The sequence below is a fragment of the Neovison vison genome, chromosome 4, assembly GCF_020171115.1.
Source record: "Neovison vison isolate M4711 chromosome 4, ASM_NN_V1, whole genome shotgun sequence".
Lineage (NCBI taxonomy): Eukaryota > Metazoa > Chordata > Mammalia > Carnivora > Mustelidae > Neogale > Neogale vison.
The window spans coordinates 14,413,513-14,485,226 of record NC_058094.1 but is presented as its reverse complement, the minus strand read 5'-3'; the positions used below and the strand labels follow the sequence as shown (position 1 = coordinate 14,485,226).

Sequence of the window (71,714 nt, the reverse complement as noted above, 5' to 3'; positions counted from 1 at the left end):
AGTCGTACTGAGCACTGGCTCTGTGCCAGGCAGTAAAGATGCTAGAGACAAAAGTGTTGTGGTCTCTGTTCTCAGGGAGGTTAGAGTTAGCTCATTAAGTGTCACCAAAGCAAAGCGGTAGAATTATCCCTTCCATTTTTGTCCCACCAACCTCCAAGAGAATGGATTTTGCCTTTTGTGGCTGTGTGTGTGTGTGTGTGTGTGTGTGTGTGTGTAACTTTAATATTGTTGTGATATTCATTTCCCAATAAAATTTACCAATGGGGAGAAAAATGAGAGAAAGAGACTTGGAGGAGCACAAGATCAGAAACAGTAGAAAAGGAGTCTTCTCTTGCTATATTAGCTCATAGAAAGTCAGTAGCTATAACAGATACATCTCAAAATACTATTGACTCAATACAATGGAAGTTTATTTCTCACTTACACAAAGTTTAATTTTCATGGACATAAAGTTTCTCACTCATGTAAACCCCCAAGAGATGAGCATGATGGCTAGGAGTAGAGGTAGAGATTAGAGTTACAATTAATTCAGGCCCACACACAGACCGGTTGGTGGAGCCCTCGACATCACCAACAGTCCCTGGACTTCCACACCGAGCCAGCAGTGGGGAGAAGAGAGAGAGGATTGTCCGTGGGAGGTTTTTATGGTCCAGGTCATCAGGAAGTGGCATTCACCACTTCTACCCATAACCCAATGGATAAACTCGGTCCCCTGGTGACAATTTATTGCAAAGGACTCTGGGAAGTATACTCTAACTATGGGTCCAAGCACAAAGAGATAACCACCTTTGAAGAATACATGGCAGTCTCTACTGCAAGGGTTGGGAAACAGAGTATCAAGAATGAGAAGAGTCCTGGCAAGATAGAAGGTAGAAAAAGGGGAGATGGGGGCCGGGGGTGAGGAAGAAGAAAGAAGAGAAGAGAAGGGAGGAGAAGAGAAGAGAGAGAAGAGAAGAGGAGAAAGGAAGAGGAAGAGGAAGAGGAAGAGAAAGAGAAGAGAAGAGAAGGAAGAAGGGAACAGCAAAAGAGAATTAGGAGTTTGTGGTGAATTGTGTTATAGTTATAGTTACAGTTATAGCCTCGACTTCACTGTCCCTTAAAAAAATCTTCAGTTTGCTACATTGCTCAGTCATGATTGTGCATGAGAAGATATATTTGCAAAGGGACCCGAACTAAAGGGCCAGGACAAAGCTAACCTGTGGGTCACAGAATAAATAATTACAGAGATTACATGTTTCTTTCAATGATGATTGCATCTATCAAAACACGACTGACACTCTTCATAGATACCTGCCTCCAGAGTCAATTTTCAGCCTTTCAAGAAAAGCATAGCTTCCTTTTTTTTTTTTTTTTAAGGGTAAGTCACTAAATGAATATCCTAGTTATAGCAGAGCCAAGACTAAGACCCAGTCTAGAAAACCTGTTGTCTCTCTACTTCACTAATGGAGCAAATATGAGATAAGGAAATGAGAGCCTGGGCCACTCAGGAAATGAAAAAGTAGCCTCCATAATCACATGTGGATTGTGCACTTGCTTTATCTAACTCTATATGATCCCTCAGTAAGGTGTCCTCATTTTCCCCTTTTACAGATAAGGAAGTTTCAAGTACCAAAGCCATGTGGCTGGTTAATGGCAGAGCTAGGAATAAGAATCCAGACTGTGAATAGTATAGACAGCAACAATGAAACGTGGTATTTAGTTAGCACACTCTCTATGCTAAGCAGAATTTTTGTTTTAAGATTTTATTTATTTGACGGACAGAGATCACAAGTAGGCGGAGAGGCAGGCAGAGAGAGAGGAAGGGAAGCAGGCTCCCCACTGAACAGAGAGCCTGACGCGGGGACTCGATCCCAGGACCCTGGGATCACAGCCCAAGCCAAAGGCTGAGGCTTTAACCCACTGAGCCACCCAGGCACCCCAGCTAAGCAGAATTTTTAGAACTTTACCTGAGTTATTGAATTTTAATCTCAAGGCAAACATACTATTCCCATTTTGCAGATGAAGAAATTGAAGTAGAACTGACAAATCATTTATTCAAGTTTTCTCAGCTGTTATGCAAGAGAGCTAGTATTTGCACCCAGGTGCTCTGACTAGGAGTCTGCCAGATCGGCTTCCTCTCTCCAGGCTGTCCAGCCCAAATCTATCTCTGTCAATTACCCCCATTGCTTTCTGACAACACATGTGCCATTTACAAACCTCTTTGAATATTTATCTAGTCAGAAACCCCAGAGGATAGAATATATTTGGGGGCCTTCTGTTTGAGAAGATTGCTTTATGGTCCCTTCCATCTGGATGATTAACTATCCCAGTTTGCCTGGAACTGTCCCAGTAATCACTCTGAAAGTCTCACATGCCTAGAAACTCCTCAGTCATGGACAAGATAGGAATGTCTGTCACCCTACTTTCAACTCTGAAATCTGTGTACTTATAAACTTTACACAAGATCCTCCATCCTACCCTGAAAAGAGGAAGGTCAACTGGGCACACCCTAGAATCTCAACTCTTCTCTCAGTTGGAGCCAAGTCAACCACACTGTACTCTTCTTTTTAACTCAGCTCCTCTCGCTGGTTAGGGAAAACATTCAAAAAATGAGACACCATTGGCAAGAGTGAGGAGTCATGATATTCTCAGTGGATTGTGCAGTTTTATCATCTGCAAAGACTGTAATGGAGAGGATGTTCTTCATTTTTTTTTTGTTTTTTTTCCAATTTATTTATTTTCAGAAAAACAGTATTCATTATTTTTTCACCACACCCAGTGCTCCATGCAAGCCGTGCCCTCTATAATACCCACCACCTGGTACCCCAACCTCCCCCCCCCCCCCACCACTTCAAACCCCTCAGACTGCTTTTCAGAGTCCATAGTCTCTCATGGTTCACCTCCCCTTCCAATTTACCCAAATTCCCTACTCCTCTCTAACGCCCCTTGTCCTCCATGCTATTTGTTATGCTCCACAAATAAGTGAAACCATATGATAATTGACTCTCTCTGCTTGACTTATTTCACTCAGCATAATCTCTTCCAGTCCCATCCATGTTGCTACAAAAGTTGGATATTCATCCTTTCTGATGGAGGCATAATACTCCATAGTGTATATGGACCACATCTTCCTTACCCATTCATCCGTTGAAGGGCATCTTGGTTCTTTCCATAGTTTGGCGACTGTGGCCATTGCTGCTATAAACATTGGGGTACAGATGGCCCTTCTTTTCACGACATCTGTGTCTTTGGGGTAAATACCCAGGAGTGCAATCGCAGGGTCATAGGTTCTTCATTTTTAGTAAGTCATCTAAGCAGTACATTTGAGATGAGGCACCATTAGAAATCAGCAAGTCTCTCGCTGGCCTGTGCTGATTGCAAACCAGAGAATTACTGAAGCCACGGACAGAAGCTGAGATGACAAGGGCTTGGGAGATCTGGTACTTCTCTAGGGGCTGCGTGCATGTCAACATGGTTTAGGGTCTAACCCTGGATTAGTGACTCAAATGTGGCACAGAAGTGAGCCTTAGCAACATCTTCATCTGAACGGAGAACATGTTAACAGGGCATCTGGAGAAGAAAAGTTTGCCTGGATGGGATTTGAAATTTGAGTGAAAATGAACCATTACCAATTCCCTCATATTACTGCAATTTCATTTTTTATGTAAGTTAAGTTAGCCAAGTCACAGTACATCATTAGTTGCAGATGTAGTGTTCAATAAATTATCAGTTGTATATAACATCCAGTGCTCATCACATCATGTGCCCTCCTTAAAGCCTGTCACACTGTTACCCCATCCCCCACCCACCTCCCTCCAGCAATCCTCAGTTTGTTTCCCACAATTAAGAGTCTCATCTCTCATGGTTTGTCTCCCTCTCTGATGACTTCCCATTCAGCCTTCCCTCCCTTCCCCTATGATACTCTGCATTGTTTCTTATATTCCACACATGACTGAAACCAAATGATAATTGCAAAGGCAATTGATGTATAGTGCTCAGCATAATACCCTCCAGTTCCATCCACATCGATGTAAATGGTAAGTATTCATCCTTTTTGATGGCTGTGTAAGATTCCATTGTGTGTGATTGATTGATTGATTGTGTGTGTGTGTGTATGTGTGTGTGTGTGTGTGTGTGCGCGCGCGCCACATGTACCACATCTTCATTATCCATTCATCTTTCCATGGGCATCTTGGCTCTTTCCACAGTTTGGCCATTGTGGACATTGCTGCTATTAACATTGGGGTGCAGGTTCGCCTTCATTTCACTACATTAGTCTCTTTGGGGTAAATACCTAACAGTGCAATTGCTAGGTGATAAGGTAGTTCTATATTTAATTTCTTGAGGAACCTCCATACTGTTTTCCAGAGTGGCTGTACCAGCCTCCATTCCCACCAACAGCGTAAGAGGGTTCCCCTTTCTCTGTACTCTTGCCAACATTTGTTATTTCCTGCCTGTTAATTTTAGCCATTCTGAATGGTGTGTGGTGGTATCTCATTATTTCATTTTAAGACATTATTTCTTTGGATTGCCTCCCTTAACATAGGGTGTCATCCTCTGTGTCCTCGTCTGCCTGGGCTGCTATAACAACATACCACAGACCAGGTAGTTTAAACAACAGACATTGATTACTTACAGTTCTGGAGACCTTGAAGTCCAAGATTAAGGTGCTGATAGATTCCGTTCTCTTCCTAGCTTGTAAATGACTGTCCTCTGTGTCCTCAAGGGCTGGAGGTTGAGTGAGCTCTGGCTGTTTTCCTATTGTTAGAAGGATGCTAATCTCATCACATGGGCCTCATTCTCCTGACCTCTTCTAAACATAATTAACATCCCAAAGGAAAAACCATCACACTGCTGAGTAAGTCTTCAACATATGAATTCAGTGGGACACAAACATTTAGCACATAACACCCTGGGTGAGGAGCTCCCCCACCTACAGGTTTGCCTCAGGCTCTGAACTAATCATGGTTTTACCCTAAGGAAAATAAACACACACACACACACACACACACACACACACACAGAGTTTTGTTCAAACAAACCTTTAATTTTGAAATAATCTTAAATTTTTAGAACAATTGTAAAGATTGTACAGAGAGTACCTCTATGCCCCTCACCTAGTGTCCACTATCATTAACAGCTGAAAGTATCACGATGTGTCATCGAAGCTAAGAAACCAACACTAGTCTGTCATTTTTAATGAAACTCTAGCTTTTTTATTTGTATTTCACCAATTTTTCTATGAATGCCCCCCCCCTTTTCTTTCTGTTCTAAGACCCATTCTGGGATTGTATTAGGTTGCCATGTCTCTTTAGTCTCCACTGGTCTGTGACAGTATCACAGTCTTTCCTTGTTTCTGATGACCTTGACAGCATTGAGGAATATAGATCAGATATTTTGCAGAATGTCCCTCAATTTGGATTTACATGTTGAAAACACTTTTTATTCCATAATGCATCAGCCAGGATTTTGATTCAGCTCTGTCCAGAGGACCTAAAACATAAATTGGGACCTGCCTCATTTTGGTGATGTGGCATCTATTTTACATGCAGAATTTCTGTAGCTGGGTATTATCCCCCTGTCCTCGATCTCTTCAGCACTGAAGGATGTCTGATCCTGAGGAAAGAGTATAGACATTAGAGCCATAAAAATTTGGATTCAAGTCTTGACTTTTCATTTACAAACTTCGATCTTGGGCAAGTCACTTAACTTCTGTGAAACTCAGTTTATTCTTAAAAAAAAAAAAAAGAGAGAGAGAATGGGGCACTGGGTAGCACAGTCAGTTGAGAGTCAGACTTGGTTTTGGCTCTGTCATGATCTCAGGTTCTTGAGACTGAACTCCATGCAGAGTCTGCTTGAGTCTCTCTCTTTCTCTCTCTGCCCCTCACCACCATGCTTTCTGTCTCTCTCAAATAAATAAATAAATCTTTTTTAAAAATGAGAATAAAATGCTGAATTCATGGTACTATTGTGAAGAATAAATGAGCTACCATGTAGCACTGGGAATATTATTTAATTAACATCCATTTCCTCCCTCCCACATTTGTTCTTTTTAACCAGCCAGAGCCTGCCTCTGAATATTATCTGTTGTCACTTGTTCATAATAGGAATATATGGAAGATGAACATACCACAAGAAAAAAAAATGCGTAACTTTGTATGGGGACAGATGGCAACTAGACTTACTGCAGTGACCATTTCACAATACATACACATATTGAATCATCATGTTGTATACCTGAAACTAATATAATGTTGTATGTCAATTATACCTCAATAAAAAAGAAAATGGAGGCTGGGGTGACTCCCTAGGTCACAAGCCCCTCCAGAAGTGTCATCATCTGTGTGATTCATTCCTTTCTTATAGTAATGGATCTGCCTTACTAGTGGTCATAGAAGGGACATGTGACCCACGTCAGGCAATGGGCTCCCCTTTCTTGGCCATACTGATTGGTCCATGCCCAGCCAATCAGAGTCTTTCCCTGGGATTGTTCCTACTGTGGTTAGGAAGAGAAAGTTCTCTTTCCTCTCTGGCCATGCAGTTAGTTGTAAGGATAAGCTGCTTGTCGACTTGCTTCCTGCCATGTTGAGACAGCCAGCCCGACAGCAGGAAACCAGCATGCATGAAGAAGCAGAGCTGAGAGATGGAGACAGCAACCAATGGAATTCTGGTACTTAGGTCCAGTGATTCTCAAGGTCAGTCTACTTCTGGCCTTTCCATACTTTGGTGATCTGATTAAATCAGTGATCCTTTTTCCTTAAACTACTTTAGATTGTGATTTTATAAAGTACAATTAAAAGGATCTCAATACATTGCTTTACTGAATTTGTTGCCTACTTCCACCTGTTCTAAGCACCTTGCTCTATAACCTATTATCTTTTCCTTCCTTCTCCTGTGGTTCAGTTGGCACTGAAGTGGCCTCCCTCTTTGGCCCTTTTCCCAACACTGGTTCTAAAGTTAAAAGTCTAAATTACTCTGACACAGACAATATATTAAAGGAACAAGAATCAAAATCTCTAGGAGTTGGTCTGTGAGAATGCATCAAAAAGAAATAAAACCATAAATAATGTCACCTTGTGGTTCAGAACGTAGACTCAAGTTCATCAGATCTGAATCTGTATCCTGTGTCTGTCAATCACTAGTTGTATACTAGTTACACTTCAGATAATGTCATTCACTAGTTGTATGACTTCCGGTAACCCATTTCACCTCTGAGCCTCAGTTTTCCCATTAAAAAATGAAAATGAGAATACCTTTCTCATGTAGTCTTTGTGTGGATTCAATAGGGTGACATACATGCAATGCCAAGCAGAGTGCCTGCTACCTTACTAATAATTTACTTGATAATACCAGTTACTAATAATGATAATTAAAATTGTTTAAATCACCAGAATCCACCAATTCACCTTGGCCTCAGGAAAGGTGGGTGGTGGGTGGTCAGGTTTTGTGTCTCTATTGACGTGCTATGGTATGAAACACTCATGAAGCACCATGTACAATGTGTTCTTACCAAAAAGAAAAAAAAAAATCTGAATGTGAATCTGAATCAAATAAATCCTCAAGGATTCACTTACAGGAAAAGGGCATGAGAAAGAAACTGTAAAGGAAACAACACACATCCAGAAAGTGGAACATACCAAAGTACAGATGACTTGATTTAGGCAATGTATCAATGGCAGAAGGAAAAGAAAGAGAGATAGACAGACAGAGACAGGCAGAGACTGAAAACAAATCGCGGTTATGCTATTATCTCACCATTTTATACTCAGTGGAGAGGTACTTGAAAAAGTACTGGCTTTAGGGGTCAGGTGTCCTGAAGTCATAGTCTATCAGCTACTATCATTACACAAATCAACTTGTAGGATTCATCAAGGAGTGATACTTTACAAGTTGATGTGAGGTTCAAATGAGACAATGTATACAAAATATGCAATACGAAATTGTATGTATACATAGTTTTGTAGGCATTATCTCATTAAGTACCCATATACATAGTTCCTGCAATACCATTTCTTTCCCTCTGCTCATACTGTCCTCCTCTGCTTCAAGGTTACCTATGGCCTGCCCCTACACCCACTGATGCAGTCAACAAACTCTTAATGAATATCTGTGTGTGCTCGAGATAGCAGTAATTATAAACATGGTAAGATAAAGTCCCTGCCCCTAGAGGATTTACAATGTAGTTAAACTGTCACTGCCACATCATGAGATAAAGGCAGAGGCTACTAAATGTGGCAAAGGTTTGGGGCAGGCAGACATGGTTTCAAACTTCAGTTCTGCCATTGCTAGCTGAGTAGGCCAGATCTATTCTTCACCTTAAATCCTCTTGATCTTGGCTCTGAGAGACTCATATACAGGGATAACTTCAAGAGGCACCAGTGCCCTCTGGTTCCCTACTGAGTTTGGCCCCCAGAGGAGCTTGGAGACAGAGGAGAGAGGCAGGACACCTTCCTTACTGAGCTGTGACTTTTGACCTGCTGTGTCCTACAACCTGAGGTCCCTTCTGCTCTCAAAGTGGGCCCTCAAGACAATTCTCTCCTTCCCTCCTCCCTTTAGTCCTCTGGGTAACAGCCCTGCTGTTAACCAGTCCTGGAGCCGTGCCCTACCCCTGTGGCTTCCTAATGCTGCCCACAGCTTTTAAATAATCCTTTACCAAACTATGATGAAGCGAATTCCTTAGTGTGAGCCACCTGTTTCCTGCTGCAGCCTTGACTAGTCCATGGGATGATCTTGGGTAAATCTTAAATTCGTGGAGCCTTTGTTTACTGATCTGTAAAGTGAGATTAAGTGCAATCCCTTCCTCCGGGTCCTAGGCAACTTTGGTTAAGGAGAATGCTGTGACATATAGGAGAAGGATGGATCAGGATTCAAATCTGACCTCTGCTCTTAGAAGTTGGGTAACCTCTGGAATTTGGCAACAAATTTCTTTGCAGTTCAGTTCCTGTGGGCAAAGTATAACAGCCAATGTTCAGCCGGACCATGTTTTGGCTGAAATCCCAAAGATAGGAACAAAGCTAAGTAGCCATGTGTTCTAAAGAGAGGAGATAGACCCCTCTCCAGGAGAACGTCTGGTCTGTAACCAAATCAATGTTCCCAATAGCTTGCTAATGGGAAGGCTAGAAGCTCCTTTAGAGGGAAGGAATTCTTCTAAAGAGCCTAGTAATATTGGGCACGAGGTTACTTCCACTCACCCATAGCAAAATGAGGACATCTAGGATAATTGATCTTTGAGAGAGGATTTGTTACAAGGAAGCAGACTCCATGCTTGTGGGATGCAGAGATGCGGGGACTAGTCCCAAGCTATATAGTCTTGGAGCACAGTGGATTTCTTGGGCGATCTTCAAATATGTTCTGCTATCATTAGTTGCTAAGAGCCTAATACCTAGCACTTGCCTGGAAAAGACAGAGGATAGGGCCCATCAAAATATCTCAGGATACAAAGCAAGTATGTGTGCATTTTACTGGGGCCAGGTGAATCCCACAAAAGGCAGACAGCTTCACTTACGTGCTCAAGCAGACTGGGGTACCAGGAAGTGCAGAAACTGAGATAAGTCACAAGAGGTTAGACTAGTGCCTTGTGAAGCCAGTGTCCCTGATGACAGATACCATGTTGATGAGCCAACATTTGTATCCTATCATTTGAAGGGTCTTCGACAGCTAAGAGAATGTCATGAACAGCATCTACCACCAGGTCTCTCATCCTTCTCCCTACCCTAACCTTGGAAAATCCATTAGCTATTGTGCGAGCCAGGTAAGAAGTGGAGCAAGGTTTGTTGAAGAACCCCTTCCCTTCACTGGTATCTGAGCATCTAGACATGCCTGAGCTGGGCAATGGAAAAGAAGCTCTAAACTGGATATGAGATTAAATTTTGATTTAAATTGGACTGGACATTTTAATACTTGCAAGTGACCAAGAAGCTATAGACCATCCCTGATATGCCATCAGGGGAGGGAAGAAGCAAATTAGTTTGAAGGCGATAGGGAAAGAAGTAAAGCTATTTCCTGATTGTATCCACCAGGTCCAACCGATTTCCAACAAAGCTATTAGGTTTATTTTGCAGAGTATTGGGGGGAAATGACAGAAATAACCCAGCATACCTCATCCTTGTGAATAGCAGTAGTATTTTTAAAGATTTCAATGTATATGTTACATGTGCAAGTTAATAACACACAAAGTAGTCACATTCCAACAGTGTTAATGCAGAAAAGTGGTTGTGCTCCGTGATCTTCGGTCCAGGGATCTGTTTTCAGGGCTACTGAGTAGCCAGGTTGGTATCCAGAAGGCTAAAAGCAAAATACAAAAAGGTCCATATGGTCTTTCACCACAATCACTGAACTGACATCTGGTCAAAATCCACACCACCGATTGGTTCTCTTGCATAGCAGACCTACAAAATAGTCTTCAAGGTCTTAGAGCTGCACACAGAACACTCGGACTCTGGTTTCCAAACCCACTTTCCACAAATTCCACCTTACCTGTTAGTTTCTTCTCCCTGGAAATAGTCTTCCCTGCTTTTTGGTCATGGTTGCCCTTGCAGAACAATCACATTCTTTCCAGTAAGACTAGAATGCCTTGGTTTCTATGTTCTTTTAGGCTTCTTCCCCCATCCCACCTCCCTTTAGTGATTCACTAATGCTAGCATTTAACTATTAAATCCTTTAAAGGCAGGTTAGGTAAGCAAACTCACCTGGATTGAATGGATGACAAAATGAGGCTGGGGCATTCAGAAACTTATCAAAATTCACATGTTGGACACCGACCTTGGGACTTTAAGGAGACTCACTCCCTGGGGATCCTGGGTGGCTCAGTCTGTTAATCATCTGCCTCGTGATTTCGGCTCAGCTCGTGATCTCAGGGTCATGATATTGAGCCCCAGGTTAGGCTCTGCACTGGGCATGGAGACTTCGTGAGATTCTCTCTCTTCCTTTCCTCTGGCCCTCCCACACTCCCTCTCTTTCCCTACAAGAAGAAAGAAGAAGAAGAAGAAGAAGAAGAAGGAGGAGGAGGAGGAGGAGGAGGAGGAGGAGGAGGAAGAGGAGGAGGATGAAGAGGAGGAGGATGGGGAAAGGAGGGGGATGAGGAGGAGGGGGGAGGAGAAGAAGATTCACTCCCAGGTTTTGCACACTCAGAGAATGTTGAGTGTGGATGTGCTTGTGAGAGCACATTTGTGTGACTATCCAAAAGCCATAGAAGCTTCTGTGTATTCAGCACCTCCCCTTCCTGGCTGATCTGTGTGGTAAAGGATGGAGGGGAAGTATTCTTCTTTAACCACTTTACAGTTAGTATTGGGGAGACCACATAGACCCAGAAAGACAGCTGTACCAGAGTCTTGGACATGACACAGCTTCGACTACCACTACTCCTTGCTGTGCTCAGTGTCTCTGTACACAGGTCTTTCAATAACCTCTGGGTAAAGAGTGAGACTCCTATAAGCCAAGGAGAAAGAGAGTCCCCCACCCCCAACTGATTTTTGCCTAAAATATATTGTGTAAAATTTACAGATGTTTCAGCTAACCCTCCAGGTTAGAGGTCCTTAAGTTTTAAAGGACATGCGTAGCCATGGGACTCTCCTGAAAGATCTGGAAATTCTTCTCAGAAAAAGAAGGCCACAGAAAACATTGAGACAAAATTTGCAGAATTATCAGAAGGTTCATGAACACTCTTTATAGGCCTTTGCAGATCAGTGAACTCCAGGCTCCGATTCCCATCCTCGTGGAAGTAAAGGAGAACCTCCTTGTCAGGCGCCCTCCAAGAATCAGTAAGAACCAGAGGATCAATGAATCCAAAGTGATTCCTCTTCCAAGGAGTGCAGGAGGAGAGGGCACAAGGTCAGTTGGGTGAATGCTACTGAAGGGTGGTATGGGATGTCCTCAACTGAGTCCTCCTGCTGCAATTTTCCTGCAGCAGAAAGCAATGCTTACAAATGCTGCACATTTCAAGTAAATTTGTTCAAAGTCCAGCTTGGATTCATGACTGTGATTCATGTTATATGGGTCATCATAATGCTCATGGACCAAGTACCTTACTCAGCTGATGAATTTTATGAAAACTTTTTTTTTTTTTTTTTTTTTTTAATGTTTAGCTAACTTCTTAACCCACTGAGCCACCCAGGCGCCCTGTTTAGCTAACTTCTTGATGGGAAGCTGCTAGATACTTTATGTTTCATGGCCCCTGATTCCAGCATCCTGTCTCCTTCTCTACCACCCAGGCTGCAGAGGAGACTGATGAGCACATGTTACAAAGACAGTGATCGCAAGTTAGGGAGAGCCCCTGCCTGCGCCCTCCTTTTCAGCCCACAGGCAGGTGTCCGGGAGGGAGTGAAGGCAGAGCGCCAAGGGGAGTCAGTCTGCCATCTTTTATGTTAAATGCCATCTGAACCCATTTTACCACTAAACATAATGCCTTTGGCGGAATGAGGGGGCAGAGGTATGGAAACGAGAATAAAGGTATGGAATTTTGTGAGAATCATGAAGGCATGATTCTAACTTTTATAGAGTTTAACTTTTATAGACTGAGAAAGGTGGACTGGAAAAAAAAAAAAGGTAAAGAAGGAAAACAAACAAACACAACTAACCCAGAGAAGAACGCCCAGAGCACCCATGTCGTGGCCCAGTCTCGCACTGGCATGGGAAGGCTCAGCAAGTCCCTGCCATGAGAGCTCTTACCTCAGGGAGGATGAGGAGGGGTGGCTCTTACACCTCCCTTTGTAACAGCTATAAGCAGGGTGAGGACCCTGTACTATTGTGTTGATTTGATAACAGAGGTCACCTTGCTATCTGCACAGCTTTCTCTCCTGCTTTTTTCTCAGGCGGGAAGCTTAAGACCTGTTTGTTGTTTAGATGGAACTGTCTAGAAACAAATTTGTTCAAATAATGAAGGTAGCCGAGCAACAGAGGAACCCCAGGGGAAGCTGCCCCTCCTTATCACGGTGACCTTGCTAGATGCAAGAGTGGTGTTAAGGTGTGAGTGTGTGCGTGTGTGAGTGCGTGAGTGTGTGCATGTGTAGAACTTCCCAGCAACCCTGCAAATGTAGGAATTTTGAGTTGTCATTTCATATAGCAGCACACCGAGACTCCCAAAGACTAGACGGCCTTCGCAAGGACTCCCACTTCACTGAAAAATCAACAGCACCTGAATTATGTTCCTCATGTTATTGGCTCCCAGATACCTCAGGGTTCCATTATTTACTCTGTTTCCAATCACTCATCTAGCAAATGCATTTGCAGATATTGGCTACGATGTGCTGGGCTCTAGGCTGGGTTGGAGTAGGTTGTAGGGACACCAAAATGAGGAGCACCAACCTCAGGAAGCCCAGGGTCTAGTCAACTATGGTCTACTGAAATATCTGGGAATTTGCCTTAGCCACTAAAACTGTGCAAACACTGGGTGCTCTGGACTAAAGCGATGTCACTGTCATCTTTTGTCATCTTTTACCCATTTCTTTACGAGCTGCGCCAACCTCATTTAGAACATTTGCATTCCTTATCTCTTTTCCTCTGGGGCTTACCTCCAGGCTACAGGTGAAAGTCTGCATCTGCTCTGTGTGTCACTTTCTGCCAGTTCCCTGGCTCTGTCTGTCTACTACATGCCCTGCTCTGCTGCAGGCCCTCCCCCTGGCCTGGTCCTGCCTGTCGGTTCCTGGACTCAATCAATTTCTTAATGCCACGACCAGTGACACAGTCCATTTCGGGAGAGGAAGGGAAGGCATGGAACCAGTTCAGAAAGGCTCCTCAGAGGGATGAGGGAGAAGAGTCTGGCTCTGAGGGCGTGTCCCAGGAGAGAGGATACTAAATTTGTAGAGTATAGGTGGGATAAGCAAGGAGTCTTATGAACTTATTCTCACCAGTCTATCTAGCTATGCGACTTGGAGGAAATAATTAATCATTCTCTGCCTTGGTTTGTGGGGAAGTAATAAACTCCTTACAGGGTGACTCGAAGTAGTAACTGAATTATCGGAGCAAAATAATTGTCATTATACAGCTTTTGGCGCTCAATTCGAGGATTCTTGGATTGCTGTATGAACACTCAGTGAAATGCGGTCCCCATGGTTTTTGTGCCAGACGTGTTCCATTGACCTGCCTAGATCCACTCTCCACCCTTCTCGGTGCCCCAGGAGGCTGACCTGGATGAATCCATCAACGGGCTCCCTTGCCATTTGGTTCCTCATAGGCTTTGGCAAGTTATAAAGGGAGGGAGGAGCATGGGGTGGGTTGTTTATTCTCAGAGTCAAACCTGGAGCAGGGGGTCTCCTTCCTCCCTGGGTCTTGCTTAAGTCAGGCAGCTTTCTCCATACTGGCCAGGCCCTCTCTGTTTCTGTTCCCATATACCACTCTGTCCCTCTTTCCCTGGGACCTGGCAGGAGGTAAAGGAACCTTGTTCTTATCAGCCCTGGTACTGCTTCTTCCCTCAGGGTGTCCTTATACCCACAGATGACCTTTGTAGTCTTCTGATTAAACTGTCCTTGAATGTCACTAACCCAAAGATGTCTTCCTCCTGGACCCTGACGGAAGGACTAGTAAAAATGAGTTACCCTGGGGAGGACAGATCGTGGAGGAATAAAGGGGAATGTTGAGAGGAGATTTAAGCCCCAGAGAGGAGCAAACCCTAAAGAAAGAGCTGGTAACTGGAATGAGGGACCATCTTTCTCAATTCTCCTACCTCCGGAGGTCACCCTACCACAGCTTCCTTCCTGTCCAGCACCCCCAGCACCTTCTTCCTTCCCAGGACTCCTGAGAGTAGATCTAGGAACACACTGGCTCTGAGGTAGGGAGGGGCTAGGGGTGACTGATGAGCAGAACACATGTTCAACTACACTAGTAACCGAGAAAAGGAAATTAAACAACATTAATGGTTCTAAACGAGGAATACTTTCTAAACCAGGGCACATTTTTAGATTCACAATTTTAATGCAGAGACTTCTGGTTTCAGCTTGGAGATGTAGAGAACTGGAAAGAACATGGCTCTTGCCATCACAACAACAACCAAAACAGCTGGACAAACTTCAAGTTAACAGCTTTTCTTGCACCTCTCAGAGAACACGGGCCACAGGGCTATCCTGGAATCTAGGAGAAGCAGGCATCTGTGAAGGAGACCCAGGATTCAAGGCATTTGCTCATTTACAGACCTGGGGCAGATGCCCGGTAAGAAGATTCCTTTAAAACCATGTGTACTTATATGTGTTATTTGAAAAATACATAGAGAGATATATATATATGTATGTATATAAATTGACTTACACAATCGTATGGTGGGTATGCATTAATTTGAGTTAAGGGTAGTGTAAATCATGACGTATTTAGTTCATTTCAAAGTGGGGGTTTCATCATTTTCATTTAGTCCATTGTTACCTTTACTTTTCCATTTTATTTTTAAATATTTCAAATTCACATAAAATTACAGAGAGGAAGACGTATATCCACAGAGCTCTTGCTCCCCAGATACAACCAATGCGCCACCTCCCGCACTGGCCATCCCCCTGCCATGTTTAAGTGAGGCTGACCCAACTCCTTGGGCTCAGCAGACTTGCAGGAGCCCAGGGCGGTGCCTGCCTCGTCTTACCACCCATGCCCACCTCTCCACACCTGCACAGCTGGACCTCGTGTTTTCCCCCAGCTTAGCGATCCATCCCCTTCCTCTCCAAATGGGACTCAGTGTGGTGAGAAATATCAAAGTTCATTTTTATTTTGCTTGGAGCTGGTGAGTTTTTGTTTTTGTTTGTAAGAAAAAAGATCTGCTCTCAGCCTCAGCTTTGAAACAGAAATTGGCCTGTACCCAGACGAAAATAGCTTATTTCCTGTCACACAGAGACCTTAATGATAGAACCTCTGTTTTTTGGAAGCCCTGATATACACTAACTCATTTAATGCATTGTTCTATTTGTCTTTCCAGCAGCACTGAGAAGTATGTGCTGAGCCCTGCCTTCCAGACAGGGAACAGAACTGGAGAGGTCAAGGCTTACCCAGCCTTGTGTAGGCTAGGTAACTGTCAGGCACCGAAACTGCACTTTCTTTTTAACAACAAAAGTACAGATCGCCTTTTATTTTACCATATCAAGATTGGTTACTCAAATGCCTTTTTATATCTGTGGCTTTATTCCAGAAAACTGAGGTTGGGAGGTAAATGACCTCCATATTAGTGAGGACAAGTGGATTATCCAATATTTCTTTATACCAAGGCCTTTAATTCCTGGATATGATATTATTTTGAACTTAGAGGAAGGTTACAGCAGAACTTCATTCTATCTGTCTTACCAGCCTATCTGACATCAAAGCAGCACCCGAGACAGTGATTTGGGTAAAGGCAGATACAAGGACTGGAGAGGGCCCTCAAGAGAGAGGGAATGCAGGAAGCAGGATGGGCAGGGGAGGAGGCTAAGCAAGGATGTGGTCTTGGCAGGATCTACCTTCAGGGCGATCACGTATGGAGTTCTGGAGCACGAAATACACCTGTGAGTCATTGCCACTTTGAGGCAGTGGGGATAGCCTTTGTGGTGAGAAGGTGAAAACTATTCTCTCACAGTAGCTGGGGAATTTGTGTGGAGACCAAGTAAAGGGAATCTGGAAAGGGAACCGCCATCCCAGCTCTCTTATCCCTCACACATTTGAAGGATTAACGGGTGAGGGCCACACATAGCTGTTTGCATTACAATAGAAAGACACAGAATAATCAAAAGGTTTGAATTGGAACTAAAGAAAACCTGCTGACTTTTAGATGGTTGGGCACCCTGGAAAAGGAGATTAAGTAGGGAGGTGGAAAAGCTGGTCTGTAATGGTCAATTTCCTCTACCACTTGCAAAACCATTCAATTGAAGTGAGAATGAGTTTGGTCCATGGCTGACTACTTCAGAACCTTCTGCTATTCTTTCTGATGATGTCTTCACAGAAGACCCATTGCCAGCCTTGAGACTGCTGATTTCAAGGTACTTCTAAGACAAAAATAAAAATCCCATTACTTTCTGTGGAAGATGACGGTCTGCTCCTTTTGAGCTAGGCCAGTGGGAGCATTCAGAATACATTGCTGGAAGTAAATGGAATTTTTCAGCTATTTAAATTGCAATTCACCCCCTGAAAACTCCATTTTATCAAAACTCCTGGTTAATACTATTTTCCATGCTCGGGTATTCTCCCCAGATACACATGCAAGAGACGCAGGAGCCCTGGGGAGACTGTTCCAGAGACAGAATCCCTTAAAGAGGCCTCAGGTACTAACATCTTCATAGCCAGGTAACAACAAAGCCCGGAAAGGATTGACCTTTAACTTGTGTGGTAGGACAGAGGGCAGGCGCTCTACCAGAATCAGAGGACTTAATCTGCCTCTCATTTCCTGTGTCCTTATGAGAAAGCTATATAATCTCTCTCAGACTTTTAGTTCACCTCTCTGAAATGATTCTGGAACACCTTCCTCATTTATCTCAATTATATTAGGTTAATTTATATGAAAGTGCTATACGAAAACCTACAATTAAACCTATGGTAGGCAAAACTCTAAGACAGCCAGTATATATACCTTATATAATCTCTTCTCCCTGAGTGTGAGTATATCCTGTAATGTGATAGGTTAGTCCCTCCCATGATTAGACTACGTAAACTCATCTCTACCTTAACAGACTGGAGAGAGACTTTTCCTTCTGGCTTTGAAGAAAGTAAGTTTCCAGGGCACGGTTAGGACCTAGGGATGACCTTGAGATGATGAGATAGACTGCCTGCCAGCGTAAAAGTGGGGATGTCAATCCTACAATAAAAATTTAAATTCTCCCAACAACCTAAATGAGGGTGAGAGAAGAGTGTGGCTCCAAAAGAGAGCTCAGGCCAAGCCTTGCAAGACCCTCAACAGAAAAGTTACTCTGTGCCAGGATTTCTGACCTACAAAAAAATATGACATAATAAATGGGTGTGGGTTTAGCCTCTAAATTTGTGGTAATCTGTTATGTAACTATAGAAAACGGATATACAATTGATTGTTCTGAAATGGTTGATTAAGGAACTCTCAAACCCATTCCTCTAAAAGCAATGAAACACTCATGAAAACTGTCAAAATTAACTGTTTCTTAACTCTGAAAAATCACCAGTGGCTTGCAGCAATCAAGCAGCATTTATTCAAGAAAGATGGCTGGACCTCAGAAAGAACAGTGAGCCTTGTGGCACTTTCACTGGACTCCTGCCCATGACCCTTTCCCCAGCTCTTCAGTAGCACTGAGAGCCAACAGCCTCACAGCTACAGTAGCTGTGAAAAGCAGCAGCTTAACAGCTACTGAAGAAAGCAAATGGGTTTGGAGCTTCCAGGAAGTCCCATTCCTAGAAATTGTCAGCATGGGATCGGTCTGGCAGTTCCTGAAAAAAAGCTTACTTTTAAGGACGTCTTTATTTGATCTAATCAGAGCTTGCTCTTTGTGGGAAGCCCCACCCACAGAGTATTTGTCAAATACAATCAGTGGCAATTGTTTAGTATCACAGCTGCCCAGAGGTATATTAACAGCTGGAGCTAACAAGGAGCAGACCAAAAATATTAAAAAGAAAACCTGGGTAATGAGATATCCATAGGCATCTTTGAAAAGCTCCAGCTTATTCCTGGGAATCTAGAAGCCCATGTGCATTTTCAGGACTATGTGTATGCACAAGAAGGCCCTGAGAATGGCCCACCCTCTCAACTCTGGTTATGCTAAGTCTCTTCATGAGCAAGGAGTTAAGTATAAGTTAGCATTGTAAATCGCCTGACAGAGCACTGAAAACATAACTCTACACACACACACAAACACACACACACACGTGCGCGCACACACACAGACATGTGCACGCACACACGGCCCTTAAAAAGGTTGGATGATTATTCAAACAGTTTTATGGAAATCTCTCGTTCAGCCATTAGCTAGCCGCTAAGCCAAATGAATAGAAACTTTAGTAGCCACACATGACAAAGAATATAGATTTTATAGAAATAGTCCAAGAAAGTAACTAAACTAGCAAATAGCTGCAGTAATAACAAAGCCTGAAGAAGATAATCATATTTTCAGAGTCAACACATCATACTATTTAAAATGTCCAGTTTTCAGTAACAACAGCAAAAAAATGCAACACATACAATGAAATAAGAAAGTGTGGCTCATACAAAGAAAAAAATATATAAAGAAACTGTCCTTGAGAAAACCCAGATACTGGACTCACTAGCAAAGACTTAAATCAGTTATCATAAATATATTCAATTTCACTTGGTCATGATGAATTATCTTATTTATTTATGTGTGGATTTGATTTGCTTATATTTTATTAAGGATTTTTGCATTTATGTTCATAAGGGGCATTAGTCTAAATGCTTTTGATATTTGTGAGTCATTTCAAAATAAAAGAAACCCACATTTTTTTTTCACAGAGCCTCTACTCTGCCCTCAACCTCTATGAGCCAAGAAGCAATAGAACATAAACTGGCTTAATCTCTATGTGACCTGGGACAAGTTGTGTGAACTCTCAGAACCTCGATCTCTTCTATAAAATGGGAATGATATTAATACCTGCTTCTTTGGATTGGTGTGGAGATTGAATGAGAAAATATGTATTGTGATAGGACTTGTTCTCTCCAAAAAAGATATGCTGGAGGCCTAACCCTCATTATCTCAGGATGGAACTTTATTTGGAAATAGTGTCATTGTAGATGTAATTAGTTAAGATGAGGTCCAACTAGAGTAAGGTAGACCTTTCCTCTAACATGACTGGTGTCCTTAGAAGAAGATAACTAAGTGGCAACAGAGACACAGGGGGGAACTGCAATGTCACAAAAGAAGTGGAGATTGGAGTTATGCCACCACAAGCCAAGGAATGCCTGAAGCTACCAGAAACTACAGAAGAACGTCCCTCAAAGACTTTTAAGAGAGTCTATCCCTGTAAAGATTTTGACTTGTGACCATCTAGCCCTCAAATCTGTGGAAGAATAGATTTCTATTATTTTAAGCCACCTAGTGTGTGGTATTTTGTTATGGCAGCTCTAGAAAACTAATGTACATGTGAAGCTCTTAGAACAACACCTGGCATATGGTGACTCCATAATTCATGTTATAATTAGTCAAGATGTTTATCCTTCTTGTTTATGTTAATTTTAAAACAATTTTATAAGTTAGGTAATTAGTCTGCTTGGGCTATCATATCAAAATACTACAGTCTGGGTGGCTTTAGCAACAGAAACTTATTTCTCACAGTTCTAGAAGCTAGAAGTCTAAGATCAGGATGTAGTATGATCAGGTTCTGGTGGGGACCCTCTTCTTGGATTCCAGACATCTACCTTCTTACTGTGTGCTCACATCGTAGAGAGAGGAAGCAAGCCCTCTGGTGTCTCTTTCCTTTTTAAAAATTCTATTTATTTGAGAAGGAGCAAGCTAGAGGGAGAGAGAGAGAAGGTGCACACAAACCAGAGGGAGGGGGTTGGGAGCAGGGGAAGAAGGAGAAGAAGGCTCCCCACTGAGCAGGGATGCCCCCCCCTCCAACCCTGGACTCAATCTCTGGACCCTGGGATCATGACGTGAGCTGAAGGCAGACCCTTACCTGACTGAGTCACACACGTACCCCCTCTGATGTCTCTTCTTATAAGGATGCTAATCTTATCATGGAAGCTTTATCCCTGTGACCTCATTTAAACCTAATTACCTCTCAAAGGCCCACCCTCCAGATACCATCACATTGGGGTTTAGGTCTTCAGCATATGAATTTTGGGGAACACAATTCAGTCCATAGCAGTAGGTTTTATTACCTCTGCTTTATGGGTATGAAATTGGAGTCTCAGTGAAATAGTAAAACAAGAAAAAATATAAAAGAATAATGGTATTAAAAGGAGAAGGTTCTTATAGACATGTAACTTCCTCATGGGCATTTTCACACACAATTGTATATGTTCCATAACATCAGTGCTGTTATAGGCCCTGGACTCAGAGGGCCTGAGTTCAACTCCCCCTTTTGCCAATCATAAACTCTGCGACCTTGGGAAAGTCACTTAACTGCTCTGACACTCAGTATCCTTACTTGCATAAGGAACGATTCCTGATGTCATGGAGTGTGTCTGAGCACTAAATGACAATACATTAAGGAGTGTCCTAGAGGGCCTGGCACAAAGCAGACATCAAATTAAAGTTCAGACTTCAAAGATAAATATACAAAGGTGGGTGATGTAGCTGTGATTGTTAGAGCAGATGTGGGCAAGATCAATATCCAACAGTAAGTTAAATAAACTGGGATTCAGTCCCATAAAGAGATACTATTCAGGCATCAAACAGAGTAAGAGAGATTTATGTTGACTTCCTGGGTTATTTTCCTGTGCCTATCTGTCGTATGACTTTAGGGAAGTGATTTAACCCCTCTGGGCCTCTTAGTTTTCCCATCTAAACTATGGAAATAAAAGCAATACCTATTTCACAGAGGGTTACATGGCATTCAGTCCAGATAAGATACTGATAATCTTCCCAGGCACATAGCAAGCACATGATAAATATTAGCCATTACTCTATTATGATTCCATTTATATGGAAGGAAGGAAGGCTAATTGGTTAATATCTGGAAAAAGATATAAGAATCTGCTATTAACTTATTTCTGGGGAGTATGAGGGAGAAGGTCTTCTCTCTACTCTTTACCCTTTGGGTACCATTGGAAGCAAACCAATCCCAAAGTATTAACTCTCCTCCTGTCTTTCTCAGGTAATGAAGAGTAGACTGAATAGTGGCTGAGCACTTTCTTCTCCTGCCAGGCAGGGCAGTTCCTCAGCCAGGAGATTCAAGTATAGCAGCTCAAAGATTGACATTCTGGTGGGTATACAACCTCCTTGCCCCCTATGATCCAATAAGGAAGTATTAACTCCTTGCCTGCTGGGGGCCTCTGAGCCTCTGGGATGCTGATTCTCTATGACTCTGGTTTCTTTGGGTCCTTGTGGTCCAAGTTAGTAAATACCTTGACTCACTCTTGGTGCTAGGCACTGAGTTCAGTGCTATGCACCTATTGTATCTACTCAGAGTAAGTCTTCAAGGTACTTATTCTCATTTCCCCAATGATGAAACACAGATTACTTATATATAACTGGCCCAATAGCACACAGCTCATTGGAGAGTCTCTCTAGCTCCCAAGGCCATGTTCCTTTCATTGTGTCTTTACTTTCATTGGCTCATATCCTTTCTCTAAAAATATTCCTATGTCCTAACTCAATGAGTTATTTTCAAAAAGTCAGTTTTACTAGCTTTGTGGTTCTGGCTTGTCCCAACCGGTTCAGCAGTTTCAAGAGCAGAGCAGAATTATCAACTCTGTGAATAATTAACAAGCTGAGTTTGATTCCTGGCTTAAAACTGACCACTTAACTTGATTATTTGCAGTGAACAAAAAGACAAGGAAAACTTCTGTAGAGTGGCACTTTTTCCGTGCCTGGAGTGGCAGGGAAGCCGGAGGGATCATTTTCATTGTGTTCCCTCTTTAAGAGACGAAGTCCACTGCCCAAGGTCACAGGTGCTGGGGGATGGGTACTCTGTTCCTCGGGGACTGGGCAAGGCTTTGGAAATTAAATAGTCTCAGATTTAAGTCATAATCGGTTGTGTGACATTGGACAAAGTTACTCCATCCATCCCTCAACTTCCTTCGTCATTTGTAAATGGGGGTGATAGTATTTATAGGCACTTACGCTAATATTCTGCAGAGATATTAACATTTTTCACCAGCCATCAACCCATCGGAGTGCTGGAGGCCTCAGCTCTGCAAATCTGTACCTATTAGTCTGTGGGGATATTATGGGGGCCTCAGGGTCGTGGCTAGGTGTCCAGGAAGGTGTGGGTGCTGCGGTGGTGAGGGGTGGGTTTGGGGGAAGCAGCTACTTACAGTTTCTATGGAAGTGTTTCAAGATTTTAACTTCTGCCACAGCTGTTCCAATGGCTACAGGATGCATAGGGGTCCTTTGCAAGGCGAGTCTGCATTTCTAGGGGAATTTACTCTGTGCTTCATACTCTGGCTGAACTTTTTTCTCTCAAATGATTCCATATAATCTTCACAGAGATGCCAGAAGGTGCTACCTCAGGCCCATTCTTTCAATGAGGAGAATGCCTCTCTGAAAGTTACAATGGTGAGTCGGCGGAAGACCAGTGGTCTGAATTCACACGGACCCCTGGCAGAGCCAGCCTCCTACCTACAAGGGGAGGATGGGGGCAGTTTTGGGCAAGGGTGCAAAACTGAAGTTGGGAGCATGAGGAGAAAGGACGAGTAAGAGAGCTGGGCTGGAGGACACTTCAAGTGGGAAATAACAAACCTGCTAGACACAGTCCATGGACAAGAATGACATTAAAACAGGTATCCTACCTGCACTTTGCAAATGGAAGAAAACGTTGACAAAAGGTAAATCTGCACCAAGGGCAGACAGAGTTTCTTCTGCACTGTGCTTATTCAAGCAACTGAAATTATGCCCAAATAATAAGTTTAAGTTAAAAAAAAAAAAATCACAGCCCTTTGCACTTGGGGCTTCATCTTCCTTTAGCTCTTGGTCATCTCTCAGTTGGACTGTCCGGGTGCTTGCCTTCATTGACTCAGTTTTAGGGGTGCCAGGGGCCACTGAAGAAGATGTAGGTGGAAATCTGAAGAGAAGCTTTTGTCATTGTGTGACTTGGAAATGCCTGTGAATGAGAGCGCATGAGACCACTGGATGCCATGCATTCGGAAGCGCATCGACCGGGAGTCACATGACCGTGAGTTGGATCTTGTTTGGCCCATTTCACTGCTCAGCAATCTTGGATGGATCATGACTTCATATTAAAGTGAGAATCACAGTGGCAACCTCCCAGCTTCTGCTGGAGAGGAAACGAAATACCATTTGTAAGGTTCCAACCATGCGGTTTGGGATATAGTATGCCCTCAGTAAACATTTTATTTCCTTTTCTCAAAGGAAGAATGGTAACTCAAGGAGAATGGTAACAATATATTAAGAAGGCACGGAGTTTTAATTCAATACCCGTGAAACCGTTTGACAATGAGTAACGTTACCAACACCTTAAATTACTGTTGTCATTGCTGTAAGGAGTTGAAGAACTCTTGTCCCTAACTACATTTCACAGTTGAATGTCTCATTCTATCGTTACTGCTTTCAGGTGTTTTCTGATTCTTGAGTCTGATTCTTCCAACAAGACTATTGAAGCATTGTATGTGCCTCTGAATACAATTCACATCACCCCCTCATGCCTAGCCCAGGGCTGTGGAAACCACAAACACATAGTGAACATGGGCATTTCCAAAGGAAAGGCTGAGGAAATCACAGGCATTAAAATGAAAGGTTTGTCCAAAGTGAACTGTAAAGTGGTGAAACTATGAAGCTCTAGATATTTTTTCCCCTTACCAGGGAATCATCAATCTTAGGATTTTGACTGGTCAGAAAACATTAGAGTTCAGATCACTGTGGGGGGCCATGATTCGACATCATCTTGCTACACGGTATCACAATACACTTAGGAATTGTTTGGTAAAATTTAGTTTCAGGTATCAATGTATACCCACATACATACATATATACACATAAACATATGCAGGCATTTAGTTGTGATACACAGTTCACTTCTGATTATAGGTCAGTAGCCAGAGTGTCTGAAAATGGTGCTCTAAAGCAAGAAGAAAAACCTTGGTGTAGTTAGGGAAAAAAATATAGGCTTGTGAGGCTGGACTTTCACTGTAAGAGGGAGTGATAAGAAATGAAGTCGGCGGCATAAGCAGAGGCCAGATGGTGCAGGCCAGCAGGCCACAGCAAAGACCTTAGATCTCAAGCTAAGCACCACTGGAAACCACTACAGGGTATAAATCACATGCCGCACACTCTGATTAACACTTTTAAAAGAAGGATCATTTTGGATACTTTCTACTGTTAGGTACAGTTTTGCTCAAGTTCACAGATTGGACTCGAGAATTCCCCAGGCTGACCCAAGTGCTTTGGAGAGAATTAGAATGCTTGGAATAGAATAAAACTAGTAACCCACTGATTTGAATTCTTGGAGATACCAATGAGACTAGCTCAGGTCATAAAAAATAAAACTCCCATAGAAACTCAAACAACATTGTGCTATTTTTCACCTATAAGTAAGCAAATATTTTCATACAGCTTTACAGTAATTGGCACAATCTTTCATACAGGGTCATAGGGTCGCTCCTATCAAAATCTAAATTTTGCAGGGGTGCCTGGGTGGCTCAGTCTGTTAAGCGTCCGACTCTTGATTTCAGTTCAGGTCATGATTTCAGGGTCCTGAATGGGAGACTGAGTCCTGCATGGGTCTCTGAACTGGGCATAGAGCCTGTTTGAGAATCTCTCTCTCCCTCTTCTGTCACGTTATGCCACAAAAAATTAAAAATTAAAAAATCTAAATTTTACATAACCATTAATCCAGAAATTTCACTTCAGTGATTACGTCCTTCAGAAATATTCCCATACATGCCAAGAACAAGTATAACAAAAATGTCTGTGGTATCATTTATAGTTAAGAAAAATTGGATATAGTTGAAATGATCATCAATAAGAAATGCATAAATAAGAAACAGAAGCTTTTTTCTATGAAATACTAAACAGCTGTTTATAAAGAATGTTCTAGACACTTTCTGTAATAATATGAAAAAGGTTTGGGTTTATTAATGAGTTAAAAAAGGAGTGTCATAGTATTATGGGTCACATAATTAAAAAACACGGGAAAAAATACTTGCAGCTAACCATGTCTGAATATTCATAGAAAAAAATTCTAGAAGGAACACACGGCACACGTGGTATTGATAGCCCTTGGTTACAGGTGAAAGAAGACAATGGAAAATGTCCTTTCTTTTAGTTTATATACGTTGGTATTTGAATTTCTTTTAAGCACATATTATTTTTGAGTTGTAAGAAAGAAGTAATAAAATTATATTAATAAAAAATATTCATAGGCTGAAAGGGCAGGCAGAGAGAATAAGCAGGAGGGAATAAAATAGTTACACCTTTAAGATGATACGTTGATATCAATGCCTGGGCTTCACTTCCCAGGTCGTCAGGTTGGGGAGAAAACTAAAGATTCAGATGAAATGATGCACCTGGCCTGTGTGTGTGTGTGTGTGTGTGTGTGCACGCACTCATATATATTTATGATTTTTCCCCAAACACTCGGAGCCAGAGAGTTTGAATCATTACAAAACCAAAGGTCACATTATCTCTGGCCATCTTGACTCTAGATCCGTTGCTTTGGCTTAACCTGCTCCAATCTGCCGTTCACCGGTGAGATTTTGGTGAGTCGTGAACACAGGGTAAAAAGGGAAAAGGGAAAATGGCTCGTCATGGCAAGCGATCCCTGAGCATGTAACTTCCTGCCAGGACTACTTCTGAGTGATTTATGTGTTATCGCCAATTCCAAAACCCTGCATGGTGGGTGACACATCATTCCCACTTTACAAATGAATACACGACAGTCTCGCAAGCCAGGCGAGGGCATCTGGCCCAGTGGCGCAGAATGGGAGCTGCGGGGCTGACAACCCAGGCCCGACTCCCATGCCAGGCAATGCTTTCCACGGTGCTCCTCGGCTCCCGCAAACACACAGGCAGCAGCCTCAATCCCAACTGTATTGGAGCTGCTGGCTATGCCTGAAGTCAGCTGGATGATGGTGCTAAAGAGAACAGAACACTTTTAATGCAGTCAAATTATCCTTTCAGAGTTTTCGATAATGTGCCCTCATTGGCTGAGATCTGTACCAGCACTACGCAAAAGAGAAAAAGGAATTACTAAGCAATTTCTAGTAGTTGTTCTCACGTCCCTCCTCCCCCTCCCCTGCCACATATAGAGACAGATGTGTGTTTTGCTCCCAAAATAAAGGGTTGATGAGTTGGAAGCAGGATTATGTTCGCATCTTTCTCTGATAACACCTCCTCCTACCTGCTTAACTTTGCCTGGGAAGGCTATTCCAGACCCTTCCCCATCCCCACATACAACCCTCAGCGGTGTTACCACGATGCCTGGAGCCTGCCAGTTCTCCAGCAGCACATTTTCATCACAGGTCTTGCACCTACTGTGTGCCTGTCTGTCTTGCTCAGCAGAATGTGGGTGGGCCCCTGGAGCACAGGACCCCCAGGACTCCTCTTTCTAGCCCCGTGGGTAGCACGTTGCCTGTTCGGCATCAATACATACTTAAAGAATGAACGAACACAATTCTAGCCAGACACGTGGTTCGGAATGGCAAAGAAAACAGAAAGGCCCTGCAGAGACGTCCCTCCCAAGTTTTGAGAAGAACAGCTGAAAGCAGTCCAGTGTCTTGTGTACTACCATGGTGAATACATTTTTCAAAAGGATAGAAGGCCCAACAAAAGTATGAAACCTATGGTCACTGTGGTTGATAATGATGTGTCAGTGTTGGTTCAGCCCTCGTAACAACGTGCCACAGTGACAGGCACGCTGACCCTGGGGGAGGCTGTGTGGCTGGGAGAGGGGGAATGTGGGAACTCTGTGCTTTCCACTCAATTTTGCTGTGAACTTAAAACTGCTCTAAAAAATAAAGTACTAAAATAGATGTCAGCACCAAGAACTGCCACCGTTTGATGCTTTATGACTTTATGAACAACCTTGCTCTTACTGAAATATATAAAGAAATAGACCCCATTAGAATAAAGTAGAATAAATCATGCATATCCATTGAGATACAAGAGAATTCTCTCCATGGCCTTTAATGTATTGGCCAACAGTTCAGGTGGGTAGCAAGGAGAAATGTACCCTAATGTGCCCCCCCCCCCCAAAAAAAAGGAAAAGAAAGAAAATCAGTGTTCGGAAAACAAAATTAAACAATTAAAAACAGAACAACAACAAAATACTTTTTCCAGAGGAAATACCATTTCCAAAGGAGATACAGATTAATTTACCCTTATCGTCCCCTTTTTCCTCATCCTTGGCCCAGATTTGGTTTCTAATATTAAAGATGGTGACAAAATTTGCCAGTTCAAAATATTCTTTTGTGTGAATAGTCCTTACTTTAAAAAAATTTTTTTTTCCTATGTTACATTAATCATCATTAATTCTTGATGCAGTGTTCCATGATTCCTTGTTTGCATATAACACTCAGTGCTCCATGCAATCCGTGCCTTCCTTGATACCCATCACCAGGCTCACCCATCCCCCACCCTCCTCCCCTGTGAAACCCTCAGTTTGATTTCCAGAGTCCATAGTCTCTCATTCTTTTGTGCGTATAGTCCTAACACTTCACAATAAAAGCACTCCCTGAAATTCAGTAATCTTATTACTTTTTTACATTTACATATTAATTTTTCTACATATTAAGGCTGGAGCCAAAGAATAAGTAGCCATTAGTGTTAATTGGTTATCATTAAGTATAGCAACTAGCCACTTCTAGAACCATCTCAAAAGATCAAGTTGCACTTGATCTTGTCACGGACTCCTACTAGAGTTCGGTAGTCCACATACAGAAATGTAGATTCAGGGTCCTAGTTGGTAAAGGGACTTGCTTAAGATCATATATCATATCTGTAGCCACACATTTGTGGCAGAGCCAATATGGCCCCCATGCCACACCTAAGAGGTCCGTGAGGCACTTGGTATACATACTCTCAGTGAATAGCCCTATGGACTAGAGAGTCCTAGTAGCTCCAAGTTTTAGGTAAGCCATGGTGGCTTAAAGAAGTTACAATCTTGTCCAATGTCACACAGCAGGTCAGGGGCTGGAGCGAGACCTTAAGTAGGCCCCTGTGACTTGAACTCGGCCTGAAGGGGGAATGGGAGTCAAGAAAGCGCAGACAGAAGAGGGATAGTTGGAGTAGGGATTGTTGCAATGCTCAGCCGTGGAAAGGTGGAGGTTAATAAGGGGATGGTTGGCATTCACCCCAGGGCTTGTTACCGTCACTCATAATAGGGAGTTGCTTTTCCTCTTTCTGCCCTTCTTGCCTCAAGCGTTACTGCCTTTGGAGTTGCAGCAACAAAAGGGAAAATCTACCCCCTTCTCAGATAATGCTGCGGCCAGAAGTAGGAGCAGAGTAAGGTTCTCTGTATTCTCCCTGGGTATGGAGAAGGAGGGACAGCCAAAGCATGAGAGAGGCCAGATGACCTCTTCATGGATGAATCCTAGCCTGGGGCTTTGGAGACCAGCATTCCCATTCCAGGCCCGAGGCTGTGCCTAATTAGCTATGTGACCAGAGACAAATGGCTTCATTTCTCTGAATCTGTATCCTCAACTCTAAAACGAAGCTATCAGCAATTGTCCAGAAAGGCCATTGTGATGATTAACATTGAACAGGGGGGGACAAGGTGATCTCATCAGTGTTAATATTATCTATCACTTCTAATTCCCCTTGGATCTATAGCACCTAGTACCTTAAAAGTTCTTAGGATATATTTGTTGAATAAAATGCACAAACAAGTTAAAGGGATCATCTACTAAAGATCAAAGCCCAAGGAACATTTCAAAGCTTCTACAACTTAAATATTAACTAGACTTATCTCTATCTTACCAGTTTCTTGTAGCTAAGAAGTATTCCAGAACTAAAAGGAAGACCTCTCTCTCTCAAAGAGAAACTTCATTTTGAGTAAGGCTTTTGAATACCTATAATATCCTAGATTTTCTCTCGTCAGTCCTAAGAGCTATTGATCCGGGCTCTAAGTGCATCGTTTCATTTTGTGCTCACAACCACCATTTGAAGTAGATATTATTTTAGTCTGATTATATCATTATATACATTATATATTATTTTGCAAGTACAACTAAAATTCAGAGTTCAGTGAATCTGACCTATGTCATAAATCACACTGTACAGAAGATAAAATAAAGCTTGCAAGGAAGTGTTTAACTTCTACCAAGGTTAGCAGCTTGAGTAAGTGGTGCCCAGAGAAGAGAAACCCAGCGGGTCTAACTGTCCAGACTTACCACTATTCAGTCTTTATGCCTGGGTCAGACCCTCGACTTCCAGCTTAGCCTAACCACTGAGAATCCTCAGTTATGAGGTTACTCAATGAACACATTACCAAGGTCATGAAACCTTGAAAGTTAAGTGCATTGTTGTGTAAGCTTCCCCCAAAAAAGTAGCAAAGTTCATCTTTGGAGTCACTGATGGCCACCTTGACAAAGCACCAAAGTCTATATTCTAGCAGTGGCCTGTGTTGGCCAATTGAACAAAATAATGCCTTCTGCCATCATGACTCCAGGACCACAGCATGAAGGCTGCCAGAGTTGGGCTGTTTCCCCTCTACTTCCATCCAGCCTGACCTGTGCCACTTCTGTCAATCGCCAGCAGGTAAAGGCCTGAATTCACACCCTACTTCATAAACTGGTTGGCAATGGAGTTCTGGGAGAGGGGAGGACAAGGTCACTCACTTGCTCCCCCTGTTCCATCCTAAAACCATTGCTGTGTTTGCTTGTAATCTCTGTATGTTCTAGTACCTGGGCTAGAGTTCAGCATCCTTGGACTCTCCATAAATACTTAGTAGTATCTTGTGATTGCAAGTGCACACCAATCATTTTTCCATCTACTCTGCAGATAAAATGGCTATATTTGTTCAATAAGCAGTTTCCCCAGTTAATTCAGTAAAAGGAAATAAAAGCCCTTCTGCATGTATTCTGGGTCTGTTCATTTTGAAGTCCTTTTAAACGCTTCTGAACATGTCATTTTCTTACATTAGCTCGGTCCACTGGGAAAAAATTGGAACAGAAGCCTACACCAAGATCACCCAAGAATAAATGCACATTCTGAATAAGTCTCCCCTCCCTTTACTTTTTGCGCAAGGACAACCATGATAAATTAAGGACTCCCATTCTAGGGATAAATGGCCTCGCTGTTGCTGAGTGTTTGGGAAAACACCTTCGGCATTCCCGGTTTTTCCTACCTAAAAGTCTGTAAGAGCCTGTTGACAAAGCCTGGGCTTTTGACCCTCATATGACTAGGGCAGTGGCTTCAGGAGCTGGCCATAGGAGTGCTGGTGGTCTCCCACACCAGTCCCAGATGCCACATCTGCTCCTCTACCCACTGCTGGCACCAGCCTCCCTTGCTATGCCAACAGTGCCATGTGGTCACATTGTCCGCTTTCTGTAATTCAATTACCCAGTGAGTGCATTCTCTTTGTCTGAAACTGAAATCACCCAAGATGCAAGATCTTAATACCAAAACGTCCCAGCGTAGATTCCCAACATGGGAGTGTGGTGATCAGCAATGTTTGCATCGCTTCTGAAAATCAATGTGTACCGAAAATTTATGTTTATGAGATATTTTTCATGAACACTGAGAGCCTAGGAGCAACGAGTGATTAATTCTCACAGAGCAAATGCAGGGAGGGCTTTGTCACTACATGAATTCTTCAAAACGTTTACTGAGCAATGTAAAGATGAGACGACCCACTAATATTATCAGAAATTGTTGAACCACATATGGCAGAAAGAGGTATCCAAGTGGAAAAAAATATAAATTCAGTTAACACTAAGAGATGGTTTATTGGAAACCCTTAGAGCATTAAAAGACTTGACAGATTTTATTTTAATAAGACAGTGAAGAGGAACTGGTTCAAAAGATGTCATCAATCTTTTATTTAACTAAACACTGCCCTTCATTTTGAAGGAAATGATACAATTTCAAATCAGAACCTCCTTCTCAAGAAGTGGGATGAGAACGTAACATTGATTTAACATACATTCTTCAACAAAAATACAGTTTACACAATTCACTAGAAAATAAAACATACATAGAATTTACCATGTTAGTCAATGTAATTCTCCATGGGTCACAAAAATTACAGCTAAGAACAAAACATAGTGAACATATGAATGAACCAGTCAAGTTTATAGTTACCATGATTTAAAAAAAAAAAAAAATCACAAATGTAACTTCCCAAACAAAACCATTTGAAGACCGTGATTATAGATTTTATTCTAATTTATTTTTTAAAAAATGGTTAGACAATCACGTTAATATCAAGAGTCTTCGACACAGTGGATTCCATTTTGTTAAGAAAAAAAAATAGAAAACAGTTAGTCATTAATTTTCTTCACTCTCCGTAGCATATGTCATATAAAATTAAAGTTTTGCTTTCAAAAATATGTTTCCATGTGGTTGTCGTGTTGTCTAGTGCTGCTCTTAGGGCCAGAAGCACCAAAGACACGAGAAGGTTAACCACTGAAGTGTCATTTTTCATAAAAACTAAAAATTTCCTTAAAGGTCTGGTGTCAAGTCTTCTTCTATAGGCATTTTAGTGCTAAAGTCATTTTAAATTACATGTGGAATAAAAGCTACAAAAAGTACGAGTTCTTTCGATACAAAAAGTTGTGTAGCTGATGTTGCGGGCTCCTTTGACATACATAAGCAGTCTCAATAAAATATTTGCTCAGGTAAGAAAATAGAATTTGTTTCATTACGTTTAGTAGGTGTTCCAGTCCGGGGTCTTGCTTATCCCTGCCACAGCTTCTGAAGAACGTTAGAATCAATTTTTCTTTCAGAGAACATACATAATTCACAGTACAAAATAGTTCTAAAGTCTTATTCCCAAGGAGAAACAAAAATTATTAAATATATATATATATTTTAAAGTGCCAGATGTAGCCGTAGCCTGGACATTGAAAACTCACTTATCCGCAACACTGCCACCTTGAGGAAAGAGCTGTACTGACCGCTTCCCCTGTCTTGCAGCCTCCGTTGTTGGGCTGTGGATTCACGTTAGAGCCTCAGAGAGCCCTAAGACAACTTCCAATAGAATCATTCTTCGTATTAAATACTTCACACCTCCGGTAGCCAGTAAAAATACTTGCATGAATTGGGAAAGCAGTCTCTGCAGCGGGTGGACTTCCTCTTCTAGTTCATTTTCAGAAACCTCTTCTCTAGAGGCAGAATACTACTATTGGTGTGGCTTCAGAGTTCTTCCTTCAAGTGGAGACTTCCCACAAGGAGCAGTTCCTTTGTAACAAGACAGTCACTGGGGTACCTCTGTGTGACCAAGGACATTCACTTTTTAATTGAGGGCAAAGGAGGCCACCAGAGATAGGGGGGCGGAGAGCTAAGCTGGCTAGCCAGCCCAGAAGTGCTGGACCATCCTTCTTCTCACCGTCTGCATACTGGTCTTTCAACTACCATGTTAAGCAAACAAAACAAAATAAAACCCAAATCTGTTGGATATCTGAGGCTCTCCCCAATGTCTTTTACCTTGATTGGCTTTTCCATGAACAAGAGAATATAAACAGGAAGCTGAGAGCTTATTACACATGAAAACTACATCTACATTTCCCACAGCTGACAGACATCTCTCCAAAGTCCCAGACTAGGGCTGAGGGTGGTTCATCTTTAGCAAAGGGACAGGACCTGCTTGGTGATCCTTGTGAGAACAGGGAACATAGCTAATGCCCCTAAAATTAAATGATTTCATACTGAGGTGCGAAGACGGTCTAGGCTTTTAAAAATTATGGCATCAACTTCCAAGTTTGAAAAAAGTATACAAGGAAATCCTCAAAGTCTTGTTGCAGGAGTTAGAAATCCCCACGGAAAAGGCCCAAGGTTGTTCACAGCAATATAGGACAACTCAAATAGGATTCCATTCCAACTTTAAGAATTCCTTCAAAAAAGGACTTGCTCAGTGTCATCTAAAACGACTCCAAAAAGAAAGGAAAACTTCACGCAACTTTTGGGATGGAATTAGCAATGTCAATCTGCGGCAAAGCAGCACTGTGAAATCAAGGACACACATCAACCAAGTGCTCGCCTGAAGACAAGAGATGGGCTGTATAAATTTCTAGAAGCCCCACAGTACATGAAACAAGATCAGCGGCAGACCCAAAGAGTACAGGCCAGCCTGCTGCGACGGATCTCACAACCACCAACCTGTGCCTCAGGACTGTCACCAGACTCCGTGCTGACTCTACCAGGTGGCATTTAATTTGTGATGGCTGTTACCCCTCTTAATTGCAAAATCACTCTGAAGGTGGGGGCGGGGGTGTTCTCCAAGAAACAAAGAGACTGCAGCAGTGTAACAAGACTTAGCGTCTTGATTTAAATTGCATGAGGTGTGGCTAGCAAAACAAACACCTTATCACTGAATAGACCTCAAGCCTAAGATTTTATCACCCGCAAAAAAAAAAAGTGAGTGAGGGGGATGGGACCGGAACCCAGAGGAGGCAAAAAAAAAAAGAAAGAAAGAAAGAAAAGAAAATCACAGGCCCTACAGTTTACAAAAGGTTACCTTCACTGTTCAGGAAGGGGGTTAGGTGAGGGGTGAGAAACTGACTAATTTCTGCCAGGGCAATTCCATCTGGCTGCTTCTGTAGTGAATACTTTATGGGGTGGCAGGAGCCAACCCCATGTGACCTGCGGATGAACACAGCCCAGCAGGTTTAATTAGATCAGAGACACAAAGGGCCATTCCCTCCTTTCATAACAACGGGGATCCAAGTGCCTACACCAAAGCAGGCCAGAAACAAAGGCGGCAAAACAGAATCATAATTGAATCCTTCCCCTAGCTGGCCCGTGACAATGATTTACTTGGAACCTGGGAAGTGGTGGCTCGAACAGGAGGGAGCAGGAGACTCCGCCAGAAGCCAGCTCCAGAAGATGAATTACCTGGGGGTGGGGGGCGAGGGGGAGGTAGCAAAGTCTTTGTTTTGTAGCCCAAGTTTACCCAACTATTTATTACACCTCACAGGGGGCTGCTGGGTTGTGGTCTGCTGCTCCCAGACCCAGGCCTGGTCTCTCCAGTCTTACACCCCAGCAACCCCCCACAGTAAATCACCCGGGCCTCCCACATCCCACACACAGCCCTGGGGGAGGGGGTGGTGGAGGTAGCAGATCTGCGGCTGCCGGTGCTTGGCAGGGCGCAGCCACAAACCCTCCCAGGCCTCAGTACAGGGCCCCCTCCAAGCCCAGGGGAGGAGAGGAAGCAGGGAGGAGGCAATGGCGGGCACTGGTACTCTGAACTTTCCTCCACCCCCGAGAGCCTAAAAAGGGTCGATTTTGGACCCAGGTACAGCAAAAATTAAGTGTCAGGAAAGTCCACCATTTGGCCCACGTCAGAAAGGAAGACAGATCCAGAGGACAGGCAAGAAGTGACCCCTCCCCCCACCGGCCCCAGTGCTCCTACCTGCTCCCTCTTATTCCTCTGTCCAGGGTAACAAGCTCAAGCCACAGCTGGCTACACCTTTCGCCAACTCTCCTTTTTTCCAACTGGCCCAGGAGCCCAGATGGGGCCTGGAAGGTACTGAAGGAGGGAGTGAGAGGAGGCAAGGGGGAGCGGCGGCTGGTCCGAAAGGCTCCCTCTCAAGACTCCGCACTCAGCTCGCCTCTCAGTGCACCGCCGCCTCCCGGGCCTCATCCTCCCGTCCCGACGCCGGGGGGCGCCCCGGAGGCGGCGTAGTCCGCGCCGCGTCGCTGTCGCCCTCGTCAGGCTCGGCCGGATGCAGGTGCGTGGCGAGCTCTTGCAGCACCGCCGCGCGCCCGATCTGGTCGTTGCGCCGCTTCTCCATGATCAGGTCCTCCAGGCTCTGGAACTCGAGCGTGTGGCTGCGCTGCGCCGAGAGCTGGATCTGCAGCCGGTAGGGCTGCTTGCCGATGCGCAGCTCGCCGCCGATCTTGAACTCGCGCTTGCCGTAGCGGCACCAGGCGGCGAAGCTCTCGGAGTTGCGCCAGCTCAGATCGCGCTCCTTGGCGCCCACGTGTGCCAGAGCGTTGCGCACCACCGCGCCGGGGCTCAGCGGCTTGTAGCGGTACAGGTCGTTCACCACGCGGCCGCGCCGGCCCTGGCTCGCGTCCGTCAGGAAGCTGTTGCTCACCTCCAGCCGGTGCAAGTGCACCACCTGGAAGTTGCCCACGTAGACAGCCCAGTGCGGGTACTGTGCCTGCGACACGAACTCCACCAGGTCGCCAGGCCTGCACTTGTTGAGCAGGTTCTCGGGCGTGTAGGTGCTCAGCGCCGCGGAGCCCGGCGCGAAGCTCTTCTGGTAGATGCACTCGTCGCGGTAGAACACGGAACACTCCACCTCGTGCAGTCGCGGGTCGTAGGGCTGCGGCGGCGGCAGTGGTGGCCCGTCCCCGCCGTCGGGCAAGCCGTCGCCGCCTCCGCCATCCGGCCCCTGGGGCGGCGGCTGCGGCTCCACGTCCTCGTCGTCGTTGGAGAAGATGTAGGAGACCCCGATGCGGGGCCCGTCGTCCCGGTCCACGCCGGTGGGGTCGGCCGTGGGAACTTCCTTATAACTTAGGTGGGTCAGTTTCTCCACCTGGTTACCCATCACGCAGCAGACACACGTTCACACAGCCGAGAGGCGAGAGAGCGAAACCACCACTAGGGTCATTGGCACGGGTCCCCGGACAGGGGCGGAGACCACCTGTTGGGAGAGGAAAGCAAGGAAGCCATGTAGGAGCCTCTCCATGAAAAGGATTTCATAAAAGGAGGAAGGGCTGGGAGCCGAGCACCTGGAGCCATTTTACAGGGAAGCTCGGATGTGGTGAGCCTTTCCTCATTTCTCCACCTCTAGGGTCACGGTCACAGGAGGCAGGGCAACCCTAGCTCTACCCCGCCCCCAGCACTACACCTCGCCCGGGCAAACGCCCATTGCATCAGCAGCTCCTACCGCTTCCACCGGCGCCCTACCTGCCAAGCCCAGGCAGGAGGGGGAAAGAAAAGAAACTTTACTCCAGTCCCCCTTTTCTTAACCTTCCTTTCACCCCAGGGTCCGAACAGCCCCCGAGACGGCTCCCAAGCCTCCATCCTCGGGGAAACCGGCGGAGATCTCACAGCTCGGCCGGTGCAGGTGAGCCGCCCAACCTGGCTCACCTGCGGCGCTTTCTCCTTCCGTCTCGCCCGCCCCTCCCCCGCGCGCTCGCCCGCCCTTTGGTTCGGGTTACCTGCGAAAACTCACCCGCAGAGAGGTGGCGGCCTTGGGGAACTGGCTCCCTCCCCCCAGCCGCACCTTGAGACTTCTACGGTGAGTTTGCAGGTGTGGGATCCGCAATCCCTCCTCTCCAGGCGCCGGTGGCAGCAGGGCTGGGCAGGGGGGAGAAAAGCATGTCTTGCCCCCGCGGCTACGTAGGGCTCCAAGACTTGAAGGTGGGGAGCAATGCCTGTTTACACCGCACCCCTTCCTCCTGCTGGGGCTGCTGCTCCCCCTCAACCTGCTCTCGGGGGAGGTGGGGCTCGAGAAGGCGGAGAAGGAAGCAGCCTTGCTGCCCGGCGGCGGCAGCTCCGGCTCGGACCCGGCGAGCAACAAGCGCGGGAGCGGGAGGGACGGGAATTGTAGATCCGGCTCCAGGCTCCCCGGGCGGGAGCGCAGCCCCTGGCATTTAAAGAGACAGACGCTTGCTCCCTGAGCCCAGGTCTTTCCCACACGGCGCCGAGCCTCCGGGATCCCCGCCCCCTCCCCGCCCACCAGGTCCGCGGAGCTCCGCCCAAACCACGCCCCCGCGTCAGAGCGGATTTAAATCCTGCTGGTAAGTAATCAAGGGCGGGCTTCCTGATACCCTAATCGTCAGGGTCTGCGCTCGCCTGTGGGAATCCCGTTTGCCTTCTTAGAACCGGGGCTTGCTCTGGGAGGTCCTCGATGCTTGCTCAGTTCGTATTTTTCGGAGCTGATGGCTTTAAAGAGACTTTGGGAGGCATACGCCCCCTGCCAGTGTGGAGATGAGAGAGGGAATGAGTTTTGGCGTTTGTTTTGTTCCCCCTTCGCCTCTTTTCCCCCCCGAGACCTGGAGAGAGACGAATAGTCACTAGGTAGTAAACAGACGTTTGCTCCTTTCTTTTCTTTCCTAGAATGTATTTCTTACCAAAGGTCGCAGAAAAGAATTTTTTACTGGGACAGCTGGAGAAGCGTTTCAGTTTAGAGGTGTTTCTGGAATGAGTGCTGTGAAACTTTTTCCGGTGGGGGAAAAAGTTCACAGAAAGGGAACAGTATAAAACAGAACCAAGTCTAGTTGCTGGCTTGCTTCCAAGCCCTGCGCTCTCTTTTATTACATGTCCCTGGAAGTTAGCACAAAGTAGATTTCATAACCTCTTGTTTCAAGAGTTACCAGGTCACCTGGTAGTTAGAGGAAGCATTTGCTCTCATTGTTTTTCTTGAGAATAGGGGATGTAGGAATTGTCTAATTGACCTTAAATTAGGAACAAATTTGCTGAGGCCTCTGGTGGATGTATTTCCTTGCTGACTTACAGAAGAAGTGACAGGAGAGGAGTGTTGCCTATTAACCTCACCACAAGGGGACACTTGCTCCCACCAAGCTGATTTTGCTTTTTCATTTTTTGTATTTGCCTGTGTGTGTTTTGCTTTTCCCTGTATTTTGTTCCTTACCTAAGAGGCAGGTTACCATAGTGTTGTCTTTTAAAAAACAATAGATTGGAGTGGGGGTGGAGCGTTGTTAATAGACAAGCCCAGGCATTCACTGGAACACCAGACTAATTTGTAGTGGAATTAAGAATGCAACTTAAGACCTCTTCTACCCTGTTTTCCGTCACTGTTTCTTTTAACTAATTTTTTCCAGGTAACACTATTATTTATTCAGTGTGCATACCTACCAGTGGAAACAGGAATATACTAACACTACTGCGATCCTTTTTAGTTTGAGAGAGAAAAAAAAAAAATCAATCTACTTACGTACTTTTGAGCCCGAACAATCAATATTGGCAGGGCTGTGATAGAAGTTAGTCCTTCAGCAAGTCCAAGATCACAGTATAAGTTAGGCCAAAAAAGAGACTTCTGTGTGCCTGCTGTGCAGACGAAATTAAAATATTTTCTAAACAGCCTCAGGCATGTGCTCTGAGGTGCTGCTGTTACCTGAATGCTGTGTGTCACCACCATGTGAGCTCATGGAGATACCCATTTTACAGAGAGGGGTTAGGCTTACAGAGGGAATGGCAAGTCATTCCATGTCTGTTAGCTTGAGAAACCTTTGTGGGGGGTCAGTAGCAGTAGGCCACTTTGCCCCAGCTGGCACTGGGTATGGTGGCTGGGGATGGGAGAAACCACAGAAGGACAGGGAGGTAGGACAGTTTGCTTCCAGCACTCTGGGACAAAGATCTAATAAGGAGGAAACAACACCTACTTGTCTAGGTGCCTGTCCCCTTGTCTTGAGGAGCTGCGTTCCGGTTATGTGATCATGGCTCAACAGCATTTCTTGAATTGAGCAGAAAGTCTCAGAGGAATCGGGTTCTGAGTCATTTTTATATCCCATTGCTTGGTAGGTAATAAGTGCTCAATAAGTGCTTCATGAAGGCTTTAGCAGTATACTGGGCCATATTGATAATCTGCCTCCTGCATAGCTTCTTCCATTAATTCCTGATTAGGGCCCAACCTCCATCCAGTCACCTGGGGCTCTTGATCGGTCAGAGGTTATATAAGTGCTCTCAAACATTCTTTGCTCATCTCAAATAATCGTTTAATGAATTTAAAGTTAAATTAGCTGTCAACAATCTGGAGCCTTGGGAAGTCTCAAGGTTAGATTTCCAACTTTATTTGAAAAAGGTAACTATGTAAGCCCATCAGGCCCACATTCTGTGATGGCAACAAGGAGCCTTGGAGATGAGGTGTACTCCAGCTGGCCCCCATCCCATCCTACCCACCTCAACTACCCTAGTTCCTTGGCTGGCCTGGGGAACCTCTGTGTTGGCTATCTCTGATCTCTCTGTTGGCCATTCAAGTTCTATCCTACACATTATATCACTTGATTGTATGTAATTCAGCCCTTGGTCAAATACCACCTGGTATTATTCTTTAATTCATGTATTTAAAATGTCATTTTTAGAGAGAGCTTGATTCAAAACATATTTCTTGAAGATGTACTAGGTACCCACTTGTCTGATATTCATTCTACACATTCACACATTCATTCTACAAATTCAACAGGCAGCATGCTAGGTTTTATAGGTATTCATGTCCCCATGAGGCTCTGTGTAGTGGAGGAGACAGACAAATAAGTAGACTTCTTAGGACAGTATGACACGTCCCGAAAGAAGGGGAAGTAGAGGATGCCTAGGGGAAGTTTGAAGGCATGTGGGCACAAGTAAATTCCAAAATGCCTGCCATCAGGGGTGTTAGACTCGTGAGCGAGACACAACTCTAGATTAGTAATGACAACTACCAGTGAGTTCTTGATTCTGTTAGTCTGTTAAGTTCAGAGAGGCCAGGTGGCAAGTGGGATGATATCACAGGTCCCCTTGACTTAAAGCTTGTGTTCGCAACCACTTTGTTTTCGGTAGAGACAAACACATTCTTTAAGATTTGGCAAATACTTGAGTTTTGATGGTTTTAGTGTCTTCCAGAGATAAAGACAAGAACACAGTAGACAAAGTCCTTTCTCTTATGGCATTTATATGTTGATAGGAGTAGGCAAGTGGCAAAGAAGTCAATGAAGAAGAATTTGTGAGAGAGACAAGAGCCATGAAGAAATTAAAATAGGGTAATGGGATTAACTATGGCTGGGTGGTGGGGATGGTGGTTTGTCCTACTTTGGATAAGATGGCCAGAGATGGACTCCTGAGAAAGAGAAACTTAAGCTAGCACTGGAATGAGCTGGCCCTGGCATTCCCTCTATATTCCCAACCAAGATGGGAAGGAATTGGGATGCTCAGGAAAAGGAAATGAGCCAGTGAATGAGGGCCTGGGTGGGAGGTGCAGTCGGAAAGGTAGGAGGCTTTGAGGTCTGAATGTCCTCAAGCTGGCTGCCCTTGGAAAATGGACTGGAGAGGGCTGGGAGAGGAAGCAGGTCTGGTAAAAGGCCATGCGGTAGGAGGGAAGGCATTCTGCACCAATGGAGCCTGGCAGACAAAGGAGGAAGCCCGCCCCTGAAGGCACCATCCCCCAGAGCAGCCTTTCACTGGAGACATGTTCCTTGGATTGGGATTCTCAGCCACACTGTCCCTTCATCCCCCCAACCCAGCAATGACCTAAGTGTCATATCCCACACACCTCCTTGGAGGAGACGTTCAATAAAAGCAAGCTGTGTTGAATGCCAGGTAGTCATTCTTCCCGTCTTCTGTCCAAAGCAGTGGGGAATAATCGAGAATTGACGTTTCTACCTGACCGGGCACTAGCCCTGACTCTGCAGGTGCTGTCGTTTGAATGGCTCACTCCAAGAATGTACAAAACAGGAGCACAAGGGCAGAATTATCTGATTAGGCAGTCTGGAACTCTGCCTGGTCCCCGGGGTTGGGCCCCAGGCTCCCCGTGGCGGCAGATAGCTGAGTGAATTTGCTGGAAAACAGGTTCTTCCATACCTCCTTGTATTGGGAAACTCCCACACTTACCTGCGACTATTCCCCACTGCTGGGGGTTTGTTGAAACTGTAGGAGGTGCGCAGTAGCAGAATGGAAACAGGTGATGTGGGCTGATAGTCTGTTTGCCAGGTGCATGACCTTGGAGCCTGTCTTCTCCATTTGGCCCCCTTCCCCAGTCTCTAAAGTAGGGCTGATGATACTGCTTGTCTCACTTGTGAATCCTCCAGTGAGACGGCGTACCTGGAAGCATGATAGAAACCCTGAAGCCTATGGAGACACCAGGCATTATTCACACAACGTGTAAGAGCCAGACGATGATTTCACTATGGGGAGGAAAAGGCCAGCCATTGGTTGTGGGCCCGGTCTTCCTAAATTTCCATACCAATCCTGTTTTTTCGGTTTCCCAGATAAGCCCCCAAAGGCCTAGGGATAGGCATCCTGCCGACTGTAACAGGATAAGCTGGCTTCAAATCCAAATATGGCTGATTCCAAGTCTACTTTCCCCATTGCATCCAGCAGGCTCAGGGGCACCAGCATATGTGTTCCAGCAGACATGGGCCAGTCCCTGGACCAGGGGTCTGGTGTGTCTTCTGGATGTAGAGTGACCAGCTCGTCCTGGTTTGCCTGGGACTGCCCTGATTTTAGCATGCCCTGGGCCATCTGGGACAGTTGGCTGCCCTACACAGGCACTTCCCCATCACGGTCATTGCCCTCCCTGGAGCATTGCTGGGGGTGGGGCGTGGAGAGGAAAGGGAAGCGAGGTGAGGCAGGTGTTTTAGATCACAAAGGGCCCCCATCTCCAGCTGGCGTGACACACACAGCAGCAACTACATACGCAGGGCCATCCAGTAAAAAAGACAACAAATAACCTGCTTTGGGCACATATTCTTTTTTCTTTCTCTTTTTTTAATGAGATGCTTCCCAGGAGGTGAAGACTGGGCCTCTCTCTCCTCTGAGAGCTGGTGGCATGCAACTACCCTCCCCACCTTCTCAGCCTGGCTGTCTTGGGCTGTAAAACCTGCATAAAGAGTTTTGCACTTTAACTGAACTATTCCTTGACCTTCAGATTAAGGAAGGAATCACAGAGGCTGCTGAGCAGCATCCTTCCCCACTACCCCCCCCCACCAATGTATTTATTTGACAGAATAAGCAGAGGGAGAAGGATAGGGAGAAGCAGGCCCTCCGTTGACCAGGGAGCCCAGTGCCCCCAGGACCCTGGGATCGTGACCAGAGCTGAAGGCAGAGGCTTAACTGACTGAGCCACCCAGGTGCCCCTGCTGACTACAATCCTTTTCCTCGGCTTCCGTATTTGACTTGCTTTTTGTCTCAGGCAGGCTGGGCCAGAGCTAGGCTGCCCTGTGGGTAGGCATGGAGAGCAGATGCCCTGAGAAAGGGTCTGGGGCTGGAACGCCCACACAAAACCATTAGCTCTCCATCCCTTCATCCTGTGGCTAACTTGTGAGGAGCCTTTTAATCCTTTTCTAGAAGAGGGCTCACCAGTGGGAAAACACGGAGGCCTGTCCCCTTCCAGATCCTTGCTGTTTCGGGAGGCCCCTGACAACATACTGTTGATGCTGAACGGGAGAGTTTGATTTGTGCTCGGGAGTCTGAGCTTGTAGCTGGGCTCCTGCATGAGCCTCATGAAAGATGCATTTCACCAGGCGGTTCCAGGGGAGAGACCGGCTTAAATTACAGCTCTATAAATCCAAATATTGGCATATCTGCAAATCCAAATGTAGAGATTTCAAAAAAAGTCTAAATTCTAAGAATCTTATTTTGCACTTCTTGTGCAAAAAAGGGGAGGATGAGATATTTAGAGAGGAGACAGGGCTGTCAATAATGAGAAAAGCTTCAGCACAGCAAACCCAACCTCCTTTTCTTTCCTTGGGCATTCTTCATGCTTCCAGGGAAGGAGAGCGGACATGAGGGAGGAAGACAGCATTGTTCAGCATGGCTTTCTGCAGGACAGATTAGGGGGGGCTACCCACCCAGGATTTGGGGCATGAGACTTAACAAATCTGGTTGGTCAATTTCTGTTAGCTTTCCCCAAGCCACTTCTAGGCCTGGGGCCAAGGGAACATCATGGGGACACTTAATGGGCTCTGCACAACCCAGCAGCCTCTAGCAATCCCAAGAGACTATGAGCCAAGCCAGGTCACTGCTTTGCTCAAAGCTCCCTTATCGCTCCCCCGTCATTTGGGGAAGGGCCCAAATCCCTCAAATGGCCCCAAAGCCCTGGCCTGTCTTCCATATTACCTCTCTGACACACCCTCACTCACACCTCCAGACAACGGGCCCCTTCCTGTTCCTCCCCTATGGTGGCCATGCTTCTTTCTCACAGCCTTAACATTTGCTATTCCTTCTGCCTAGAACACTTTTCCACCAGATAACTTCATGGGGTGCTAAGTCTTGACTCAGATGATAGCTTCCTGGTGAGCCTTCCTTGGCAACACTATTTAAAATTCCAAACGTCCTCTCATATATATTCCTTATTCTTCTTTGCTGTTCAGTTTCCCTATCATTTATTCAACTCACTGACTACCTTTTAGGATTCTATATTATTTCTTTTATTACCTTTCCTAATTAGAGTATAAGCCCTACAACGTCAGGGATTCTTGTTTTGTTCATGGAGGTATCCCTCGCTCCTAGAACAGTGTTTGACACATTTTCGGATTATTCTTAATTTAGAGATGAGAAAATTACTTTAAAAATTTACCACATGCCTGTGGTGTGCCAGGAACTATCCTAGATAGTTGAATTTCAGAGGGGTTAAGAAGTGGAGGCCGGGTTAACACAGCTAAATTCACCAAGAAATTATAGCTCTGCCGTGTTCAATACGGTAGCCACTAATTTTGTGTGGCTGTTGAGCACCTGAAATGTAGCCAGTCTGAAACGAAATGTGTTGTAAATGTAAAATGCACAACAATTTTACAATATGGTAGGAAAGTAAAGTATCTTACTAATTGTTTCCAAGTGATTGCACATTAAAATTATAATATCTTAAATCTTTTGGGTTAAAACATAATTTTAGAGATCCAGGACACCCACCATTAATTAACATTACCTCACATGTTCTACTCCCTACCAACGAAGTGACCTCCTGAGAGGTGTTTGGGGACTCATAGAAGACATGCTTATAAAGAGTTCAAATTGACCTGATAATTCTATTTCTTTTTGTCAGTCAGCAAGAGAGGTGGGGGCCTGGCTTTATGCTTCAGTCGCACTGAAGTCCCACCACTTTCCATGGGTTGGCAGAGGTGGGTTTCTGAGTCTTTGAGCTTAAGGATTATACCTTAGATGATGAAGAATTCATGCAAGTGGTAATAAACAACTAAGATAGTAGCAGCTAACATCTGTGAAGTGCTTCCTATAAATAACACCATTCCAAGAGCTTTATGTGTATTTACTCATCTAAGCCTCACCCGTGAGCTGGGCTTTATTATCAGTATCCATAAGCATCTTGCCCGTGGCAACACAAATAGTGATTTGCAGAGTCAAGAATCAGACACGAGATAGTGCCAAGGAGTAGGAGTGACCTCCAGCCACCCAGCTGGGCCAGACGGTAACCAATATGGCTGAGTTCCTTAGTCTTCATATGCCACATTCCTTCCATCTTCGCATTCATTCATGAAGCTGACTCCTCACTACCCTTCTGGCCTCACGTCCTCCCAGTTTCCCAGTTGCGCACTCTGTATGGCCCAGCTGCGCCAGTCCTTGGTTTCCTGTCCACGCCAAGCATGTGATTACCTCAGACCTTGATATGTCCATTCGCTGGGCCTGGAGCGTTCTGGAATTCCACTCTTCAGAAAGTTAAATCCTCTGTATTATTTATGCCTCCAATTAAGTCAAGTCCTTAGAGGGGGTTTTGCTAACGAGTTTATTACCCACCTTGCCCTTCCTCAGCGCATTTGTTTCCTATGAAGCATTTGTTACAATAGTGATTGCATTTGCTTCTTTCATCACTGCCCATGTCTCAAGGAGGGTGGACTGACGTGTCACTGTTACATCCCCTTTGTCCTTTATAGTGTCCTACACATGGTAGAAGCTTAACAGTTATGCATGGAGTAAACAGACCCTTCTTTGGATTGGCCTGATATTCTCATTTTTGTGATTCAGGAGAAGCATTTCTTCAAAAAGTGATTTTGAATTTCAAGTATGTGTTCCGTTCTCAAAACTAAGGTGTAGAGTGGAGCCAGAAAGAAGCTGGTGGAGTAAAGTGGGTCGACGGGGGGAACAGAAAAGGGAAAAAAAAAAAAAAAAGGAAGTCAGTAAGGACCTATTCAGGGGAACAGATATCAAGAAAGGATTTTGCTAAAGTTCATGGCATTGGGGATTGATGGCCGCTTGAATGAATGAGTTATCTGATGAGACTGCGGGAGCAAAGGATGGGATCGACTTCTCCCTCTACACGGGGAGGACTTAACCGTGGGCTAGCCCTGCCCTGGACTCTGTGGCTGGGGGTGAATGTGCACCACTGCTCATAGCACTCAGAGGCTGTGTCTGCCCGTCCTGTACCAGGCATCCTTACTGAATGCCTACTTTGTGCCATCCAGCGTTCTCACTTGCTGTGCAAAGGGGCCAAAACCTGATCCTTGCCCTCTGGATGCTCAGGGCTCCATCACACCAACCAGCATCTACTGAACAGCTTAGGAGATGTTCAGTAAGCGTTTTTAAGGAATGGATTAATGAATGCATAGAATTAAGTCTTTGTCTTAAGAACCCTAAAAGCAGATGGAGATGCCAGACAAGAGATATTTAGAGACTGAGCCAAAAGGATAAGTATATAAGGTATGTTTACCAAGCTTTTGCAAATTGGAGAAGCTATAATCACTCTGTACATAGCTCTTGTAGGGAAGGAAACAATTTTTCTCTGTCTTAGGTTCATTGGCTGGAGTCCTCAAATTAGACTAGCAAATGACAGATTAACAAGAGAAAAACAAATAAAAGCTTATTAATGTGTGTATCACACACATATAGAGGAGCTCTTGGTGATGAGTAGATCAAAAGTGTGGTTGCAACTTGGGCTTTTTTGCATTTTAGCAAAGTGCAGTAATTTTGTAGAGAAGTGACAAGACAAAGGGCTTTGAACTTCTAGGGAAAGCAAATTGTGGGAAGGCAAATATATGGGGAAACTAATGGTAAACTAATGGAAATTTTCTCTATGCCATCTTATCTCCAATGGTACAGGAAGTGTGGAAGGGGGGCACCTTAACAAGGGGAATTTATTTATGTTCTGTCTTCAGGCAGAAGGGGAAGGACAGAGAGCTTTTCTTGTATCTGCTTCTACTCAGTTGCCTTCAACTTAAATTAATCCATGTGCCAAAGCAATGCCTTTTGGGGTAGCATATTATGCTACTCTTCACTGTGAACCAGCAGAAAGATAAAGTCTTGTCTCTTGAGATAGCAGGAGAATTCATTCTGTGCTAGGTACCTTGCTATTTGCAAACATTAACCTGGTTGACCCTTCCTATAACCTCACAGGGCAGGTTCTGTTATGATTCTAATACCCATCTTAGAGCTGAGGAAAGTGAAACAAGTAAAGTGGCAAATCAGCCAACCAACAGGATATGGACCCAGCCTCACTGGACAGAGGTCCCTGGTGCTCCAGCCACTGATTTTCCCACTGATGTGACCAACAACAGGAAGGAGCTTCTTGGCAAAGTGCAAAGGCAAAGGCAAAGTGCAGCCATTAACTGTTTCTTTCTCCTCTTCCTCCTCCTCTATGTGGGCTTCCACCAGAGCATCTAGCTCAAGGGTATCAGACCAGTCTTAGGCTTCAGCACACCCATACTGATTTCAGAGACAGACAGATAGAAGATGGCCCCATAGGGAAAAAGAACCTGAACTCTCTGTATCTAGATATCCCAGGGAGAGGGAGAAGGAAACAAGCTGGGGTCCCTGACTAATTTGACAAATGAATTTATTACTGAGGGAAGGTCTGAGTCATTAGACCTTTGTGGACATGCCAACTATGGATTTCAGTGTGCTGTACTGAATCATTACATCCCTGTAAGCACTTAAACACAACACCAACAAAACCTGAGCATGAAGAAGTCTGCCATTTTGGTGAGGTCAGAAAGATTCCTGTTCCCACCTGGCAAATTTCCTTCACCTAGTGATTTACAAATTCCTGCCCCAAAGAGTCAAGGACTTGATCAACATTTACCAATAATGTCCTCAGCTGCTTTCCTTCCATTGTCCACAAACCTCAGCGGTCTTGCCTCCTGAGTCATTATGTAAATGAGTTACAGGCAGAATCTAACAACCCTTAAGTAGGAACACTCCACCTTGACCATCTCTCCTTAGCTGGCTTTCTGCTTAACTGAAGGTTAAATAAAACCTGCCTTGTTTTATTCCTTGTTATTGAAAATCTTTCTAAACTGTGTTAGTTCACCTACCTGCCTAAGTTTCTGCAGTGCAGCCGAATGAAAATAATTACATTTTTGCTTGATGATCAGACATCTTGCAGTGCCTTGGGGCACTGTTCTTGCCTAGTGGTTAGGATTAAAATTTCACTTTTGTTGCAGACTTTGGTGAGAAATTGGGTGCCAACTTTTCTAAGTTGAAAAGAAATTAATTCAGTTTTGTTGAGAGAAATGTACCCTCTTGCCTTCCCAATGCCTAGGAGAGTGTCAGGAGCATTTTCTTGAAAATGCAGATGGACTTAATGATTGCCTGGCATGAATTTATTTATTGCAGTACACCCCCCCCCCCCCCCGCCAATGATGATTGTATCTGCTCTTTACTGATTGCCCGTGATCTTTCTAAATGTTGTGCTAAGCCCTGTGCATGCTTTATACCCTTGTTCACATGCTGTAGGTGGGCTTTATTCTACAAAGGAAGAAAAGGCGCCTCAAAGGGGCTGAGTGAATTGGCAGAGGTTCCCAAACCAGGAAGGGACAGAACAGAATTCACATTACGTGAGGGGTTTTGTGGATGGCAGACTATGAACTGAGGCAGATGAACTGCCTCAAAACCACAAGAAAATGGAACCTATAGGAAGTGGAACGGAGGTGGTACAGACGCTCATACACCCCCTGGTCCTAGACTCCCCATTTGTGAGGGAATCAGTACAGCGTAGTAGTGTTGAGAAGTGATTTTCAAATTTTCTGTGGGGCAGGACTAGGCTGTTTGTTTTGTTTATAATTTCTAACTGCTGTGTGCAATACGTTTATAAAATAACATTGATATAAATTACTAGATGAAGTAAAAATAATAAAATGTTGTACAACCTTAACTTCTGCTACTAGATTTAAGTTACGACATTTCTAGGAGCTCACTCCCGATTTTTGTTCTTCCTTCTCTTTGGACAAGTAACAAGAGTAGGCAGGCCAACAGAGGCACTCCCTGTTCACTTTATAGTGCTGGGCTGGACTGCCCTCCCTTCAAGTGTGGTCTTTGACCTGGCCTCATGGGCCTCACGTGGGCCTCACTTGGGAGCCAAGCCTGTGGGAAAGGCAGGATCTCAGGCCCTTTTCTGATCTGTCAGAATCTACATCTGAACAAGGTCACCAGAAGCTTCTTGTGTGTGTGAGTGCGTAGGAAGCACTATCTTAGAACATAGGCTCTGAAGTCTGACCGCCTGTTGAATCAAGCTCTTACCTCTTACTTCTGTGTGACCCTGAACATCTCGCTTAACCTTTCTGTGCTTCAGGTCCCTACTTTGAACAGCGCCCCCCTCTGCTGTGAACTACCATGGGCACTGCGGGGTCATATCTCTGGAGGGATAACGCCAGAGAATTACACTCAGGGACCCTAGCCCTGAGCCCCATGGAGCCCTCTGTTGTAGGTAAGGGCTCTGTAGCTATTGTTGCTGTTGTTAATGACTTTTCTTTCTTTATTTTTTTTCCCACTAAGCCATCCTATTTTCTTTGAGGTCTAAGGATCCAGTCCAAGGATGTTTACTTTGATGGGCACCTATCTCTTAGCTGTCCGGAGGCATCCCCTTCCCCTGCATGACCCACATTATTTAAATGACTGCTGAGGCCATTTAAAATCCACTTGGACAGATTCTTCACCTGACTCGGGACCATCTGTTCATACTAACTGTCTGGAACAGAGTGAGTCTGCAAAGGGCCCTCTAGGCTGGTAAGTTCTGGCCTCCCAGGATCTCCCTGAGGCTTGGTGGATCTTTCCGGCGGCCCATGGAGCCACAGCAGTTCAGCTGGGAGACAGGATACTTGCTCTGCTGTAGGTGGTGGCGGTTTTGTGGCAAACGTGACCCTGGCTGCTCTCTTTCTTTTCTTCTGTTATCAATACAGAAGAAAACCAGGGTACCCACTGGTGAGACTAACAGTCCCATGAGCTGGGGCCAGGGAAAGGCAGCAAACAAAGTGAACAGTCAGCCAAGGAGCGTTTGCCGGAGATTTACGTGGAAACCTGCTCACAGATGCAGGGCTGCTGGATTTATAACAAGGGTGGGATAATTTGTTCTTGTGTGCAAAGATAAGGGTAAACAAATTTCATGCTGTGATGTGAGCTCCTATCTGCAGAAGTCAGGAAAGATTCCCTGCCCTGCTGCCGAATGCCGTGCTTGACAAATTACCCTCTGAGGCTTATTTCTCCAGAGTCTTCATCTAGAGGTCATGCAGGGGCCTGAGTGTGAAAGGTGGAAGGACATGCCTTGTTGCAGAAGAGGGAGACTCTTGGGTTCCTGCGCATCTGGAAGCCCGGAAATGAAAGTGCCCACAGTGCTGGCTATAGGATTTAGAAAAAAAAACTGAGAGACCCTGGGGTGCCATTGAGTAGCTCTGTGGGCTCTGTGGGCATGGTTGGGGAAATATGGCTGGAAATGGGTATTTCCATTTCGCCCCATGCTTGTCCTTGGTCCAGCAGACACAGACCCTGCCCTTGATCCTGTCAACGGCAAGTAGATAAGTATTCTGTGTTCCCAGTGTGCCTCATCACACATCCACAGATCTTTCCCTGGAGTGTGGGAACTAGCTAGGTTTCTCTGCCACCCCTTCCACTTCTCATCATCTTTGATCATCTTTGTATCCCCCATGTAGGAGCTACTCTCTATATTTGAATAATGTTTACGGAAATAGGAAAGCAAGCTAGAGCTCGGAGGGTGAACCTCTAAGAAATGTGGGAGCACCACTTAAAATCTGGCAAATGCTTATTCTGTAGTACACATTATTTGGTGTTTTGCATATATTTGTTTTATAACCCTAATTATTCTATATGTAAGTACTGTTATCGCACCTTACAGGTCTTCCAGCAAGGGCTCCAGAATGAGGAAAACACAGGTCTCCTGTAGTGAACCCAGGATTAGAACTTACTACTGTTAGACATCCAAAGTCTCTTTGCCCAAGCTGATCCCAGAGTCCTGATTCCAGGGTGTGTTGCTATCCATGATCCTTTAGGGATTTCCCTGGCCCTAGGCTGGGCCCCATTTTTCCCATCTGTAAATACGGGGAGAAACAGATTAAGATCCCATCAGTTTTTGTTAGCTAGTGTCAGGAATGCAGGAGGAGGATATGTGCCCTTAGGCAGACTGGCCTTTAAGGCTTGGGCAATGTCAAGTAAGAGTCCCCCCAGTAAATTGGATGTTGCTACACAGTCTTGGGTGTGAGAAAAGTGAACAGGGAGCCAGTCAGTACAGGGCCTTCTAGCAGCAATTCATCCCAGGGGCTGGAAGTCCAGTCTGGGACTGATGAGTGACCAGGCGGGTGTGTAACAGAGAACAGTGATCCCAAAAGATGGGCGTGGTCCTGTTTGTGTGTTTGCAGAGTAAGGCACACAAATATTCACACTTATGCATACATGGGTACAGTCATCAAGAGAGTGTCTGCCTGTAGCCAGAGACACAGGAGACACAGGATAAGATTTTTCTACATTGCAGATGATATCATCCAAACTCTCTGGCTTCCCCATATAGGACTCCGAAGATCATGAAGGTCTTTTATTAATCTCCCTCTGCCCATGATTTCCATATTCGTGGTGCAGACGGTGTGTATAATATATTACATTCTGTGGAAAACAGAGAAGGTAATGTATGTGTGTGTACATGCACATATGTGCACACACATATATATATCTCACTATATATATATAGTTTTTTTTTCCACGATTTTTCCATATATAGACTATTTCTGAGAGTTTATCCAAAAAGCTGGTAAGCATAGTTGTTTCTGGGTAGGGATCTAAGTGCCAGCAGTACAAAAGAGAATAACTTTGCATAATCTCCTCTTTTATAATATTTGAATCTTTTAATCATGGATATAGATTCCTTGTTCAAAACAGTAAACTCAAACAAACAAACAAAAAACTATGGTCAAGGGTCTGTTTTGCCCTCAGCTGTTTCTGAATTGGTTCCTCTGAGCAGATGATTATTTCTGAGTATGATTAACTCTCTGAGTATTTAGGATATGGCTAAAGGTCATTTAGGGTTCATCAAAAAGAAGGACACTGAAGGAAGGATCCTGGAAGTGAGGAGGCTGGAGATGCCCTAGGGGGTGGCAGTTCCTCTGGCCTCAGTCTGGAAAGGCCAGACCACCGGGGCCTGACTCGTGTCAGTCATTCTAGCAAAGCGGTTAAAATACAAGGAGGACCCTCCATCTTGACACCTCACTGAAGGGGGTGTATTTAGAAGTATTGGGAGATTTGAACTAGACTCGAGGAACTTATTTTTTATATTTGAAAGTAATTTGGGGGCATATACCAGACATTTGCTGCTGGACTGAGCTGTGGCAACAGGCTGAGATGCAGACTTTGTAAAGAGAGCCAGCTGACTTTATTTAATAGCTGCCTTGAGCCAGGTTATGGCAGGCATTTTGCAGGTCTCATTTCATTTTAAACAATCCTAAAAAAGTATGATTGCATTTTATCTGTGGACCAAATGAAGACCACAGGACGCCCCAGATGTCACAGTTAATACAGCAGGATCACAATATGACACCAAATTCTCTTTGAATCAAACCCTAGGCTTTACCCTAAAGAAAAGGTGGGGAGCTTCTTGTCTTACTATGTTGGCAAATATTTATCATAAAGTAGTGGCTCCAAAACACTGACTACCTCAGAATCACCGGAAGGTGTTGTTCAAATACTTAGGGATAGCCCCGCCCCCAGAGCTTGGGATTGGTAGGTAGGTTTGGGGTGGGGCCTGGGAATTTGCATCTCTGACAAGTTCTCAGGTAATGCTGACTGCTTCTGATTTGGTGACTCGTCTTTGAGAACCACTATCCTTATTAAGAGACTGGAGTAGGATCCATAGAGCTTAGCTGATGATTTTAGGATCCAATGTGATGGGAACAGGGCAATTTCATGCTGTTTATATTTCTTGTAGTTGTTTTCTTTGAGTTTTTCTTTGGGTTTTAAAGAAATACTTTTTGAAAACATCTACTTATCTTATCCATTTTAAGGTGAAAGAGGAAAATGCCTTTGTGTTTACATGTGAGCCAGAGAGAAAGGGGAAGCAGTGCATCTTGCATCCTATGGTATGACATGCAGAGGTGACCACAGGACTCCCCAGGGGATCAGGACTGATCAGGACTCTTCCCATCACCAGTTTCAGATATCTTTTTTTTTTTCTTTTTTAAAGATTTTGTTTATTTATTTGACAGAGAGAGAGATCACAAGTAGGCACAGAGGCAGGCAGAGAGAGAGGGAGGAAGCAGGCTCCCCGCTGAGCAGAGTGCCTGATGTGGGGCTTGATCCCAGGACCCTGGGATCATGACCCGAGCCAAAGGCAGAGACTTTAACCCACTGAACCACCCAGGTGCCCCCAGTTTCAGATATCTAACCCATTTCTTCGAAAATCTAACTGAGCTATGTGAAATAGCTCACTTTAAGCAGGTGTCTTAAGACCATTTTTTTCTTTTTCTTCAACAAAATCAGGTATGGCATCTCTGTGATTCTTTTTTATTTTCTCTCTTTCTCTCTCTCTTTTTTTTTCCAAACCCACAATCTCAAAAGAGCTGCTGTGGCTCCAGTGATCACATCTGTATTCTAATAAGGAAGGTGGAAAGTGGAAGAGATGTGGTCTGCCTCCTCAATTGTCATATCCTTCTTAAAGGCTTCAGCTGTGTCACATAACCACATCTAGCTGCAAGGGAAATGGACACAGCATTTAGAGGTGATACATTGCCTCCCTACACAAAATCAAGATTTTTCAGTCAAGGAAAGAGGAGTGATTTGATATTAGGAATACACTGAACAATCTCGCACAGCAGATTGGGGGAAATCTGGAAGACAGGTGGCTTCAGGAGAAAGGCAAAAATGAGTGGTTTCAAGAAAGTTAGAGAGGTTAGCTTTTACTAAATAACAAACCATTCCAAAACTGAGTGTCTTCTAAAGTTTTAGTTTAAATAAACATCTGTGTGCTTATGAGTCTGTGGATTGGCAACCCATGTGTGAGATTCACATATGTTCGATGTGGTGTCCGCTGGGTTTAGTGTTGTATCTGTGACCTTAGCCAGCTGGCTGGGACATCTGGGATCTTTGAGATACGTGGGTTCTTCTTTCTACATGGTTTCTTGTCCTACTGTCACCTTCTTTACATGGTATCAGGAAGGTCCCGGGTACCCACAAGTTATTTATTGTGGAACAACAAACCACGCTAAAACTTGCTGAAATAAACAGCCACCCTTTCATTTGCTCATAATTCTTTGTACCATCATTTTGGGCTGGGCTCAACTTGATGGTTCTTCTGCGCATTTCTGATATCCCTCATGAGGCATAACTGGGGCCAGATGATTCCTGATGGTTGTGGATAGAAGGAGACATGATTTAAGTCTACCCCGTGTACCTTACACCAAGGACTTGAATGTCCACAGGTTCTCCCTATCATGTCTGCTTTTCTCTGCATGTCTTCTTCATTGCTTTAGATAAAAGCTTCCCTTGGAGCCACACCTGCCCTCAGCTCCAGAAATTACTTTTTCAGTTTCCCAGTGAAGGGAAAAAGGTCTTTTCCCTTCAGTTCTATTCTGTATGCTCCTAGGAAGAACTCTGATTGGTCTGCTTTTGGTGAGATGCCCATCCTGTGGCTAAGTAATTAGGATATGATTATTGGCATATCCCACTAGAAGTGCATATTTGGATCAGGGTTGCAAAAGAAGCAATGTTGGAGACACTACCCTAAAAATAAAATGGTGTCTCTTCTGGAATAATGGAGATATAGTGGCCAGAAAAGAAAATGTATGGGCACAGACAACATTAGGGACCTTTTTTTTTTTTTTTTGGCTTGTTTTTAAAGATTTTATTTACTTGAGAGAGAGAGTGAGCAAGTATGAGCAGAGGAGGAACAGAGGGAGAAGGAGAAGCAGACTCCTCTCTGATCAGGCAGTCTGATGTGGGGAGATGGACGGCTCCATCCAGATCCCAGGACTCCAGCATCATGACCTGAGCTGAAGGCAGATGCTTAACCATCTGAGCTACCCAGGTGCCCCACTAGGGACATTTGAACAGAAAACCTCACAGACTCCTGTGGATGTTTTTTATTTTGTTTTGTTAGGTGACTGAGAGAGTCGGTTCTATTCAGTTTCTATTGTTTTCCCAAAACTCTTAACCAATTTACACATTTCCCCTATTTTATTTGAAAAAAATGCAGACTAACATCCACTGCTGGCCCCAGTGGGAAGGTTTCTAACTGGGCGTGCTTTGTGGCAAATATACAACAGCAATTACATTGTCTTGTCACTCACCTATGCCTGAGATTGTGTTCAGATGACAATGCAGAAAAGCAAAAGAAGAAAGACCTCAGTCCCTAATTGGCACATTGGTCACATCAATGAGGATCTATTTTTTTTTTTTCTTCCTCCAATCCCGTTAGGAATTCAAGAGTATGCTAATGGTCTTTCACATGATGGCCTGTGAATACATGGGAATGAAAATTGCTGGGCTCGGTTCTGCGATGTATGGCCTCTGACGGGGGCATTCCAGGTGAGCTGTCATGAAAGGTCGTCAGCATGAGTGGAGGACAAGTGTCCACTCTTGCCTTTTAATTGGAGTGAGGGAAAGTAAAGAGAAGCAGCCACAGAAAGTGCATGGGGTGGAGGAATGCTGGTCTTTGGGGAATGCAATCCAGTTTCCACAAATAGCAGAGATTCCTGAAAGGCTTTGAGGCAGGCTCTGCTGGGTAGCCATGGCGATGGCGATGCTGTGCTTCCTGCCTCCCTGCGGCTGGAGAGAGTGAGTTTGTTCCCCCCTTCCCAGGGACCTCAGCTGGTGCAGCCAGGGCTTATTTCGGAAACTCTCCCAGACACAACTGCTACTGGGAAGCACTCCATTAATTGGTGGAACTGCTCCTGACTGTCTCCGTGCCCTGCAGCATTTCACAGACTCCCCTTCTGCCCAGCAAACATTTGCCAGTAATTGTAGTGTCCCCACTTTTCTTTAACAGGTTCTGGTTTGCCTTCAAGGGGTTGTTGAGTTCTCTGTTGGATTCTTTGTTAGCAGTCGGGGTGTGTTTATAAGTAGGACTGCTGAGGAGTCTTGGCTGTGACTTTGGAATATGAAAACTGTCTGGCCTCACATATACCCAGTTCAAAATCTGTTCCGTCCTGTCTGTACTCCTCCACAATCTCTCATACCCACAAGTCCTATGTAGACATTTGTGGGAGATGCCTGGGCCCAAACTGGGATTTCTCAGCCACTGCAATGGAAATGCCAAAGTGAGAAGAGTAGTATTTCAATCAGGTAAATTGTGCTAAGGTCTGTGAGAAGCCACAAGGAGACCACCTGCCTTTCTAATATAGCCATGGGCTACAGAGCAGTAGCTTGGACTGCAAAACAGTAGCTTGGACTACAGAGCAGGGAATCAGGTCAGACTATTTAGGGCATACTTGGGGTGCAGGGGTGGGGATGGGAGCTGGGGGGTTAGGCAAAGCAACAGAAGGTTTCATGTAACTGCATAGCCACTGCATAGTATCTCAGGGACCCACAAGGAGGAAAGTGAGGTCTGACATGAGTTTGTAGATAGAAAGTGGGAAGGACTGCACTCCTACTTCAGCTAGGACCCATCTAGTCTTATATGTTGAGTGACCAGCTAGGATGCAGATTTTTTAAAAAAGTAGTGACTTTTTAGAGCACGTCTCGATTTATAGGGACAGACATTGAGCAGCAATTACAGAGTGTTCCCATGTTTCCCTTTTCCTCTCCACTCCAGGGTTTTCTCTTTTATTTTATTTTTTCTCTTTCATTTCTCTTCCTTTAGTGTAGTACATTTGTTAAAATTGATGAACTAATACTGAGTCTTTATTATTAGGGTCCATAAATTAAATTAGGGTTCATTTCTCAGACATTCCATGAGTATTGGCAAACCCATAATGCCATGTATGCACATGACAGGGTCAGAGAGAGTAGTTTCACTGTCCTAAGAATGTCCTGTGCTTCATCTGTTCAGCCCTTCCTGAACTCCTGGACAGCTTTTACTGTCCCCACAGTTTTCCCAGTGTTCTGTCCTTGCAATCGTACAACATGTAGGCTTTTCAGATTGGCTTCTTTTATTAGCACTTTGCACTGAAGTTTCTTCCATGTCTTTTCATGGCTTAACAGCTCATTTCTTGTTATCATGGAATAATATTCCATTGTTTGGATATACTACAGTTTGTTGGATATAGATTTTATTTTATTTTATTTTATTTTTTATTTGAGAGAGAGACAGTGAGAAAGAGCATGAGCGAGGAGAAGGTCAGAGAGTGAAGCAGACTCCCCATGGAGCTGGGAGCCTGATGTGGGACTCGATCCTGGGACTCCAGGATCACGCCCTGAGTCGAAGGCAGTCGTCCAACCAACTGCGCCACCCAGGCGTCCCGGATATAGATTTTAAAAGTGGTCTTCTGGGGCACCTGGGTGGCTCAGTGGGTTAAAGCCTCTGCCTTCGGCTCAGGTCATGATCCCAGGGTTTTAGGATCGAGCCCCACATCGGGCTCTCTGCTTAGCAGGGAGCCTGCTTCCTCCTCTCTCTCTCTCTGCCTGCCCCTCTGCCTACTTGTAATCTCTGTCTGTCAAATAAAATAAATAAAATATTAAAAAAAAAGGGTCTTCTACAGAAAGCGTGTTTCAAAATCACTGGTTTAGAAACAAACAAACAAACACTGGGTTAGAGTTTCTTGCTTTCTTTTATGAGGTAGCCAAGATGTTGGATAGACCACCTACCGGCACAGCACCCATGTGAACAGATGGGAGGGCGGGTCATAGTGATTGGTTCACGGAAAACCTCAATTCCTACATACAAATAAAAGACAATATTTAAAATGGCTGGTACTGGGAGAAAGAACATTGGGACCAGGAATGAGCAAATGTGGTCCAGTATGAGTTGAGCATAGAGTGACAGTTTGCTTATTCACTCCTCATTCATTCATTCATTCATTCATTCAGTACTGATTTACTGAACACCTCACTGGAAGACAGCACGCTTGGTCCTGGGAATAGAATAATGAACAAAACAGGTGCCACTGATGGAACTTTCAGGAGAGTCAGGCACTTGCCAAAGAGATCACACCAGTGAATGTACAGTAACATACAGAATGAAGTGTTGGAAGGAAAACACCACGACTGCTGTGGGAGAACCAGGGGTAGTTTCCTGTAGGAAGGGGCACTGAACCTAAGATCTTAGGAATAACTAGTTGGCTTGGGTGAGGGAAGAGGTTGTTACTCTTGTGACCGGCCCCACTAGCATCCTGCTTATCAGCCCTTCCGTTCCATTGTCCTCTCTTTATGGAAACTTCGTGATGGAAATTCAGCCCTGTGTGGAATGACTGGGACATACAGTGTGTGTAACCCTCTGACACCAACCCAAAGAGCTGTGTAAGTATGTCCACGCAGTGTAAGGGGGCCAAAGACAATGAAGCTTTATTTCTTGCTTGCTGTATCCTCCAGCTCTTTTTTTTTTTTGTACAAAATATATTTTGGGCAGTCATGATATTCCAAACATGGGAGGTATAAAATTAAATAAAAGATGGCGTCTCCCTTCACGGATGAGGCTGGTGAGTCAACACGTAGTTGCGTAACACACGCCGATGGGAGCCCTCCCTGGATGTTCCGAGGGCATCCACGTGCGTTCTCCTGGAATGTGTATTGAGTGCCTGCTGTATGCTGGGCATCGTGTTGGGCCAGGGATGGAGAGATAAAGGGGGTACAGGATCTGCCTATAAGGACCTCACTTTCCAGGGCAGGAGATGATCTGTCAACATAATTCAGTACGCTGAGTCCCAAGATAGGCACAGGAGGTTCCGGAACTACTTGGAAGAAGGCACTGTCAAGAATTGTCGCTTAAAATCTTTTTTGCTTTAGGCAGAGGAAGTAGACTTCTTCCTAATTTATGGTAAAATGATTTATGGAAATGTATATACGTAACTATTTTAGCTAAAAAAAAATTCTTTCACTTAATCTGAGGCCTGAGATGATAAATTCCTCACGCTGCAGAGGGAGGCTTAGTGTTGCAGAATTAAATAAAGATGATGCAGCTTCCTGAGGTGGAAGACAGAAACTCGCATGCTGAGGTCAGTCCTGCTCAGATATACGTGGCATCTTTAGTTCTGGCTATGAATTCTCCTAGGGTCTAGTGAATGAATTCAGTGTTGCGGGTGGTCAATGTGGCCCTGATTTTCCTTTTGGAATAAACCATCAACCATCATCTGTTCTAGTCTATTGGCCCCAGTGGGATCCTCTCTTAATTCAACCAGGGCCATAAGAGAAAGGTTGATGGGGCTCTAGAATACAATTCCCAGCCAGGATTTCAATGTGTCTGGTGTTCCCTCCCCGCCTCCCTGCACTGGCAGGAGTTTTCTGCCCCAGTATCATAGAGAGAGTCCAGTGGCAGGGACAGCAAGCCCAGTGAGGATGTCTGGTTTTTGCCCACTTTCTTTTGGGTAAGCTCTGACCGACAGCAAGGCTGACAGGGGTGCAAACCGTCTGCCCTGTGTCATTCTTCCCACCGCATGTTCCCGTGAGGAGGTACAAGGCTGCGTCCCCAGGATGCCTAGTGTGCTTGCATTGTCCGGAACTATTTACTGCTCTTCCAGTACAGCAGTTAAGAATGTGGGCTGGTTTTGAAATCCAGTTCTGCCACTGGATAGCTATGAGGCCTTTACTTAGTGCGAGGACCCATCTATAAAATGGGTATAATCGTGGTGCCTATATCAGGATCCTGACAGGAAACAGAGGCTGCTTCACTTAGGTTAGGGTCATTCAAACAGGTTTTAGTTAGGAAAAAAAAAAAAAAAAAAAGGAAGCTATAAATGTATAAAAGTGGTTTAGGAAGCCACACAAGGTAGTGAGGTAACTCAGGTTCATAGCAGAGCTATGGCTACATGTAAGCCAGTAGGAAAGAGGGAAGAGACAAGGGACAGGAACTCAAAGGGGGAAGAGAGGCTTAGCAAAGACCTCTTTGAGAAAAGTCAAGAACTTAGTCTACCAGAAGTGGCCTCATAGAGAGAGGACCTGACCTTCCTTTCCTTCCTTTCTCCCAAACCCTGCTCTCCTGAGGCTGCCTGTTGGCCCAACCCAAGGAGAAGCCAGAGGGCAAGAAAGCAGGTGTTACAAGCTATAGAGACCAGCCCTCCCAGGGCCAAGGGAGCAAAGTAGAAGAGGGTGGGGACAGTGGTGGAGGGCAGAGGGAAGATAGCCAGCGCAAACTTCACAGCATGGTAGAGCTGATTACAGAAGGCAATGACCTAAGGCTTGCTGGCCTTAAGGGCATAATGGTTCCTGGTGCAGAGTATTTAAGGAAAGCTAACTGTGACACTTAGTATTTCTATTTTCTAGATCAGACATGAAAGAGTTGGCCATGTTTTAGGGCTAAGCAGATGAAGCAGAGCCCAACAGGGGTCATCCATGTGGTCCTCACCCATGCCCAAGTAGTGATGAGTTTGTGCTTCCTTTGGCAGAAGAAGAAACCTGACTCGTTTCTCCTGTCCTGAGGAATGCTCAAGTTACTTCTTTGAACCCATCCCACCTCCTGCAACTCCTGTCATCTTTTCTTTGCCATTTTGGGTTGCATGTGAATTGCTATTGTAAAGAAAATGTGATTTAAGCTACTGATCACTAAGGTAATGGTTCTCAAAAGAATAAGGATTATTTGGGTTATTGGAGGGTCAGGAAAAGGGGACTCAATATGCCTCGAGGCTGTATGTGTGGAATGTAGAGTGTATGAAGATGACGTGAGCTTTCATCAAAGAGATTCGGAGGTATAGGTCCGTCCCCAGTCTTGGTGTTAACGGATCTCCCACATGGTCCTTCTGCCTTAGCTTTTGATGTGAGCATGAACCAGTCATGGTGCCTAGATTTCTGTAAATTTTGTGTCTTACCTCATAGGAGTATTCCACCTATTGACAGACAAGCAAAAAACAGGTGAGTCCTTTTGCATGGGGAAGGGAGCCCGTCTTCCTACTGCCCAGTGTCAAAGTTCCTTAATCAAGGTGGGGTTGGCACCGCAGTTCCCCCCTCTTACTGATGGTGTGAACCTAGCTGAGCCGTATCACATCTCTAAGCCTTAGTTTCCCCATTTGTTAAGGTGGGGGCAATAATATTTTTCTTGTGAGGTTATTTGGAGTAAGTGAAAGAAAATCACACATGCAAAGGACCTGTAGGCATTCAGTGCATGGCTGTCTCCCTTGAAATCTATTTTCTATTCTACTCTATTTTATTCTATTTTTTAATTGGCTTTTAATTTTTAATTTTATATTTCATCTTAAACAGTCATAAATGCTCCAAAAATAGGGAGTCAGAGATACTTCGCTAAGATTCTCTAACACCAACAGGAAATAGAACTATTTCCCAATCCTCCATCGATCCAGTGCCGTGGATGGACACAACGTCTCAGGTGCCCACCTCCTTCCACCTGCTCCTGCTGAGTCTCCATCCAGAAGGCTGCCCTTCCACACTCCACACCATCAGCTCTTCTCTCTAGTTTCCCTGTGTCTGCCCTTCCCTGGAACTGTGTTCACACCCCATTCAAGACCTCAACACCCCGACACGCTCTGTTCTGCCGACAGGCTCCCTGTGAGGCTGTGCCCTCCACGCAGGCGGCACCGGGGATGCAATCCCAGCAAACATGCACCAGGCTCCTGGGTTCCGGACATGCTCTTTCACGGAATCCTCACATCTGCCCTTCGGTGCACTGTTACCTACACTGTACGGATGAAGAAACTGAGGCACCACAATTTTCAGCATTTTTACCGAAAGTCTCAAAGGTCCAAGCAGCAGAGCCAGAATCCGAACTTAGTCTGACTCGGGGGTCTCTGTTCTTCTCTGCACGAGCCGTGTTGGCCCTGGATAGAATCCCTGCCTCCGCACAGGTGTTCTGAAAGTGCTTGTTGAGTTAACTGGAACAAACACCCAAAGCTATACTTAGGAAGTTTTAACTTCATGGACTGTAGACTCTTATGTGAAGGAGATGCTGATGTAATGAGTTTGCACCCATGAGGCGTAGAAGAAAGCTAGGCTTCACATGTTTTGTTTTGTTTTAAGAATGTATTTATTTATTTGAGAGAGAGCATGAGGGTGGGGGAGGAACCGAGGGACAGGGACAAGCAGGTTCTGCACTGAGCGTAGAGCCCAACAGGGGCCTCAAGGCCAGGACCCTGAGATCCTCACCTGAGCAGAAATCAAGAGTCACAAGTCGGTTGCGAACAGACTGAGCTGCCCAGGCGCCCCACGTTTAACGCTTTAAAGTCATTCTGCCATCATATATATCAGAATTTGTGTAGGATCCTTTTTCCATTCAGATACTTTCCTAGCATGATGTGAACACACACAACCACATACTCTACACGTTCCACACACTTCACGTTCCTAGGCAGGCACAAGCCGGGAGGACTGCGGGGGTGGGGGGCGGGTAAGATTGCAACACCTCTTTCCGTGTTCTGGTAAGAAATTCCAACAGCTCTCATTTAAAACGTTCCCTTTGGTGGGAAGCGCCTCACCACGCAGCACAGAGGAATGAGATAAGTGTTATGGCCGTTGGACTTGACTGTAGTTTAACCCCAAGGTCACTGGGAGGTCAGAGCTAAAGAAGGGAGTGAATGTTGGCCTCTGAGCCCGCTGAGCCTCCTGGCACGTTCACTCCCCCTGTTGGCTTTCCCAAGGAGTGCTGTGTCAGCCTGTACCAGCCCTTCTCGGGGCTGCCATTCTCCCCCCAGGAAGGGAACCAACCCCGCACCGCATTCCTCAAAGCTTGGGCACCTCCCTGAATGGCCCTCACTCCTCTTTGCCCATGAAGCCCGTCTCCAGTTCACACAAAAGACTCTTTCAGAAACTGGTTACCTAGATTTGAACTTTTCAACGAGGCTTTTTATTTTTTTTTCCTCTAAGCTCTGCAGCTCAAATACCAAATTCTGCTGTTGCTAAGATTAAGGATTTTCTCCCTTAGCTCAGTTTCCATTGACTAGGAAAGACCAGGAGATGGATTACTGTTCTCTTGCCGAAAGCAGACAGGGTGCTTGAGCTTCTGGGGCTAACACGGGGATTCGACATTATTCAGGCCTGTGCTAATAGTCCTTAGTTACTCCTCAAGCTCTCACAAAAGTCACACGCATTTGTGTCGGTAACTAAGGCCTACGGAAACCACTCAGCCTTAAGTGCACACAGGAGAACCATGGAGTCGGAGTAAAAGGTAATTTAACATGAATATTTATATACTGTACGTACTGCGTGCCATGATTCACTCAGCGTATTTTCAGTTTATGCATTTGCTTCCCATTTGCAGTCTTTATTTATTACAAAGTTAAGGCCGTTAGCGAAATAACACATCAGAGTGGGTTTTCTCCCCCACCCACCCCCGTCTTTAAAAAATTTTCCTGCTTTCTAATCTATTTCTGGGGAAGTGTGCCAATATAGCAACAAAACCGGTCACAGCTGCCAAACCTCAGAGAGATTCACGGAGTATTGTACTGCGTGGAGTCTTTGCCAGGCCCGTACGACGGAGGGCTGTGCCCGGCCACCACGTGAGCCCTGTGGCTACGGAGCTGGGGCAGCTCCTATCCATCACCTTTAGTGACAGGAATCACCCGCCGCGCTTTCAAGGTAGGGACGCAGGTGCCAAGACTGCGGGAGTGTTCACTGGGTGATGGGATCTGGAGCTAAAGAAGCTTGGCTTTAGGGGTCAGCACGTCCCCTTACTAGCTCTGGGATGCCTAGCAAATGACTTTCTACATCCTTTCTACAAATCCTCCGAGTCTCCATTTTGTCTTCTCGCAAGACGAGCCCAATACACTCAGCTTGACATGTGGCAAGCTCGAAATACACGTGATCCTAACAGTAACCCAGAGATGATGAGGAAAAGCACGGCGTAGGGGGGTTTAAGTCCCTTAACGCACACACCTACTGCATTTTGGACCGAGTTGTCTGACCCCTGTTTGCTTCATCCCAAAGCTTATAGTCTGTTCATAAACAGACACCCACTGCACTATCTCTTGACACTTTCTACCAGAAATATGTATTTGAAATCGGGAAAATTTGAACTTTTGGGGACCACGACCTGGATACAAATGCTAAGAATAGGTTAAAGAAAGAGGAAAAAAAAAAAAAAAAGACACAGGTTGTCCTCGTGCCAGTGCCAGATGAAACGTGTTTTTTAGAAATGTCATCCTAATATTTTGATTTGCGCCTGAGCTCCGTTTCTATGGGAGCTGCGATTCCCAGCACTCCTCAGCTTCGCAGCTGCCGCCACGGTCTATCTGTAAACCCGAGAGATGCATCTCTCAATCCCAGGGGAAGATCCTGCCCAGCTTTGGATGTCATTTTCCAAGAGAAGCCGAGATATGTTGGGCAAGTCCCGGGGAGGGCCAGCGGGATGGTGAGGGCTATAAGAACATCCTAGGAGAGCAACACTTGCTACATCTCAGAGGAAGAGGCATGATCTGCGGCAACTAGATTACTCTCTACCTTTGAGGCTTCAGACGGACAGTCTCACACAACAGGTGCGAGGCACGAGGAAATAGTTTTGGGTTCAATTGGATAGAGAGTTTTGAGCCTGAAAACAGTTCAGCAATAGACTGAGCTCTGCTAAAGGGAAGACTTTTTCATCTCTGTGGCTGTGCCTGATGGACTGAGGAGCAATTAGTAGCCATATTCCAAGCGTTTATACCTGGACAGGAAGATGACTAAGGTCCCCTCCAGTTCGCAGATTCCATCCTCATGAAATGTCGGGTGCTTACAGATGTGCTAAAAGCTTTCCTACACCTATTTTCTTTCACTTATTCACATGCAGTTAGTAAGAGCTGTCGTGCTCCCATTATTTGGCCCCAGGTACCAAATACACAACAGTTAACAAATGTTGCTCTCAAGTACCTTATAGTCTTGTAGGAGAAATAGACAAGAAGACAGACGTTTGTAACAGAGCATGGTAAGGGCTGGGAGTGGAAGCACGGAGAAGACTGTAAAATAATACTTGGGGATGAGAGAAGGCTTCCTGGAGGAAGGTCACATCTAGGATGTGACCCTTTTGGAATCAGCTATGTGAATAATGGAGGAGAATAGCAGGCAAGGCATTAGCCTGAACCAGAGCTTGGAAGCATAAAAGAAGAAGGCAGGACGGTGAGCTGTAAGCAGTTCTGTTTGACTGGAACAGAGTCAGTGCAGAAGAAAACAGGGACACAGAGATGAGACTAGAAAAGGAAGTTGTTGTAGATGGTGAAAATGACCACATCATCTTTTCCTCTTATCAACAGGGGACATCTCTTCTCTCGTCTCATCCTTGAATCTGAATCACCTATGGGACTTGCTTCAGCCAATGAGAAATTAGCAACTATAAGAGGAAGATCAAGAAGAGGCTCGAAAAATGCTTTCCCAGAAAAGCTGCTTGCTTTTCTTGGAGTCTGACCCAATTTTATAAGTCCATGATAACATGTTGGGTGATGAGAGACACTTGCCCCGTGTCTTCTTGATCATCCCTGGCCTGTAGTCAACTATCTTCAGAAGCAGAACTGACCTGCTGTTGACCACAGATGCGTGAGGGAGCCCAGCAAAGCTCGTTAGAAGAACTTGCCCAGCTGAGCCCAGCCCAAATTACTGACTCATAAAATCATGAGCTAAATAAATGGCGATTATTTTATTCAGCTAAATTTTGAGTGTTGTTTTTTTTTTTCTTTTTCCTTCTTCAGTAAAAGCTAAGTGATATGGCAGTCATAGAGATTTATAAATCATGTTAGGGAATTTGGACTGGAACTTGCGAGTGCCATGGAGACTTCAAAGGGTTTAAGCGATGGAAGTGGTACTATCAGATTTGTGTTTCAGAAAAATCACTGTTGGATCCAGCCAATGAGATCATGTGTGGCTAAGTATTTGCATATTATAAAGCAGTATGCAAATACAGGTGATGAGTTAAAATAGTACGTACCAATGGCCTAGAGACACATGGCACACAATTTCAAGGCCAGCCCTTTGAATCAAACTCCCTGAAAATACCCAGTAATGGCACGTCTGGCTATAAACAATTTATCTCCCAAGTACCTTGCTGCTGATAACCAGTTCTCTAAGAGGAGAGCTGGCTAAAGCAAAGGGGCATGGAGGAGGGTCAGAGTGTGCCAAGAACATGGAAGATCTGCTTTTCTCAAAGATGACTTGATCAGCAGTTCAGGCTAATTTTGTTCCCTGTAACAAATACCTGAGTTCTGGGGCCTCAAAGAAGCCTTTTATTATTTATTTATTTATTTATTTTAAAAAGATTTTATTTATTTGACAGAGAAAGAGATCACAAGTAGGCAGAAAGGCAGGCGGGGAGTGGAGGAAGCAGGCTCCCCGCTGAGCAGAGAGCCCGATGTGGGGCTCAATCCCAGGACCCTGAGATCATGACCTGAGCCAAAGGCAGAGGCTTAACCCACTGAGCCACACAGGCACCCCTCAAAGAAGCCTTTTAGAAGATTATCATAAGGACATGATTAAAGAATTGCACAAAGATGAGTTTGTTCTTTGCAACTTTATTTATACTGTGAAAAAGTTAACAAAAATGTCCAGTAAGAGGGAAATAATGATGTAAATTATTATACAACTGTTTAATAGTGGTTGAAAACTATGCATTTATTAGAGTGATATTTTGAAAGATTGTGGCACTGAAAATGTTCACAATATTAAAAATATGTATATAAAGTATGCGGCAGTTTTCTACTAATACCAATCTTCCCTTTTACTTTTAATAAGAAACTCCTGATTTTTAGTGGAAAATATGGCCCAGCTAGAAACCTCATTTCTCAGCCTACCTGGCTTCTGAGTGTGACCATACATATAGCTGAGTTCTGGACAGTGGAATGTGACCAGGAGGGATGTGTGCCATTTCCAGACTGTTCCCTAGGTATTTATAGATGAGTGTTCCCTTTGCCTGTGCTTTTCTGTAAGGTTGAGTTGCAGACTGATGGGAGCTCAGAGATGTACCTTGGACCCAGCACCTGTCTAGGAAGTAGTTGTCTCCCGTACTGAGGAAACTCCTGCCCATTGTGAATGCCTCACCAAAGCTCAGGTGACCCATGGGGGACATATGTTTGAGGGACATTTGTTTGAAGGTCACTGATCAGGTGCTCAGGTGGGCAACTTGAGAAGGTCACACACTCAGCAGGAGAGTCCTGGTGAGCCGTATCTTCTCGTTCTAAGTCTGGCAGCCCCTTATCTCTTAGATAAACTGTGATGGTTTGGGGACTGCAAGTGACACGAGGAGACAAAGGAAGGACTGTCACAGGAGTGCAGGTGGGTATATATAAAGTGTGAATGAACTTGGACTTCATTTTGGGTCATTTCTCCTTTGATCTATTTTTGTTGACTCTGAATTCTGCTCCCTTTCTGTCACGGGTTGAATGCTTCCCCCCCCCAGCACATTCTTATACTGAAATCCTAACACACAAAGCCTCAAAAGGAGACCTTACATACAGAAGGATCTTTGCAGATGTAATCAAGTTAAGATGAGGGCACAAGGGAAATAGGTCAATCAGAGAAACACAATTATCCTATGGTTGTACTTCTATGTGGAACATAAGGAATAGTGCAAAGGCCTACAGGGATACAGAGGTGGAAACGGAATGGGAAGAAATCAGAGAGGGAGACAAACCATACGAGACTCTTGACTCCGGGGAAACAAACTGAGGGTTGTGGAAAGGGAGGTGGGTGGGGGTTGGGATAACTGGGTGATGGGCATTAAAGAGGGCACATGATATGATGAGCACTGGGTGATATACTCAACTAATGAATCATTGAACATTATATCAAAAACTAATGATGTACTACACCTTGGCTAATTGAATTTAAATTAAAAAAAAAAAAAAGATGAGGTCCCTGGAGTGGTCTCAAATCTAACATGACTGGTTCCTTATAAGATGACGCATGGACACACACAGAGAAGATGGCCATGTGACAGTGGAGGTTGAAGCCCAGATTTCCAACAAACCATGAGAAGCTAGGGAGAGTCAGGGAAGGATCCCCGACACAAGCCTTCAGAGACAGCATGTTTCGGAAAACACCTTAATTTTGGACTCTGAGGCTCCAGATCTAGGAGATAATGAATTTTTTTTTTTTGTTTTTTTAAGTCACCCTGTTTGAGCAACATGGCAAAGCGGTCCTAGGAAACTAACACACTCTTTTTGGGCCACCTAATTCCCTGCAGAAATGGCCAAAGCGGGCAGAGCAGTCCAAGCAGCAAGACACCCGTAGGGTTCTGAACCCTTACCCAGGCTCTGGGAGGGACTGGCTGGCCTTGACTGGCTGGGGCCTTGACTTAGAGGATTTTCCTTAGCATTAAAGCCAGAATGGATCAGACATGAACACTTGCAAGATTTATTACTTAACCTGATTCCTACCAGGGTTATGGGGGAAAAGAAACAGACCAGCGGTTTATGGGAGACCTTCCAAGCCCAAGTTTCTGTCATATTCTCCCTGTTCCCTTTTATGGTTTCATTTTTTTTCTGGCACAAAACTCCTCCCAGATTTGTACTCAGGTGGAGCAAACTAGACACAGGGGAACACCAGCACCAATAAAATCACAAATTACTTCATTTGCATGCACTTTTCTCCTTTAAATATCATCACCACGAGGCGGAGGTCCTATTGCCAGGGTGACCAGGAACAGAAAATGAGCAGGCTGGCTTTGTCAGACACTCTCGACTTTGACTCACTCCCGCTGTGTTCTCAGCTACCCTCCCAACTGCCGTTAAAAGATCACAAACCACCCCGTAGTTCTGCATTTTTCTCGTCTTGTTTCACTTCTCGCTTTGGGTAAGATTCTCCTCCTTACCCTACCCGATTTGCAAATTTAGCTCTTTCATTTCTTCCAGCTGAACTTGATGATCCTTGTCCACCTGTTCCCTACGGTCTCCCTCCGATCGACCCCCAACTTTACCATTTCCGTTTCTGTGTTTCTGGTGCCTGGCAACTCAGTTCTATGACCTGTCTGGAGTGTGAATTCCAACTTGGTTATAAATTAGCTCTTTGAACCTGCGATACATTCTTGAATAATTCCAGGCAGCAGGTTGCCATTCTGTAATATGAGATGTTGTACTTGAAGAGAAATAAAGTAACATAGGAGGGCAGAGGCATCTAGGCCCCCTATTAGTTATCTAACGCGGTGGAACGTAGGACCCAGCAGCAATACTCATTTATTATCCCTCACCCCTTCTGGATGCAGGACTTCAGGAGCACCTTGGCTGGGCTCTTTTTGGCTTGGGGTTTCTCAGGACGTTCAATTAGGTGTTAGCTGAACCTGTCATCATTTAAAGGCTTGGCTGTTGCTGGAGAATCAGGCGCATCCATGGGCCCTGCAGAAGTTCTGCCTGGTCCCTGGGTGTCTTCAGTGAGTGCGACAGTCTGGACACAGCCTTGATCTGGGCAGCTGTGGGTGGCACAGCCAGGCTCGGTGACTTCCTCTGCCTGGGCCTGGCCAGGGCTGTCTCTGGCCCATCTGCCTACAGCACATGCTGCTGCTGGAGGAAACTGTTTGTGGGCTCCCTGTTGGGCCCCTCAGCCCCCACCTGCTCCTGAGCAAAGCGACACAGTACCGCAGGGTAAACTCATCTTTTAAGGCCATGGACAACTTGTGCTGGTTGCAACTTGTGTTGGTTTGAAATCTTGGGAGATTCCCAGGTAAAATTAGAAGCCAGGCTCTGCATAGGGAGGGCAGCGGGGAGAAAGAGGCAGGCCCCTCCAGATAGGTCGGTGGCGGCTACCATGAAGCTTGTCCTGGGCCCCGCAAGCCCAGGCATAGACCAGCCAGAATCTTAGCAGTTATAACGGGGCTTGGTCTCGGACCAGTCACCAGCACCTCCCTCCCTCCCTCCCTCCGGCTGCACCCCTGAGCCGCTCCTACTCTGGCAGGGCTGGACTAAATGTACATCCCCAGGCCGGCAGAGGGGGTGGGGAGTCTCCGACTGCTCCGGGGTCAACCGGAAGTCCTGTGCCTTCCATCACCTCCTCCCACAGCCTGCCTGGGAAGCGGGAAGCGGGCCGCTGGCCGCCGGAAGGATCAGCTTCGTCTCCGCAGGGCTTTCGCTCCGAGCTCCGGACTCTGGCTCCAGGCGGCTGCCTCGTGGGCGCAGACAAGCCCTGGCACAGAGGGCAGGCTTTTGGCAGAATCTGCACTCTGGCCCTCTGGGACCTGCCAGACCGTGGAGCTGGATGAACGCCACCCTCCCGCAGCCCTGCCCCCACGCCCGGAGAACCTTCCTGCCCAGGAAGATTAGCTGGCTTTTGCCAAGCATGACTCTGAACTTGGGCACAGAAAGCAGCCGGAAAGAGTCCCCCGCAGGAGGCGTGTCCCGCCGGGATCACCACAACGGGTAGGTCTTGCTTGTGCTTGACACGCTCTGCTCAGAGCCGAGCCTCAGTGGGAACGGCCCCTGGGCTGCCGCCTCCCTGTTGTCCTCACCAACACCCCCTTCCCCCACCCCACGCACGGTCTATATGTATCTGTATTTGTGACGAAAAGAAAAAAAAATGTTATTTCTAGAATTTACCGCATCTAGCTCTGGTGCCACCTTACCTGTGGAGGGCGTGGTATGATGCTCTGAACGCTTCTGTCCCCCCAATATTCATATATTCATATCCGAACCCTCAGTGGGATGGTCTGAGGAGGTGGGACCTTGGGAGGGGGGGCGATGAGGTCGGGAGGCTGGAACTGTCAGGGATGGATCAGGGTCCTTATGATAGAGACTCAGAGAGGCCCCTTGTCCCGTCTGGCATGTGAGGTCCCAACCAGAAGATGCTGTCTCTGAACCAGGAGGTGGTCCTCACCAGACTCTGAAAGTGCTGGAGCCTGCATCTTGGACCTCCCAGCCTCCAGAACCCTGAGAAACACATGTAGACCTCCCGGTCTGCGGCCTTCTGTTCTAGCAGCCCCAACAGGGAAGAACACTGGTGGCCGAGAGTAGCCGAACTAACCTTGGGTGACTGAGAAGTTCAGTCTCTTCCTTTCTCAAGTAGTTTCTTCAGCCTCTTTAAGGTAAATAAGCCGCTTACCGAAAACACGAGCTCCCCCAGGCCTGATGTTTTCCCGCTTTGGGCCCCCCTCCTTTCCTCTCTCCCTGAGCACCCTACACCACTCACTGTCCCTGGGGCTGTTTTCTGCACACAGCTCTCATCCCGACCCCAGCCCCCGTGCTAGTCTTGGTTTGGCCTCATCTTGCTTCTTTGACTTTTGAACGAAGCCCTTCGTCTTTGTCAGGGTAACTCAAAATACGATTTTTGCTGAAAATACTGTCATAAGTTGTATTTAGATTTCCAGGCCTGTTGCCAAAGGCTCATTCCTCCAATAATGTAAGTAATATCTGACAATGGGCCTTTTTTGGAAAAGTAATAATGTTACCCAACGAATAACTAAATAAAACAGAAGAATATATCCCCTCATTTACTTTATTTTATTTTGATTTATTTTGATTTATTTTTTAAGATTTTATTTATCTATTTGAGAGAGAGAGAGTGAGAGAGAGCATGAGAGGGGAGAAGGTCAGAGGGAGAAGCAGACTCCCCGTGGAGCTGGGATCCCAACCCAGGACTCGATCCTGGGACTCCAGGATCATGACCTGAGCTGAAGGCAAGTCACTTAACCAACTGAGTCACCCAGGCACCCTATTAATTTTATTTCTTAAATTATCATGGAGGAAAATCGACAGTTTTGGGGTGTATGGTTTTTTCAAATTTGAACACACGTGTGATTTATGGCGCCGCCTCCATAGTCAGGTTACAGAACAGTTATGGTGCCCCCAAAACTACCTTGTGACAGCAGCCCTCACCCCTACCCCTGGCAAACCATGGATCACTTCATTACTAGTTTTTTGTCACTTCAAGAATATTACATAAATGGGATCTTTTGAGAACAGTCTTTTCTCTGATTCTTTTGAGGTCCCTCCACGTTGTTCTGTTCATCAGTGGTTTGTTCCTTCTTCATGTTGTGTGGTATTTCATTATATTAGCTTACCACGGTCTGTGTATCCCCCTGACCACTGAAGGATATTTGGGTTGTTTTCAGGTTTTGGCAACTGGAAATAGAGATGCTGTAAACAAACAGGTACAGGGTTTTTGAATGAATACAAGTTTTCATTTTTTCAAGGAGAAATGCCCAGGAATGGAATTTCTGAGGACTTCTAGGACACACGTATGTTTCTAAGAAACCATCAAACTGTTTTCCAGAGCAGCTGTCCCATTTTAACTTTCCCACCAGC

General features: G+C 45.1%; 1 protein-coding gene and 2 long non-coding RNA genes across 6 annotated transcripts; 1 reads left to right on the top strand and 2 right to left on the bottom strand.

The window, feature by feature from the left end:
* Positions 1-5,005: 5,005 nt before the first annotated feature.
* On the bottom strand, positions 5,006-10,771 carry LOC122905515. Its single transcript, XR_006384341.1, has 3 exons — positions 10,668-10,771; positions 10,078-10,263; positions 5,006-5,595 (listed from the first exon to the last, which is right to left on the bottom strand). It is a non-coding gene; the product is annotated as an uncharacterized LOC122905515 (long non-coding RNA).
* Positions 10,772-31,468: 20,697 nt separating this feature from the next.
* On the bottom strand, positions 31,469-36,872 carry LRATD2 (LRAT domain containing 2). The gene is made up of 2 exons (XM_044244951.1): positions 36,797-36,872; positions 31,469-36,262 (listed from the first exon to the last, which is right to left on the bottom strand). Exon 2 carries the CDS (start codon positions 36,164-36,166, stop codon positions 35,225-35,227), a length of 942 nt encoding a protein of 313 aa, XP_044100886.1. The 5' UTR covers positions 36,167-36,262; positions 36,797-36,872; the 3' UTR covers positions 31,469-35,224.
* Positions 36,175-65,144, top strand: LOC122904302. Of its 4 annotated transcripts, none has more exons than XR_006384179.1 (7): positions 36,175-36,382; positions 36,608-36,862; positions 54,911-55,020; positions 57,825-57,888; positions 59,970-60,131; positions 60,397-60,432; positions 60,781-63,103. It is a non-coding gene; the product is annotated as an uncharacterized LOC122904302 (long non-coding RNA). The 4 variants fall into 4 exon arrangements; XR_006384180.1 differs by lacking the exon at positions 36,175-36,382 and adding an exon at positions 64,752-65,144 and having other exon boundaries at positions 36,785-36,862; positions 60,781-62,695; XR_006384181.1 differs by having other exon boundaries at positions 36,175-36,688.
* Positions 65,145-71,714: the final 6,570 nt, after the last annotated feature.

Bases quoted from the DNA above. Each gene is read 5' to 3' on its own strand.
- LRATD2 (XM_044244951.1), bottom strand. From the start codon at position 36,166: ATGGGTAACCAGGTGGAGAAACTGACCCACCTAAGTTATAAGGAAGTT.